The sequence below is a fragment of the Papio anubis genome, chromosome 9, assembly GCF_008728515.1.
Source record: "Papio anubis isolate 15944 chromosome 9, Panubis1.0, whole genome shotgun sequence".
Classification (NCBI taxonomy): Eukaryota; Metazoa; Chordata; class Mammalia; order Primates; family Cercopithecidae; genus Papio; species Papio anubis.
In genome coordinates, this window is record NC_044984.1 from 16,111,770 (window position 1) to 16,183,858 (window position 72,089).

The 72,089-nt window shown below is 36.1% G+C and overlaps 1 long non-coding RNA gene across 1 annotated transcript; it reads left to right on the forward strand.

Moving 5' to 3' along the window:
- Positions 1 to 16,254: 16,254 nt before the first annotated feature.
- On the forward strand, positions 16,255 to 29,782 carry LOC103875647. The gene is made up of 3 exons (XR_002515571.2): positions 16,255 to 17,477; positions 17,570 to 17,653; positions 24,665 to 29,782. It is a non-coding gene; the product is annotated as an uncharacterized LOC103875647 (long non-coding RNA).
- Positions 29,783 to 72,089: the final 42,307 nt, after the last annotated feature.

Consider the following 72,089-nt stretch of genomic DNA (forward strand, 5'->3'; position numbering starts at 1 on the left):
TAGAAATACCATTTGATCCAGCCGTCCCATTATTGGGTATATATCTAAAGGATTATAAATCATGTGGCTATAAAGACACATGCACATGTATGCTTATTGCAGCACTATTCACGGTAGCAAAGACTTGGAAGCAACCCAAATGTCCATCACTGATAGACTGGATTAAGAAAATGTGGCACATATACACCATGGAATACTATGCAGCCATAAAGAAGGATGAGTTCATGTCCTTTGTAGGGACATGGATGAAGCTAGAAACCATCATTCTGAGCAACCTATCACAAGGACAGAAAACCAAACACTGCATGTTTTCACTGATAGGTGAGAATTGAACAATGAGAACACTTGGACACACGGTAGGGAATATCATACACCAGGGCCTGTTATGGGTTGCGGGGAGGGAGGAGGGATAGCATTAGGAGATATACCTAATGTAAATTATGAGTTAACGGGTGCAACACACCAACATGGCACATGTACACATATGTAACAAACCTGCATGTTGTGCACATGTACCCTAGAACTTAAAGTATAATAAAATAAATGAATAAAAATTTAAAAATAAAATGAAAGTTAGCTGAGTTTGTGTAGAAGAAGCCAGTCTAAGTAGAATGGGTCTAGAGTCTTAACTTAACTTAAATATGTCAGGCATTTGACATTTAGGCCAGTGGTCTAATATGTGGAGCCTATTGTATAGTCAATTTATATTTACTCTAAGGTGACACTGGTATTCAAGGAAGCTGCACATGGAAGAGGAGGCATAAAAAGTTTGCATCATGATCAGGAGCGGGGTATCAATGTTTCTAACTGATTAGAATTCCAGCCAGAAATTTAATATATGTTCATTAGAAGTTTCTATTACAGGAGAGAATTTGTAAAGCTAGGGAACGCTCAAAGACATACCCCAATCCCAACCTCCACAAGGTGAGATTCAAAGCAGGTATTCCTATGGGAGAAATGAAACACTAAACAGTGATATGAAGCAAACACCCTCAATAGCAGCAGTCTATACAGAGAATACTGAGAGATAAAACTAGTCAGATTTTATTTTAATTTTTAATTAAATTTTTAATTTAATGATTGAACCCCTAAATTCCTTAAGAATTAGATGTGAGATGTGAGAGAAAGGAAAACTCAGGCATGATCCTTGAATCATGCTTTAGGTTGAGCCACTGGGAGGATAGAGATACCATCAAGTGAGCTGAAGAGACTTGGAGAACAGCTTTGGAAGGAAAATTAGAAGATCAGGAAGATCAGGACAACATAAGCAACATAATCAAACATACAAAGCCCATTTGGACATCCAATTTAAATTGTTTATCAGATATCCACATAGAGATCTCAAGTAGATAGTTGGATATATGAGTGTCACATTTTGGAGACAATTCTAGGCAGGAGTAGAAATATGAGCATAACCAGCAAATAGTTCACATTTAAGGTCAGGAGACTAACAAGACACAGCTAACAAACGATGGAGCTGGGATTAGGATTTCGTTAAGTCTAAGCAAAGGTGTGAAGGCAGAGTCTAGAGTGAGTGAATATGAAAAAGCAAGGCTAATATATAATGGTAAAGCCATTTAACCTTCTTGGCTGGAAGGCTAGTCAAGGAAGATTTATGTAGCTACAATTGTAATGAGAAGTTCATAGCCATTAGGAAAGTACAGTAATTTCTTACACGAAATTTCATTTTTACTAGATCAGGGAAATATTTGGAGTTAAGCATGAAGTGGGATCAGCTGAAAATAGTAGGTTAGAAAATAGTACTTCAGTGGACTCCAAGCACAAAGAGGGCCAGATGTGTAAGTATTAATACAAACCTAGTGACTATCAGAACTCTGGAGAACAATAGCATCAATGAGGAAACAGCTTAAGAAAAAGCTGTTATCATAATTTATTATTTTTAAATATATAGTAATCATACCTATTTTTATATACCTGTCATTGGGAGGGCTTTGAATATTTAATTATGTAATTTGTATTTCTGTAGTATTTTGCACAAAAGTGCTGTGTTGACTTGTGTATGTTATTATTTTTCAGTGTGAGCTTATAATCTCTGGAACTTCATTTCTGATAATTTTTTTTTTTTTTTTGAGATGGAGTCTCTCCTTGTCATGCCCAGACAGGAGTGCAATGGTGTGATCTCGGTTCACGGCAACTTCTGCCTCCCGGATTCAAGTGATTCGCCTGCCTCAGCCTCCCATGTAGCTGGGATTACAGGGGCACGCCACCATGCCCAGCTAGTTTTTTTGTATCTTTTAGTAAAGACAGGGTTTCACCATGTTGATCAGACTGGTCTCAAACTCCTGACCTTGTGATCCACCTGCCTCAGCCTCCCAAAGTGCTGGGATTACAGGTGTTAGCCACTGTGCCTGGTCATTTCTGCGAATTTTTGACATCTGAGTTAAAGTTAAGTTTTTCCCATGAAGATTTACATTTACTTCTTCTAGATCCTGGGAACACAACTGATCCTAAAATATGACCAATAAATATGAAGTTTAGGGGATTTTTGGAACCACAAATGAAAGTGTGAATTGGTGTTTTAATCTCCTGTGATTGTGTGTGGTAATACATTCTCAAGGGAGATTCTTCTTTTCCACCATCTAGCTCAAAATTCAGGACAAGAAAGGTTCTTTGTTTTACCCTTCTGTGGTGAAAAAATTTGCCCTTTAATTTTTCACTGTGCTGTTTGTAGCTCTAGTGTTCTAGGACTGTTCTGGTACTAAAGGAAGTCTTCACACTTTCCTTTGTAAGCTCCACATCACTGGATTTTGACCTTTGTCCTCAGGGCAAAATTGGATTTGGTACTGATTTATTTCTCTGAGTTCCTGTTTTCCATTCAACTTCGTTTTATTCTTATATTTTTACAAACTCAATAGTGCTTTTAAATATTATTTTGTTTAAAAAATGTATGCATTATGTGTAGCTGTATTATCAACGACTGTGGCTCAGAAGCCCTTAGACTTCATGTCAGGTCCTTTAATTGTTTTCTAAAGAATATATTGCTAGAGTTGTTCTTAAACAAAAGTAAGCTTTTACAGCACAGACTTCAAGCTAGAAATTCTGGCTTATGTAGTAGACACTAACTTAGTATCAGAGAATGTGAAATTGTTTGCTTCTGACTTATCTTTTATGTGCTGTGTTCAAAGTAACCACAGTCTTGTCTGCACTTCACTGTGTGTTGCAGTCTTGAAGTTAAGAGGACAGCACTCTATCACTCATCCACATCTGAGCAAAGTACTATGGTTTTAATAAGGGCAATTTCATCATTAAATATAAAATTGGCATGAAATGGCAGAGCAGTCTTTGTTAACTTGTTTCTGTGATCAAAACAGACATGCACTCCGGGACTGTCCATCTGGCACCTTCAGTGACAAATTAAAACTTGATTTTTAATTATCGCAATACTTACCATTAACAATTATTTTTATACAAAAAGTATGTAATTTTGTTTCAAGTTTAGAGTCTTCTTCCTCAACTTCTGAGTAAATGTTGTTCTATCACATTAATTTCTCATATATATGCATATGAAAAATTATATATATATATATATAGTGATTTGTGTGTCTTTTTACAGACTAGTATTTGTCTTAGACTGTTTGGACTGCCATGACAAAATACCATAGACTGGGTAGCTTATAAACAACAGTATTTTATTTCGCACAGTTCCCGGAGCATGGGAAGTGCAAGATCAAGGTGATGGCAGATTCAGTGTCCAATGAGGGCTCACTTTCTGCTTCATAGATGACACCTTCTCACTGTGTCCTTATACGGTGGAAGAAGGCAAGACAGCTCTCTGGGGCTGCTTTTATAAGGGCACTAATTTCATTCATGAGGGCTTCATCCTCATGACCTAATCACCTTCGAACTTGCCCCACTTAGTACCATTACATTGGTGATTAGATTCAACATATGAATTTGGGGAGACAAACATTCAGACAATATTAATATTTAAATGCCCCCAGACATTCAAAATTACCAAATGTTAGGGAAAAATAGGATCTTGTTTTATTCCAGGTTATTTCTGTCCTCCTAGATCATTAGAATGATTGCTAATAAAGCTGGTTGGTCAGTGTAGACAGCAATTACCCCATTTATTTCCTCCAAAGCTGATATAAATGGCCACTGAACCATACTATTTTTAGCATCTTATGCCTATGCTTATGTTTGCAGATAGAATTTCTCTTGCAGAAACCTGAATTATTCTTTTGGTTACAATTTCCTGTTTATAGATAATTTTTTTTTCTATGCTATGCTGATTATCAAAGTTTTATTTGTTTTCTTTTCTTTTTCTTTGCCATGGCTGCAGTCCAGCATGCCTGCATAGGCAATATTAAATATTGAACAATCATTTTAAAATATATAAATGGTAATATAATGTATTGACCAACGTCAAGCTAAGCCAAGAGCAATTTTTTCTTTGCAATGAGCTGAGGGATTTAACATTTGGATTATGATGAAGCCTTTGACTTGACTCTTCGGTCACAGAGCAAATTCATCTTCTATTTGAGGGCATTTAAACTGGAGTTCAACCTACTCTGTTGCTGGCAACACCAGGTGATAGATATAATATTTCTCATATATATTAATTGAGAAAAATGAGCTTTTTCTTTAACCATATGTTGACATCCAGTGAGTTAACAGCATTTAAACCTTGGAAAGTCAGAGAGTTAGTTTAGTTTTTGTGTGTGGACCTGAATAGAACCAGATATTTGGAATACTCGTTCATATGCACACTTTGTCTTGCCACTTCAATGCACATATTCAAGTTTTAAAAGGGAACTTTACTTTTTTTTTTATTTTTTATTTTTTTTTTGAGACGGAGTCTCGCTCTGTCGCCCAGGCTGGAGTGCAGTGGCCCGATCTCAGCTCACTGCAAGCTCCGCCTCCCGGGTTCACGCCATTCTCCTGTCTCAGCCTTCCAGCTGGGACTACAGGCGCCCGCCACCATGCCCGGGTAGTTTTTTGTATTTTTTAGTAGAGACGGGGTTTCACCGTGTTAGCCAGGATGGTCTCGATCTCCTGACCTCGTGATCCGCTGGAGTAGGCCTCCCAAAGTGCTGGGATTACAGGCGTGAGCCAGCGCGCCCGGCCCGGGAACTTTATTTTTTTAACCAGTCCAGCTCTTAGTTGATTGAGTTGGAGCAAAACCAAGCATGGACATGTCTAGTTTGAAGACTGGGTGATCCACAACCATTCAATGTGCGGAGGGTCTCAGATGTAGAAGAGTTCAAAAGTATTGTCCAGATAGAGAGAAAGGGTAACAAAATTTTCCATAACTTTGTTCTCCCCTCCTTAGTAACAGCCAGTTTTCTCAAACATGAAAATTGTTTCCAAGAAGCAACTTTATTGCTTTTCCTTACAATTAGGGAAAAGAAGGCAATGGTGTTCAAATGATGCCTGACAGCCTGGGTAACAAGCACCAACCATCTGTGCTATAGCAGCACTGTTTGTATTTTTTATGTTTACACATACAGCAAAGATAATTAAAAATAACTATAATTAAAAATGATTACAACAAATTACTTTTCCCTCAACGGTAATATGTGCCTGTAACTTATAAGTTACTTACTAAAGTAACCTTTATGGAGTCTAACAAGAAAACATTACAATTCCTGCCTTGTTTCGGAAAGTTTATAGATTTGGGGGAGGGGAGTTTTTTCTAACTATGAAATCATTTCGCTTTTTTGTACTTCACAAGCATTTGAAAGTATGGGAATTATCTCTGTATTAATAATATGGGTTTTCTTTTCTCAGAAGGAAAGATTAAATGTAATTTCTTTTTCCAAAAATAGTAAAATGACTGAGGGGTTAAAATTTTTTTTTTAAAAAAAGCTAACTTGGCTCCTTGAACAGGCTTTCATTAAAATAATTGAATTTGTTCATAATGTCATATGAACTATGGGCAGACGATTCATTTCGGAACAATAGTTTTCTCTATCCCGTCACGATCCTTGGAATCTTCAGATACCCTCAAAAACCTTCTCTATAGAAGATGCTGATTAGTAACAAGATCTGAATAGCTGGCTCCAGGCAAAGAGTAGAGAAGTTGACATGACCTTTGTGGAAGGGCTTGAGATTTAGTCAGAAGGTATAGTGTGGAGGTTCAGAGCATGGCCCTGGGAACGATTGTCTAGGTTCCAATTCTGTTCTGGTAACTTCAGGAAGGGGAACACTGAATGAAGCTGGGAGACAAATTGCATCTTCATAGAATGTTTAGGAACATTTTAAACTGGGTGTCTAATTAGGAAACTAAGGGGCATGGAGATCTTATAAATGAGGAGACTTAAACCTCTTCACATTTTAGAAAATATTATGCCTTGTGATGATTATCCTAGCTCAGGTCACCTCTCCTCATGTAGATCACCTCTGTTTCCTTGAGTATTTCTTGGGGTTTTTAGAGAGAATTTCTTGCATGCTCAGGTATAAGTCTTCTTTGCAGTGTTCACACTGTGGTGCCTGACAATGACCAGCGCATCTCTGCCAGGCCCTCAGGGAACTTTTTCTTTCTCTGCTGTTGTTCCACAGTTCCCACCAGGCACAATTTGCTATTGGAAACAGATCTGACCCTTCAGGGTACCCAAGTTGTGTTGCAGTTATGCCTGCACTCCAGCATAGTCAAATGACTCTTTGATTTGTTTGTTTTCCTTATAATTCTTTCTCTCCTAGAACCCAGGCGTGAATGTAGGAAGTGAGGACAGATACAGGTGATAGCAACTGTATTTTTCTCAGTATTCTGATTCTTTACAACTTTGTTACATGCTGTTCAAATTCATCAAGGCAGTTCCTTCTTCCCTAAGGATATATTCTCTTCTGAAAGACCTCCCTGCTCTTCAGCTTCCCTTGCAAATAGGCTTCTGTCAGACTACCCGACTGATGGACAATCTTGACCATGTGCCTGAACCCCAGTAGAAGTCATCCTTACTTGCTCTTTCAGAACTTCCTTATTCCTCATAAATCAGTTTCCTTTAGACTAGACACATAAGTCCATTCAAGGTGACCAAACATGCTACTTAAATATACTACCAGCTGAAAGAAATTTTAAAACATATTTAGGTTACTAATACTGTCTTTAAACTTCCTTGAATAATGTAAACTTGGCTATTTCATTAAAGGATTTCAGTTCAAGCAAAGTAAGGCAATCGATTATGTTCTTTCTTTCTTCTTTTTACCTTCTACTGAGCAGTTTTCTCCTTGTTTTCTTTCTAATTTCTACATTCACTTTTGCCCTCAAGCATGGCCATGTTAATGGAAAAATACATTAGGAAATTAATCCAGATGTTTTTCCTCAGAGTTATGTGAGTCGTAATAGCACTTGAAACTTCACTTCTAACAAATTTTAGTGCCTCATTAAAAAATTAAGATGTGCAAATAAGTTACATGTTATTGTAGTTTATTATAATGTATATCATTTTTATAAATTATAGGGTAAATGTATTTTCATCAGATGACTTTCATGTGTTAGTGCTGAACACCCTCCTAATTCACTTGGGTTTAATGTGAACCCTGATGCTTTTGCATGTGATGTCACTGGTGAAATAAGAGGAGGCAGGAAAGACAAAGGAAAATTGTGGATTAATATTTATTAGTGTGTGGTGCTATGCAGCTAACTAGTCAACAGTTTGAGCTCTTCTACTTTCTCCAACGGACTAAGTTGGGGAGGGGTGGTAGAAGGAGCCTGTTATGACCTGTTCAAAGGGTAGTAATTTTCATTGTAATGGGAAATATGTTGAAACAAAGACATGAACGACCACAGGCATATGGATAAATTATAGATGCTTATTTCGTTTTATGAGAAAATAAAAATGTTTTATTAAGAATGTAAACATATATGCTAATTTAACCACGTTAGTTAAGTGTTTATTAAAATGCTAACAGAGTCACGTGCTATATAATCATGTTTTGGTCAAGAGTTGGCCACACATATGGCTGTGGTTCTGTAAGATTATGGTATCATATTTTTATTCTACCTTTCTATGTCTAGATATGTAGATATACAAATAAATATCATTGTGTTATAATTGCCTACAGTATTCAATATAGTAACATGCTGTACACATTTGTAGCCTCGGAGCAATAAGCTTTACCACAAAGCCTAGGGATGTAGCAAGCTATAAAATCTAGGCGTGTGTAAGTGCACTCTAAGATGTTCACACAACAAAATTGCCTGATGACATATTTCTCAGAACATATCCTGTTGTTATGTGTGCTTATAATTCAGTAAGATCGAATGATGTATCTAGCTTCAACATATTAAATTATGTAGTCTTTACATTACTGGAGAGGGATTGTGAGGTTCAATGTATTATAGAATCAACAAGTAAACAAAATTAAATGAGCACCACTGTCATGTGTCATGGACACAAAAGCATACCAAATGTTTATCTAATGAAATTTCTATCCATAAAGTCTGAGGCAAACCCAGTTGAGGCTAAGTTGTAAAGCAAGAAGAGGTAAATTTTGCTGTGTTGTTTCTAAGGGTACTTCACTGAGGACAAATTTGAAAGATAATTGACAAATCGAGGCAGAAGAAAGTCAATATTAGTACCCAAAGAGCCAGAACCATGTGTTAGAGCCAAGAGGACTGTATTTTGATGCAGCGTTAGTTAAATGAACACAAAGGAGCAATCACTGAAGTGTGCGAAGTCATTAACAAGGGTGAGATACCTGAAACTCTTTCGTTGTTGCTGGTTTTTTACCTGAAGGTGCAGAAACTTGCTTCAGGGATCAACATAAGGTTGGAGAGCTCCAGAAGATTAGATACTATTCTCAGGATAAAATTGTTTGACAATACACTTTTAGTGAAGATCTATTCAACAGATTATTTATTAAGCACCACATATATATCAAGCACTATAGATGGCATTGGGGATACAGCAGTGAATAAGATATGGTCCTCGCTCACACATTAAAGTGAGAAATTGTAATGCACCTGTTAAGTGGAAGTTGGTAGACAGTACTGTGGGAACACAAAGAGTATAACCTCACTTGGTCTAGGATAGTCAGAAGAGATTTGCAGATGAATGATGCCGAGACAGAGCCCTTTTAATTGCATAAAAATTACTAGATAATGAGACAAGTTAGCCTATGTAGAGGCCCACAGCCTAGCATGCCTGGAAGATGAATCACAGGTGGCTGAGCAAGTGTGAAAAGACATAGATGCTAGGATCATGGGTCTCTTCTTCATCTATTGGAGTTGGAGGGGGTGGGATATTAAGTAATTCTGTTGAGTTCATAAGACACAGGAAGTTCCTTCTATTAGCTTCAATTATTTGCTCTGCTAAACTACACTGCACATAGTTCAGGCAGGTCTCTTTCAGGCCAGTAGACATTATGAACCCATGAACTTGTAGGAACTTTGTGAGTGTCCTGTCAGGGAGTTCATGTCTTGAGATTTACTCTTACAGGACTTAGCTACTTTTAGGTGAAAGTGCAAATTTTAATTTAGCAAAAAGTGTTACACATAATAACCAACTTACCCACATATATTTTAAAATTTTACTCCCAGAAAGTGATTGCAAATCTATGACTGATCATTATAACACGATGTTGACTCAGGACTGACAATAATAGAAAATCAAAAAACAAATAAAAAACCTGCCAATTTTTTTTCCTTGACCAGATTTCAGTGGAATGTGTTAACAAATCATGTTAAAAAACAATAATAAACAAAATTTCTGCTTAAAGTAATTTGGGTTTAGTGAGGAAAAATGACAATTTGGTAAAATGTGAAATCTAGATTAATGAATAAATTAAAAACTAAAGAATGTAAAGAATGACAGGGAGGGGAGTAAGATTTGAGATTGGAAGGAAGTAATCCAGCTGTTTTTTTTTATGTTTTAAAACATTTTTCTCTTATATTTCTTAGAAATTATAAAAATCTTTTTCACATAGAAAATCCATACATGTTAATGAAAGCAGTGAACGTTGTTTTTGTTTTAACAAGCCAATGTAGTAGTTGTAGGATTTGATGCCACCTTTCATGTGACTGGGGAAAATGAACTGTACAGAAAAACAGTAATTGTCTCTAAGTAGCGGAAACTGCAACTTAAAAGAGATGATAGGTTTTCTCAATTTATGTCCTGTGACAAGGGATCTTTGGAATAAAATGCATATCAGAATAAATATTAATATTTGTTTATCTTTCCAATTGTGGCTTTGCTTTCAAGAGCATTTTAATTAAACCTGGTAAAGAACTTACCACAATATTGATAAGAAGGGAAAGAAAGATTCCCCAATATCCAGGCCATAGGAATAAGTTCTCATTAAGTATCTATTCTTACGTGAAGCTTAAAGATACCTTTGCTCAGGAACCTTTTAAATTTCCTTTTGATAATTTATTTAAATATTTATTCTGGACACAGCAGATGAAGATGTAAGGAAAAGGGTGATAGAAGAAATTGGAATTTCAAAACTAGCAGATCGTGACACATATATGTGTATATATATACACACACACACACATATTCTTTCAAACACAGATTTAATTTTAGGTTTATTATAAATATGTCTATTTATAAAGTAATGAAACTGATTTTTTTAAACAAACTGTAGTAGAATTATAGAATTAGACAAAGCTATGCTTCAAAGTATTCCCCTGGGAATGCATGCATTTATTCTAAATATGCTGCAATTTTTCAAGCCACATTTATAATTCCTCTTTTGAGATTATTTTAACAGTTACTGTTTTACCAGCCACACACAAAAAAATTCATCTCTTTACGTTATAAGTAAATCGCACATTTTAGATATCAACTGCCATATTATCTAGTCTTATCACTCTGTCTTCCAGTCCAATACTGACTATGAAAGATGTCTCATTGTTACTAAGAAAAAAGTAAAAACACAGTCAAAAAACTAAAACTTATCCCCAGTGACGATATCCTTAACAAGTGAATAAATGCATGAAATATTAAGATAAAAAATATATATTTGCAATTCACAATATACTGGGGTATATACTGGGTAAGGCATTTTTATTCATTTACTTTATTTATTTGTTTACATATAGACTCTTGCTGTGTTCCCTAGGCTGGAATGCGTTGTCTATTACAAACACAATCATCCTGCACTCTCTCTGAAATTCTGGGCCTCAAGGGAATTTCTCATCTTGGCCTCCTGAGTAGCTGGGGCTACAGGTGTGCACCATTCTGACTGAGCTCGAAAGATCATTTTAACAATTTCAAACTCATCAGTCTCAGCATCAGAAGAGTAAGTCTGTATCCTCTAGGTTTAGCCATCTAAGATGGGACTAGATTCATTTACAAGAATAAGTGCTTCTATGCTTGCTCAACAAACATCACCTAGCTTTATAGGCACACTGTGTAAATAGGAAACAGTGCTGTACATATAAAAATGAGTATAATGAGCATGTCCTTTTACCAAAAGGAAGCAATTATACTCAGTAGTAAGTAATTATTTTAGTGAAAAGTACATTTGCTTTTCAATTTTATTCCATACTAGAGTTTGAGCTGAAAGAGACCTTGGAGACCAGTTAGTCCAACCTACTTATTATTTCATAGGAGAAGAAAATGTGGCACAGAGAAACTGGAAGCTAGGTGACTTATTTGAGGTTACATAGTTGGTTGTAAGTCTTGAGCTAGAATCAGTTACTTGACCATTGATATGAGATTCTTCCCATTACTTCCTAGTGTGTCCCTGGTAGGATTTATTTCATATGAAACTTACATAATCCAAGGCAATTTTTAAATGTTAAATTATAGAATATGCTAATGTGTCTTTTGTGGACTTTAAAAAGTAAAGCAGTGCTGTTAACTGTGTTTCACATGCCAAGAACACTATACTTTTTAAAAGTCACATGTGGGTGATTCAGAAATGTGGTTCGCTTAAGAAAAAGTCTAGTTTCTTTTTCGCCAGTAGAACTGTTTGTTTTATTATTTTACTCAGACTGATTTATGAAATCATACTGTTCATTTCCATTTTAATTTACTTTTTTTACCCTGACAATACCTAATGAGTGCTTTTGATGTATTGTTTCCTAGCCAATATTTTATTGTTTCTTTGAAGATTTCTACAAAATATTTCAGAAAATGTTTTTTCTTTTTTTGTTGTTTCTTTTTTTCTTTCTTTCTTTTTTTTTTTTTTAAGATGGTGTCTTGCTCTGTCGCCAGGCTGAAGTGCAATGGCACCATCTCAGCTCACTGCAACTCTCGTCTCCCGGGTTCAAGCAATTCTCCTGCCTCAGCCTCCTGAGTACCAGGGACAACAGACGCAGCAGCTCACGCCTGTAATTCCAGCACTTTGGGAAGCCAAGATGGGCCGATCACCTGAGGTCAGGAGTTCGAGACTAGCCTGGCCAGCATGGCGAAACCCCACCTCTACTAAAAATCGAAAAACTTTTTCCTTTGCATTTTCTAGTGTATCATCTTTTACAAAGATGTATTTCAACACTCAAAATCATGAGTAGTATCTTCGGCCATTCAGGTGGCTATAGTAAAATACTTTACATTGGGTAATTTAGAAACAGCATAACTTTATTTCTTGTAGTGCTGGAGGCTGGAAAGTCCAAGATCGAGGTGCCAGACAATTTGGTGTCTGGCGAGGCCTTGATCTCTGTTTCATAGAGGGCACCTCCGTGCTGGTTTCTCACACTGCAGGAGGGGCAAACGACCTCCTTCAGGCCTTTTTTGTGAGGGTGCCTATCCCATTCATGAACGATCTATCCACATGATTTAATCCTCTCCAAAAAGCCTCATCTCTTAATACTATCCTATTGGGGATTATGTTTTAACAAATGAATTTTGAGGGGAACAGACACATTCAGCCCACAGGAAGTAGGTACAAATTTTTAATATGATCTTTGTCCAAAACATGTTATCAGAAGACTTCCTTTTGGCAACATTAAATTTTTATTCTTTTTAATTTTAATTAGTTAATAGAGTCAGTGTGGTCCTTTTTTTCTTTCTTTTTCATCACAATCTTTTAATTTAAATTTCCAAAGCTCAAAGTCTTGCAAGGACATCATGGAAAAACTTTCCATGTTGGGTGTATCTTTCTATCAAACTGGCCTTGAGGTATGGTGAGGGGAAGATGAATGGGAACACAGAAAGTCTCTAATGAAGACAAAGCCACAGTCTTTAAAATATATATTCACACCCATGAAAGAAAGGCATAATTTGAAAATTATTTTTTATCCAGAAATAATAAAAAAACTTAGGACACTGTACTTTAATATTCTCAAAAATGATGCAAAAACACATGGTCTCTGCTAAGCCAGAATAGAGAATCATAAGTTTGAGATAAAGACAAGGCAGTTAACCCTGCACTGTACTAAAACGCATTACACTGAGCAGTAGTTAAATATAGGATGACCAACACAGGATCCAAATAAAATCTATGCTGAAGGCAGAAAGAATGTACTTGACCTTTCAGAAATGAATAAGAATCATCTGTAAGATGAAAGTGGTTGTGTAATTGTGTGAGGAGAGTGTTCTAGACAGAAAAAACAGCTTAGGCAAAGACATTTTTTAAAAAAGAGGGAGTAGCCTGTTCCAAAACTAAAAAGCTATTGTGCATAAGATGTAGAATTCTGGGAAGAGTGGCTGGACATCGGGAGAGAAGAGTAAACAGAACCAGTTCTTGAAGTGTCCAGGAAGCATTTTCAAAGTTTTTACTTCATTCTGAGGGCAACATGGAGCTGTTGAAGACATTTCTTCATCACGGGGTTGGCACAACAAGAGTTGTATATTAGAAAATCACTCTGGCTGCAATATGGAAAATAGACTGTGCCTGGAGGCATGGGATCAGCTAAGAGGCATTTGTTTTAATTTATAGAAGAGAGGATGGTGTTTTGGACAAGGTTAATGCTGATGGAATTGGAGTAAAGTGATTGGATTCAAGAGATATTAAAGAGATAAACTGAATAAAATTTGGTGATTAAATATGGGAGAGGAGGGAGAATAATCGATCAAGGGTAGCACCTAGGTTTTTAACTTAGATAACAGGATAAATGGCAGTGCCATTTACTGAAAGTGGAAATGTCAAAGGAAGCACAATCTTTTGGAAAACATAGTGACATTGGTCTTTTATATTGTATTTGAAGTAAAGATGCTTCTCGACTTATGATAGGGTTATGTCCTGATAAACCCATCGTAAATTGAAAATATTGTAAGTTGAAATGCATGTAATATACGTAAGCTACTGAATGTTACAGCTTAGTCTAAACTGCCTTAAGTGTTCTGAGAACCCACCTTAGCCTATAGTTGAGCAACATCTTTTGACAACAAAGTGCACTGTAGAGTCTCTGTTGTTTACCCTCATGATCATATGGCTGACTGGGAGCTGCTGTTCCCTACCTCTGCCTCGCCTCTCGAGAGAGTCATACTGCATAACACTAGCTTAGAAAAAAATAAAAATTTGTACTACAAGTTCTGAATGCACATCACTTTCTCACCATCATAAAGTTGAAAAACTGTAATTGGGACTATCATAAGTTGGGGACTGTCTGTATGTGCATGACAGGTATATGAATGATTGACAAGGGAAAATATCAAATAGCAGTTCCATATATGGATCTGAAGTTCAGAAGAAATATCTGGGAGAGATATATAGGTTCTTTAGTTTTAGTTTTTTCCTATTCAGCATTTATTTTAGAATCAAGGAGTACACGTGCAAGTTTGTTACAAAAGTATATTGCATGATGCTGAGGTTTGAGACATTATTCAACCCGTTACCCAGGTAGTGAACATAGTACCCAATAGGTAGTTTTTCAGTCCTTGCCCTTCTCTCTCTCTCTCCTCTCTGGTGGTTCCCATTCTCTTTTGTTCCCATCTTTATTTACATGTTTCCCCATTGTTTAGCTCCCATTTATAAGTGAGACTACGCATCATTTGTTTTTCTGTTTCTGCATTAGTTCACTTAGTATAATGGTCTCCAGCTGCATCCATGTTGCTGTGAAGGATATGATTTCATTCTTTTTTTATGGCTGTGTAGTATTCCATGGTGTATATGCATCACATTTTCTTTATTCACTCCACCACTGATGGATACGTGGGTTGATTCCATGTTTTTGCTATTGTGAATAGCACTGTGATGAACATATGGGTGCATGTGTCCCATTCTTTAGGTAGAATGATTCATTTTCCTTTTGGTATTTATCAAGTATCGGGATTGCTGCGTCAAATGGTAGCTCAACTCTTAGTTCTTTGAGAAATCTCCAAACTGCTCTCCACAGTGGCTGGATTAATTTGCATTCCCACCAACAGCGTACAAGTGTGTCCTTTTCTCTGTAGACTCACTAACCACTGTTGCTTTTTGACTTTTTAAAAACAGTAATTCTGACAGGTATGAGATGGTATCTCATTATGATTTTGATTTGCATTTCTCTGATGATTAGTAACGGTGAGCCTTTCTTCATATGTTTCTTGGCCACTTGTCTGTCTCTTTTGTGAATTGTCTGTTCTTGTCTTTATCCACTTTTTAATAGGGTGATTTATTTGCCACTTGTTGAATTGTTTAAGTTTCTTATAGTTAAATTTCTTGTAGTTAAGTTTCTTAAGATTAAGTTTCTTATAGATTCTGTGTCTTAATCCTTTGTTGAGTGTGTTGCTTGAAAATTTTTTCTCCCATTCTATAGGTTATCTGCTTACTCTCTTAATTAATTAGGTCACACTTAATCAATTTTTGTCTGTGTTGTCATTGCTTTTCAGGGCTTAGCCATAAATGCTTTACTAAGACCGATATCAAGAAGAGTATTTCTTAGTATTCCTTCAAGAATTTTCATAGTTTGAGGTCTTAAATTTATGTATGTAATCCATCTTGAGTTATCTTTTTTTTTTTCCTTTTTGAGACAGAGTCTCGCTTTGTCGCCCAGGCAGGAGTGCAGTGGTGCAATCTCGGTTCACTGCAAGCTCTGCCTCCCAGGTTCACGCCATTCTCCTGCCTCAGCCTCCCAAGTAGCTGGGACTACAGGTGCCTGCCACCACGCCCGGCTAATTTTTGTTTTTGTATTTTTAGTAGAGACGGGGTTTCACCATGTTAGCCAGGATGGTCTCGATCTCCCAACCTCGTGATCCACCTGCCTTGGCCTCCCAAAGTGCTGGGATTACAGGTGTGAGCCACCGTGCGCGGTCAAGTTAACTTTTTTATATGGCGATTGTTACGGGTCATTTCATTCTTCTACTTAAGGTGGTCAGTTATTCCAGCATCATTTATTATTGAATAGGGAATCTTTTCCTCATTGCTTATTTTGAAATATAGGTTTTGAAATTTTTGGGGGGTGCATACATATATTTTGTGATATGCATACAATGGAATATATTATTTGACCATAAAAAGGAATAAAGCATTCATATATGCAAAAATGTAGACAAACCTCCAAAATACTATGCTAAGTATTATGCTTGCAAAAGTAAAAGGAAAACAACTGTAGTGTTCCACAAGCCAAAGGAAGAGTGTTTTTCAAGAAGGGAAATGAATGAATACACTGTGTTCATTCCATATATATATACCATAATATGGAATATGTGATATGTACATGCCATACACATCAAACAGTTTCTCATATCCACCTCCTCCTTCAAGGCCCTATCAACCACCACTCTGCATTCTGTCTCTATGGACTTATCTATTCTAGATTTTTTTATATAAAAGGAATTATACAATATGTGACCTTTTGTGTCTAGCTTCTTTCACTTGGCATAATGTTTTAGAGGTTCACCCACATTGTAGCTTGTGTTCGTAATTATTCTTTATTATAGTGGATTATATATTATTATAGCGGATATTATAATGTTCCTTCATATGTACATACATACCATAAATGGAATATTATTCCATTGTATGTATGTATGTACATTATTCCATTGTATGTATGTATGTATGTACATACTAAGGAACATTATTCCACTATAATAATAAGTATGTGGTATATACATACAATGAAATATTATTCCACTATAATGAGGAATGATTACTAACACAAGCTACAATGTGGATGAACCTCTAAAACGTTAGCCAAGTGAAAGAAGCTAGACACAAAAGGCCACATATTGTATAATTCCTTTTATATAAAAAGTCTAGAAGAAATAAGTCCATAGAGACAAAATGCAGAGTGGTGGTTGACAGGGCCTTGGAGGAGGAGGTGGAAATGAGAAACTGTTTGATGTGTAATGGATTTTACTTTGGAGTGATGGAAATGTTTTGAAACTAGACATAGGTTGTTGTTGCACAGCACTGTAAGTGTACCAAGTGCCACTGAATTGTCCTTTTAAAATTCATTATGAATTTCATGTCAACAAATTATTTTTAAAATGAAGGGGTATAAATGACAAAAACGAAAGCCATTGTGAGATCAAGGAAGATATGGACTGAAAAGTTTCCATTTGCTTTAAACAGATCTGTTGGTGGTGTAGTAGGAAGAGGCCAGATTGCAGTGGGTTGAAGAATGAGTAGGCTGTTGAGAAGTGGAGATATTAAGCATTGAATCTGAAGAAATTTGGCTGTAAAGAGAAAGAAGAAAGGTAAATTTCTAGCTGAAGATTGATGTGCCATCCAGAATTTTTTTTATTGTTTTTAAGATGAGGTGACTCTACCATTTTTTAACTGTTCACAGGAGTTATGTGGTGGAAAGCGGCAGGCTGGAGTTATGCAGCTCACTTTCTAGCCAGAAGGAAGGATACTGAATGGAGGCACATTGGTAAGTTAGGTGATGGTAAGGTGTGAGGTTTCTCATCCACGTTCTTGTATTTTAAAAATAGGATATAATGGGAGAAGTTGTTTGCTAAAAATGAGGGAAGGGAGTCTAAGGTAGAGGATGCAAAGGGGCTGGAGAGAGTCTTTGTGCTCATTAGGAGTGAAAATTGACTTGAAAAACAGGGTACATTGAGCCCCTCAGGGACTGAAGATCAGAATTTATAGTGGCACTATGTATCTTCTGGATTGCAAGCTTTCTCCTGAAGCTCTCATCTTCTTGAATATAGGTGCATCAAATGTGGCTAATCCAACTGATCCTTTGTAAGGACTTCTCCTTTGTCTCCCATCTCAGTACTAACCAGGCCTGATCACGCTTAGCTTTCAAGGTCAGAGGAGATCAGGGACATTCAGAGTGGTGACATGGTTTGGCTTTGTGTCCCCACCCAAATCCCATTTCGAATTATAACACCCACATGTCAAGGGAGAGACCTAGTGAAAGGTGATTGGATCATGGGGGTGATTCCCCCATGCTGTTCTCATGATAGTGAGTGAGTTCTCATGAGATCTCATGGTTTTATAAGGGCCTTTTCCCTGTTTACTCCCTCTGTCTTTCCTTCTGCCTTGTGAAGAAGATGCCTGCTTCCCCTTCCATCGTGATGGTAAGTTTCCTGAGGCCTCCCCAGCCATGCGGAACTGTGAGTTAATTAAACCTCCTTTGTTTATAAATTACCTAGTTGCAGGTGGTATTCTTTAAAGCTAATACAGGTGGTATGGCCCTAGATAAATTCCACCTTAGCAAGGGACAGTAGACAATGTGAGTAGCTGGAGGAAACTCACCTATCCTTCTTCTTACACAATCTTTGCTTAACTTTTGATGATGCAGGATTGATCGGCAATTACAGGTTGTTTTTCAGTTTACACTTTTGTTTGCATTATCTCATTGATTGCCAATATCGCAAAATGGTTTTATTGTGAATATTTTCCTTTGATAGGTGAGGAAATACAGACTCAGAGGGGTTGAAACGTGTTAGAGTCTGCATAGGCTTTCTGACTCTGGGGATGTGTTTTGGAACACCTGCGTGAGACATTAAGAAGTATAATTGATTAAATGACTATATGTGGAACTTACCAGAATATAAGCTGGGGAGGCGAAAACAACTCCTCACCTCTGCAGAAGGCTGCATCTATTGCACACAAATAAGAAAATAGAGGTTTCCCTGAAATCACAAAAATAACAAGGTTAGATGCAATACATAAAATATATATTTTATTTTAAAAGAAATCAATCCTTGGTTCACAGCTCAAAATAGCTTTTTTTTTTTCCTGGTGCAGCAGAGGATGTTCTAGTATTATATCAAGCAACAGTTAGTGAGCAAAAGTAACTGAATGCAATATATTTACCGACAATAGTGCCTGAGCTTTGTAAGCCACAGTATTGATTTACTTCTTTCAAAACCAAAGTGACAGCAAAAGGGGGTGAAAAATCACATGATTCAGGGAAGATATCTGAGGATTTAAAAGTGGCAAACACAAATCCATTAGTTTTAAAATGGGTCAAGAGACAAACCAGAAAAACTGTAGACTAGCAAATCAGTGAATTCAACCTTTATTGTAGAGAAAATACAAGATATTGTGTGAGGGAGAATGTGGGAGGAAAGAAGTCAGGAAAGGGGTTGGAAAAATAACAGCTTTATGAATCTACACCCAAGTGAGTCTGTAGAGATTTTATTCTTACCTGCAGTAACAAATTATATTTTTTGTTGTTGTTTTATACTCTGCAGATATGTATAATTTATGTATCAGTTTTTTTAGAGTATTTATAAAACTGTTTCAATAATTTACTTATCATTGGCGATTCAAGTAAATAAAACAAGATCTTGGTTAGTCATCTCTTTGCTGGAGTAGCCCAGTGTGGCTCAGCTAATGCACCCACCTAAACGTAGAGGAGGTAAAGCTGTATTTGCCTTGTTCCTATTGTTTTCTGGAGTCTCTTCTCTCAGATTTGAATTAATGGGATGGTAAGCCCTAAGAAGCTGCAGCTTAGTATAGCTACCTTCAGAAAAGGTTGTGACAAACAATTCATAGCATGCTTGGCCAAGTTCCTATTCACTGCAACATTAGCGGGAGCGAGTACAGGATAGAAGGATTGATAGAATGGCCGAGCCAATCCTGTAGATGGAGGGATGACAGATTTATATTACATTCAGCCCAGTCTCCACTCAGGTGCTAAATGTAGGCTACCATGTTTATTGTTGCATTGCCATAGCAATGCCCCCTCTCCTAAATCATAAATGATCAAGAAAATCTTGCAAAAATGGTATACTTTTTGTATTAGAGTGGAGCAGAAATAGCTTTTTACTTTGTTTACCAAACTGCACCTCTTTATTTACAAAAATATACCCAAAATGCTATAGTTGGTGGAGTTCTATTCCATAATTTTTTCTCTTTGTCACATTCAAATGTTACTATGTCTTTTTTTTCTCATTGGTTCTTTGACAAAAAGTAATTAGAGTTTCATTACCTTACAGCCCTTAAACACAGTATTTTTCAAAGTGTGCCAAGACCGCCTGCTTGTTAAAATGCTCCTATGCTAGTTCCATCCTAGATTTTCTAAATCAGAAGGTCTAGAAATGTGGTACTGAAATCTGTATGCTTAACAAGATCCCTGGGTGACTTTTAAAAATGCTAAGAGTAATAGCCATAAAGAAAAGTGCATCTTTCAAAACTAGACAGTTTGCTGAATTTTCACATTCTAAATACACTCGTGTAACTAGCACCTTGAACAAGAAACAGAATATGACCAGCACCTCTTGAATAACTCTCTGTTACTGTCTCCACCAAGGATAGTTATGAGCCTGATTTCTAAGAGGATAGATAAGCTCCACTTGTTTTTGTAATTTATGTGAATTAAATAAAATAGAAGGCATTTGTGACTGGCTTGTTTTGCCTTTTTTGCTTCATGTTATGTTTCCCTGCAGTTGTTGACTTTTTTATTGTTGAATAGTATTATTTTGTGAATATACTATGAATTATGTATTCATTCAAGTGTTGATTGACAGTTGGCTAGTTTAAACTTTGGTGTTATTTTGAAGAGTGCCGTTATGAACTTCTAGCTCATGTCTTTTTGGAGTATACATGTTTGCATTTCTGTTGGGAATGTCAAGTCAAAACGTGCACCAGATAAAGTTGAGCAGGTAAGGATGACTTTATTTAAGGCTATTGCAATAGGATAGAGAGAGCAGAGCACAGTCTAAACTCAATTCCACTAAAACAATGTCTGGATAGGAGAATTATTAAGAGCAGGTATGGGAGAATTGTAGGTCGTGTGTGTTTGCCAACTGGCCATACCTAATTATCTATCTTTACCACAGGAGATAGCTGTGTAACTTGGAAGTAGGGACCCACTGATGTTAGGTTTCTACCCTCCAATAGACACTGGGAGATAGGTCTCCCAGTTGACTAAATGTGGATTACATTTCAAAGGGATGGCTTCCAGGTCTTGGAGAAAGACAGTCCTAGGTGTATAGAGGTTTTTTGTTTTGTTTTTTTTTTTTAATTTACATTTTAAAAATCCCCTACAAAATACTAATGAAAGAAATTTAAGAGGACCCAAACAAACGCTCATGGACTGGAAGAATCAATATTCTTAAAATGACCATACTTCCCCCCAAAATCTATAGATTCAATGCATTTCTTACCAAAATGCCAATGTCATTATTCTTAGAAATAGAAAAAGCAGTTCTAAAATTTGTATGGGAGCCAAAAAGAGCCTGCATACCCAAAGCAATCCCCAAAACAACAAAGCTGGTGGCATCACCCTACTTGACTTCAAAATATATTACTAGGCTATAATAACCAAAATAGCCTGGAATTGGCATAAAAAGAGACACATAGTCCACTGGAGCAGAGCAGATAATGCAGAAACAAATCTACATATTTATAGCCAATTAATGATTTTTTTTAGAAAGATACAAAGAATATACGTTGGGTAAAGGACATACTTCAATAAATGGTGCTGGGGAAACCGGATGTCCATATACAGAAGAATAAAACTGAACTCCTATGTCAAAGTATGTAAAAAATTCAACTTATGATGAATTAATGACTTAAACATAAGACCTGAAATTATAAAAATACTAGACAAAACCAGGAAAAATACTTAAGGACACTGGCCTATGCAAAAATGTTATGGCTAAGACCTCAAAAGCGCTGATAAAATGGAACTATATCAAATGAATAAGCTTCTGAACAGCAAAGGAAGCAATCAGTGAATATACAGTCTGTTGAATGGGAGAAAATATTTGCAAACTATTCGTCTGACAAAGGCAGAGAAAGAATTGATAATTACCAGTTTTCCAAAGTAAATGCTCTAAGGAAAGGGAGGTCAGCCCTCTAGAGTAAGGAAGAACTCTATCTAAACTTTAGTCAAACTGAGGGAAATATTAAGTTCACCTTGGTCAATTACATTCCTAAGCGTGGAATTGGTGGTTCCATATGCAAATCTTCAGCTTTAGCACTGTCTGACATATCATTTTCCAACAGTATAATAAAGTTCTTGTTGCTCCATATCTTTAACAAAACTTGGCATTTTGTTTTATTTTGACCATTCTGATACGTATAAGTGGCACAGTATTTCACTGTATTCACCACCTATTTCTATTTTACTGAGTGATTTTTAGCAGATATGGTCTTTGAATTTTGTCTAGCACTTTTCATCCTATCTGGAGACATTCTTATGAGTTTTTTCCTTAGATGTATTAATATAGTAAAATATTTTAATAAAATATCTAATATTCTACCATCCTAGCATTCTTCAATTGTTTATATTAAAAAATTTTTGTTTGCCTGTGCAATTCTATTTGATGATATTGTATGAGGATTATTCACCAATGTTCATTGGTGATATTATTCTGTAGACTTCTTTAGACTAAAAAAGTTCATTGGTGATATTGTTCTGTAGACTAAAAAAGTGCTATCTTTATCAGACTTAAAAATTGATGTTAAAAATTGTATAGCAATATGACATAATTGCATGCCATCCTTGAGGAGGAGCCAAATTAATCTTTGTATTGTTCCAATTTTACTATGTATACCCCTGAAGTGAACACATGTCCATTAAGTTTTAATTTCGGACAGTAAATTTTTATTATAGCTTTTCTCTTTTGTGATTCTTACCCTTCTCCTTTTCCTATTACTCCTCTTCCTCCTCTTATCCTGACTTTCTGTAGTTTCTTTCCTTTCTTTTGTATCTTCATCTCGTCAGTCTCTGTTTACCTCTGTATATGCTATGCCTTCAAAACGCTCTAGTTTATAGTGGTCATCTGATAAACATCAGATGGATGAAGAGCTGGATAAATAAATTTCTTCTATCATATTTAATGTATTGATTTTAGGGGGCTTATTTCTTTTGAGGTTTGTAATTTTTTCCTGTGAGCTTGGCAGAGGTCTGTGGAAGTTCAGTGCAAACCGCTATGGGAAAATGTGTGCTTCAATAGGGGATTTAGGATTTTCAATAATCCTCAAGTAGCATTAAGTTAATTTCCTAGAATGTGTCTCTACTATCATGTAGGCAATATATATTTAGACTCCATCCTCGATCATGCAATAGGCCTTGATATCCTATTTCTTATGATGGTCTTTCTTTTCTTTTTTCCTTGATATGTAGCCAGTTTTAAAAACACTTTTCCAGGTCAGTAGTTAACATTTTTTGTCTAAGTTGTTTTTTCTTTTTTTTTAAATAATGCCTAGGGCAACACTTCAAAGATCTCAGCCATACTCGGATGACTGTTTAAGCCTTCAACTTTTTAGAGATGAGAGGCCACATTTTCTTTCCATGTAATGGTGCTGGATTTTAACCCTCAAGGATTGTTGAAGCACTCATGAACCACAGTTGAATTACTTTGAGACTGGTTCATCTGGTTTTGAGTTTTCTATTTGTTACCAACACCTGAGGATCCCCTTTCTTTTTTCTTTATGCTTGACTGCATATTTAACAACTTTCTAAATTATACTTTTACAGTATTTGTCTATGTGATGAAACAGGGTATCTGTTTATCATCCTGGTCTTCAATATCACTGAAAATCAATTCCAGGTGAACATCATGTTCACTTAAAAGTGATAGAGAAATTTAATGGTCTAACAAAATCAATCGTATTTATAACAACAGGCGTTTCTTAATGTAGAGTATTTTTATCATATTGGTATCCTGTATCAATGGAGGAGATATAGAAAGAGAATACATAAATTATTAAAATGACCAAGATGTGGCCAAGAATATATGAGAAAATCCAATAAACAACATATTATCAGGTGCCAAAGGAAGCTAGAATTTCAGCAAGAGTAGTAAACAGAGTGAAATGCCACACAGTACTCAGGTTTTACAAGATCAGAAAATTGTGTATTTCATTTGAAATATTAAAATCATTGGCCACCGTTGACTTTACCAATAACAGGTTTGTTGTTTTTGTGGGAGGAAAGATCATACTAATTGGGGTTAGAAAGTAAAAGGGCAGTAAATGAGCAGAGGCAATGAGTAAGAATTACACTTTAGAAATACCTGGCCATTGAGGAAAGGAGAAAAATTGCAAGGTAGTTAGAATCAGTGATTGGAATGAGAAGAGATTTATTTATTTTTATTACAGGAGATACTAGTAATTCCATGAACAAAGAGGCAGTAGAAAGGGAATACTGTTTATTAAGGAGAGAGATGGCATCACTGATGAAGTGAGTTACCTAAGGAGGCAGCGGAGATTGGAAATAACCTTAAAGTTGTCCGAGAATTATCAAGCACGTGAAGGCCATGATTTCAGAGGTTACATAGCTATGGAAGAATTCATTATTTGCTTACCCCAAAGACATTCTCCCTCTACTTACTTAATATGTAAACCTTGAATTAATTAGAATGGCAATATGCCCCACTCCAGAGGGTCAGCCTAGTCATTGTTGATTTAAGTTAGCTACAGGAATATCTATTTTTCAGGATACTTACTTTCCTAAGGTTTTTTTTTTTTGTAGTTTTCATCAAGAAAGCAGAAACTTACGTCTTCTAAGGAGCTTTTGTGTATGCTTTTGCTTGGCTGCTAAAAATAAATAACTAAAAGACCCATGATGAATCCGTGGGGCAAGATTAAAAAGACTGAAAATCAACAAAAACAGACAGAATTGGGAGATCAATGAGCTCAGGATCTGAGGTAATTTTTTGTAAACTCCTGCACCACATCTAAAGGCTCTGTTCATTGTTTTTAGCCAAAAGTTATCTATAACCAAAGATAACTGATTCAAGTCATACAAAACTTTTTCTCAATATTTGCTTGCTATTTTGCACAGTATTACCCAGTTGATTTGAAAGTGTAGCATATGGTACATAGCATTTCTATTTTAATATATCATAGAACTTTGAACTTTAAAAAAATGTGTGTCTCAAAACACCCCGGGTTTCACCATTTTATATGATTTCGGTCATGCAAGAAAAGTATAGTAAAATTAGTAATTAGTAACTCCCATCTAGGAAAGGTGTAGTAATTGTTTAGCTTCTCATTACTTAGCTTCTCATTACTTACATTGCTGAGATTAACTAAATATGTTCAATAAATCAATTGAATATAACCCATTTAGTTCATTTTATGAGACATGCTCTAAAATGCTTTACCTAATTCCTCAAGATGAATTGATTCCTCCTGCTTAAACAACTTTCGTTAGATGTTATTTTCACCCATTTCATGAAAACTCTTTTTTTCTTACACAGTTGTTAGCTATCCATGTAAATATCTTTGCTATCAGAATGTGTTATGAAACTTACTGAACCCAGTAAGTTCCAGTCAATTGGATTGAAACAGGAGTAATGTACACAACTTCCAGGTCATATCACCAAGTAGGACATTTCATGCTCTCCACTACTTCTCATTTTCCTCTCTTACAGGCTGGAATAAGGATGGGATGCTGGTGAGTTAGCTTTGACAATGCAGAATAGAAAAACACTCTAACGGATCTGGATGCTGGATGAACTCACTGGAGCATTACTGCCTATTTTCCCTGTTTCTTCTCACCTATCTCTTCCAATGCTAAGCCATATGTATGCAAGCCTCTTCTAAACTCAGCTTTCATTGGCTGAAAGATGACAAAGGGAGGATGTAGAGCAATGTTGAAAAGCTGCGTATTTTCTCCAGCAAAACTACATTAACCTGGAAGTGACTAGGTTATATTGAATCTACAATGGTGGTGTTATTCATCCACTTCGTATCAGAAGTTGAGGTCCCTGATGAAATTATAGTCAGTACAAAAATGTAGTTAGATGGACAAGTTCTAGTATTTGATAGTTCAATAGGAAAATTATAGCTAACAACAATTTCTGTTTATTTCAAAATAGCTAGAAGAGAAGAATTATAATGTTCCCAACAATAAAAAAGACAAATATTTGAGGTTATGAATATCCCAATTACTCGGATTTGATCATTACACAATGTATACATGTATCAAAGTATTACATATGCCCCCACAAGATGTGTACAACTATTATATGACAATGAAAAATTTTAAAAATAAAGTTAGTATGGTGGGAAAGATTTTCTGAATATCTGATGTGATTGTAGGCTCTAAATCATATTAATATAAAATGGGTAATTTATTGAATTCAAAGACTACTGTTCTAGCAATGTTTTGTTTGGTTTTGAGACAGGGTCTTGCTCTGTTGCCCAGGCTGGAGTGCAGTTTGGTGCAATTGTAGCTCACTTTAGTCTCAAAGTCCTGGGTTCAAGTGATCTTCCTGCCGCAGCCTTCTGAGAAGGTGCACACCGCACCTGGCTGGTGCTGTGTTTCAAACATGGGTATAGAAGGCAGGGAGGCAAGACCTCTGCTCCAAAGGGAATGCTAGTAAGAGAGAAAATAAAGTGCAAATGGGTAATTGATATTCATTATGGAAAATATTCATGATACAAATATAAATTCTTATTATGGTTTAGGAGTTTTAGAAGGTTTCGGAGGCACACACAGGGAAAAATCAATTAAATGCGGAAGAATTACACATGTCTTTTGAATCTAATTACTTCAAGTACTTGCAACAATATTGCCATTAGTTGGGAAAATGATGTTGAAATCCTAGGTGCCATCCTTTTATTAGTGATGTTCAATGGAAGAAAGTTCAGAGACCCTCCACTTTTGGAGGCCAACTTGGAGCTACCTGGAAGAAATAATTTCTATTGTGACTTCTAGATTAACATGTAGTTAATTGTGTTATGTTTGTTAGTAGCAAATAATTATGGTTTAATAAAACACATAAGTAGCATGGCAAATATAAATTTCCTTAGAAATGAGACTAAACACATTTCTGTAAACAAGCTGCTTTAATCCTGTATTTGAAATCTAGCGGCAGCTGTGTTAAAATGGAGGCTCCTTTGAACGATGATCTTGACAGAGACCAGATTCTGGAATGTTAAAACATAGCATAGCAAAAAAAAAAAAAAAAAAAAAAAAAAAAAAAATTATCCTCTGCCTATCTGTGCCTGGAACTCTGATTGAGATTTTTGAGATTTTCCTGGGCACATTAGAGGATACACTGCTTCAATGTCACATGCCAAATTTAAACCAATAACAGCCATTCAAACATTACAGTCTCTTAGCTATTGTGTAATGTTTATGAAGAATCTAGAGGTGATTATACCCACTTAATTTTTCCCCTGTTTATCTTAAATAGGAGATAGATGAAGGAGGAAAGGGAATCTGAATGTTGCATAAATGTAACGATAAGGGAAATAACATGCACAGATTGTGACAATCCACTTGGAAAAAAATCCAAACTAATTTTGTTCTATTTCTTCTAAGCCATCTGAGAGCCTTTCTACATTTACCCATACAGACTAAATTACACTGTGATTGAGTTTATGGAAAGATAGCAGCACATATGTAGATGAAAGCACAGACAGATATTTATGAAAAACTGGGTTTCTGTAAAAAAAAAAAAAAAAAAAGGGAAAGTTGGTAGTTATTTTAGGTATATTAGTTAATGTTTAAAAATGGAAACTTTAGAGAATATGCCACTTATTCAAACATGCCACTTTTCCTCAAAAAGAGAGAAACAAGTTTGCCATTATAGGCCGTTGTTAAATGTTGGCTTTGGCTGGTACAGCCTTTTGTCTTCCCAGCTGTATGAATCACCTCTACAATATGTCCCTTTTGTTTGCATACTGGGATTCAGTGCCTGTCTGGGGGTGGGGGAAATGTGTGGAGAAAAACCTGTTACTTTGTTACCCTAGGACCAGATTGTTTCAAGTCTGTGTGTGCATATTTTATTTCAGAGTCTTTCCTTAAATCTTGGCTTTCTTTCTTTCTTTCTTGCATATTTCTGCCCATCCTAAAAGAATAAACCTAGTTTTGAACCAAAAATAAGTCGCATGATATTAATAAATCAAAATTGGTAAACCCCTTCTGTTTACTCTTAAAATTGTCAGTGAAAAATAGAAAATATACTGGCGTTTTACGTTCCACTTGCAAGCATATCTAATCCTCTCTTTATAAAATGCACTTCCATTTGTTAGTATGCAATTATATGTCTCCATTTTTATGGGCATGCAATCTGTGTCTATATTTACATATAGACAGTTTATGTTAATTACAATTTGTACATGTATGGTATATATACATTCACTAAGATGAATGTGTTCTAGGCATTTCGGTGAGCATTATTTTTGTTAAATTCTTTTGGGGTTGGCACCGACATCACTACTTCAGATATAGAAACTGAAACTTGGAGAAGTTAAAGGGAATTTATCCTTGCAGATAGCTATGTAACATTACTGTTCATCTGCATAAAAACAACCTGGTACATAGGGAGAGGCCAGACTGGGCTCTGGTGGGAAGTGGAGCCTTATTTGAATCAAGGACGATATGAGTCAAAATCATGATCTTTAGATTAAACCAAGATGCCAACACATTTTATGTCTGAAATGTTCTTTTTTTTTGCTCACCCAAAATAGAAAAGAAATGCTTTGAAACATTATTTTATAGGAGTAGGTCTGTCTCATAATAGAAATTATATTTCATTAACTTTTGGGTTTTTTTGTTTTGCCAGTTAGGAATCAAGCTTTTTACCCATTTAGATGTTAGTCTACCCGTGACATATTTTTGTTGCAAATGTTGTAATTTAAAAACTCATATGTGTTCACTATAGAAAATCTGCAAAATATCTAAATGTACAAATAGCCCTGACATTAATATATAACCACTGTGAAATTCTTGCCTTATGTACTTGCAATATTTTTGCCATGTATGTGTGTCTGTATGTATGCACACTTTTTTCTTTTAAAAATTATGCTCAGGAATAGAAACAATTTGGTTATTAACATGTGAACTTTTAAAATATTATTATTGTAAAGTAGGTTTTCTTCACAGCATAGTACTGCATCGTAGGATTAGACCTCATTTTTTTCTAGCCAACTCTTTATATTGTGAAACTATATGTTAAGTTCAATTTTTCCATTTTATGAATTTTTCTCTGGATATTTTGCATTCTTTCGAACACAGTAATGTTTGCAAGTGCCTGTTTGCATACTTTCAAAAGTGTTGGATGTTAATAATTTTAAAGAGTTCGCAAATTAGATAAGCAAATTATAACATTTTAGTTTTAACTCGTATTTCATTACCAGTATAAATAATTTTTCATTTGTTTCTTTTCATCTCTTGGTGGATAGAGTCACCTACTTTCATTCACTTGGTTATGTTCATTCATTCTTTTGAAGTATGCAGACTTAGGGTTTATTTGCAGACCAGGTTCTGTGCAGTGGGGAACATACTTTGTCCTAGCCCACACAAATCTTAAAGCCTCACAAGTTTGATAAACAATGAACATAAACATAAATGGATTCTTTTAACTGCAAATTTTTTTGAAGTACTCTTGAAGAAGTGGACAGGGTGCTGCGATGGAAAAGAAAGGCATACTTCTTAGAACAATGTCATTTCTATTTGAATGGATAAAATATGTGCGTGCACAAAATTTAATATATGAAAGCAAATTTACCCTGTTTATTTAACTCTGTGAAAGTAACTCTCCCAACTGTTTTTCAAATCTTACTTTCGAAGGCAATCAATATTTAATTATTTTCTCTATATCTTTATCGAGATAACTATGTGTGTCTGCGTGTTTCTGTGTGTGTACGCATGATTTTGTTTTGTTTTGTTTTGTTTTGAGACGGAGTCTCGCTCTGTCCCCCAGGCTGGAGCGCAGTGGCGCAATCTTGGCTCACTGCAAGCTCCGCCTCCGGGGTTCACGTCATTCTCCTGCCTCAGCCTCCTGAGTAGCTGGGACTACAGGCGCCCGCCACCACGCCCGGTTAATGTTTTGTCCTTTTTTTTTTTCTTTTTCTTGTTTTTTTTCAGTAGAGACGGGGTTTCACCGTGTTAGCCAGGAGGGTCTCGATCTCCTGATCTCGTGATCCGCCCGCCTCGGCCTCCCGAAGTGCTGGGATTACAGGCGTGAGCCACCGTCCGGCCTGTATGATTTTTTAAAATGTGAAAATACTCACTCAGCATTCCTGATCATTTTTACTTGGAAACTATTCTCATCAGTATTTATAGGGCTGCCTCATTCTTTTTAATGGGTACATATATTCTATATATTTTTTACTATATGGATAAAACTTAATTTAGATAATACCCAATTAAAAATATTTCCTTTTATTTGACAAATGGGTTTGAATTTTGTAGTCGTATCTTAAGTTATATTCTCTGTTATTTTTCTTTTTTGTTACATTGTATTTCCTTTATTTTATTTTGTTTCTGTGATAATTTATGCAGCATATATTGTTTCAGAAAATACACATATACATATAGCTGATTTTATATGCTTAATGTTCTATTTTTAAAATAGTATCTTACTAGTAAAGAGTAATGAAGTTAATATATTTTTACATAATTTCTTTTACAACTCAATTTTTATGATCACAAGTTTAAGTGTTTACATTTATATAACGGAATACATTTACACTCCTATTATTTTGTTATTCCTATATGTGATTAATTTTGATTTTAACTATAGGATAAATTTCTTCTCAATTATTGTTTATCATATAATTTCTTTATAGTCAACTCTTTCTTACCACATAATTTTTCTCAGGGTTTTAGTCTTTATTTTTAATTTATTTTCAAATTGACAAGTAAAAATTGTATATATTTATAATATAAAACATAATGTTTTGATATATGTATACATTATGGAATGGCTAAATAGAGCTATTTAACATATGCATTACTTCCCAAACATATTCATATGTGTGTATGGTGAGAAAACTTAAAATCTACTGTCCTAGCAATTTTCAAGTATACAATATATTAGCTGTAGGCACCATGTTGTACAATAGATTTCTTGAACTTATTTCTCCTAATTCAAATTTTGTGTTCTCTAACATCTGATCATCTGACCTCACCCCAAGACTCTGGTAATCACCATTTTATTCTCTGTTTCCATGAGTTGCACTTTTTAAGATTCCATATATAAGAGAGATCATGTGGTACAGTCATGCATTGCTTAACGAAGGGCATATGTTCTGAGAAATGTGTTGTTAGGATATTTCATCATTGTGCAAACACTATGGAGTGTACTTCCACAAGCTTAAATTGTATAGCCTACTGCAGAGTAAGCTATATGCTATAGCCTATTGTTCTTAGGCTACAAGTCTGTACACATGTTACTCCACTGAATACTGTAGGCAACCCTAACACAATGGTGAGTTTTCATGTATCTAAACAGATCTACACATAACAAAGCTACAGTAAAAATAATGTATTATAATCTTATGGGACCACCATGGTATATTTGGTTGTTATTGACTGAAACACCATTAGGTGGTGCATAACTCTACTTGTCTTTCTGTGTCTAGCTTACTCATTTCACTTAACATGATGTCCTCCAGGTTTATCTATGTTGTCACAAATGACAGCATTCCCTTCTTTATTTTTCTCTTACACTAAACAGTGTTCTATTGTATATATATGCCACATTTTCTTCCAAATTTGGGAAGTTTTCTGCTATTATTTATTTAAAGAAACTTTCTGCCCTTTGTCTTTCTCTTCTCTTACCTGAACTATCATTTGAATATTTATGCTTTTGGTGCGGTCTCATTAATCCCATCACTTTTCGTCATTCATTTTCATTTTCTTCTTTTTTATCTTCCACTAACTGTATAGTTTTAAATGACCTTTTACTCCACAGATTCTTCTGCTTGATTAATTTTGCTTTTTATATTTTCTATTTGATTTTGTATTTTATGTATTATATTTTGAGCTCTAGAATTTCTTTTTTTTTTACTGTTTTCCAAATTTCATTGAAAATTCTTTCCATATTTGCTTGAAGGAGACTGAGCTTCCTTGAAAGCATTACTTCAAATTCCTTGTCAGGCAATTTGTTTATGTCAACTGCTTTGACATTAGCTACTTGGAAATTATTATGTTTTAGTAGTGTCTTTTTATTTTTATTTTTTTGAGACAGGCTTTTGCTCTGTTGCCCAGGTTGGAGTGCAGTGAAATGATCGTGGCTCACTGCAGCCTTTACCTTGTGGGCCCAAGCTATCCTCCCACCTCAGCCTCCCAAGTAGCTGGGACCACAGGCACTTGCTACCATACCTGGCTAGTTTTAAATTTTTTTGTAGAGACAGTGTCTCCCTATTTTATCCAGGCTATGTTTACTCATTTTTCATGTTTCGTATTGCCTTATGTTGATGCCTGTGCATTTGATGGAGGAGTCTTCTCCTCTAGGCTTTACAAGCTAGTTTTGCTGTAGAAATATGTTTTCCTGCAGGAAAATAGGAGAGCCCTTGCTCTGTGGTATGCAGCAGTTCCGGACCAGGGATGGTGCAGCTGTATAGTCTCTGTGCAGCTCTGTCAGATGAGGTCAGTGTAGCTGAGAGTTGCAGGTATCCTCAGAAGACAATACTGTGGATGTCTGCAATGGTGAGGAGGGTTGTTAGGATCTTTGGTAACTGTGACTGCTGAGGTCCTCCCAACTGTGTTTCTCCCATCAAGAAAGTTATAGCCCCGGCGATCTCTCTTGGCATTGGATTTGACCTGTCTACCTGTTCACAGTGGCAGTAGCTTGAGTGTCTGATCAGTGACACTGTGACTACCCAACAGGTTTACCTTACCCACTGCCTAGACAGAGCCGATTTATCAGGACAGGGGAATTGCAATAGAGAAAGAGTAATTCATGCAGAGCCGACTGTGTGGCTGACAGGAGTTTTATTATTACTAATATCAGTCTTCCCAAAGCTTGCAGATCTGGGGTTTTTCCAAGGCAGTTTTGCGGAAGGGTGATGGCGGTCAGGTAACAGGTGCTTGCTGCTGATTGGTTGGGGCAGAGATGAAATCATAGGGGGTCAAAGTTGTCCTCCTTTGGGCTGAATCACTTCTGGCTGGGGCCACAGGAACAGAGTTGGCAGGTCCAGGTGGAGTCATCAGGCCCAGGTGGGGCCATGGGTGTCAAATATGGAAAAAAAAAGAAAGAAAAAAGAAAAGAAAAAAGAAAAAGAAAATACATCTGAAAAGGCCAATCTTAGGTTCTATAATAGTGATGTTATTTGCAGGAGCAATTAGGGAAGTTGCCTATGGCTGACAATGGTTTATGTCTGCACCTTAACAGGGTTAGGGCTCCTCTGCTTGTTCTAGCCCAGAAACCACTCATTAGCTCTACAAAGGCGGTTGAGTTTTGGGGAAAGGCTATTATCATTGAAACTATAAACTAAATGTCTACCAAAGCTAGCCCATTAAAAAACAAAAAAAAACTAAAGCCTTGAGGGCAGCTGGGCTACATGAGATCTTCCCCATTGTCATTACCTTCTTGCTGATTATAATTTTGCAAAGGCTGTTTCAGCACCTATGTAGCAGCAACTAATGGCATGGTACTGGTGGCACAGGCATCCCCACTATTGCATTTGTCACAGTATGTGAAGTGTGGATGCTTGTGAAGCAGCCAGGAACTGAGAGTAGGAGAACAGATATGCGCAGAGACACAATGACTCGGGTTTGGGCGAAACAACTCTATACGGTGGCTGAGCTGGTTCAGAGAGTCTAGGAACATGGAGGGAGAGTTTGGCTATGAGGCTTCGAGTGCAAAGGAACTTGCTATGCTGATGGCTCTGGTATTTGAGATGTGAGTATGCCCAGTGCAGTCGCGGATCCGGCATCTTTTCTGAAGTAGTTCAGCAAGGGCTGCTGCTTGTAGCTGAGATGTGCAGTCCCATATTTCTGTCTGGAGTTTCCCAGTGGGCATGGATGTGGATTACCTAAGTGGCAAAATACGCCAGCGTTTTCTGTGGAGCAAGACACTGGGGACCACTGTGGTTCCTGCCTTGTGGCCAATAACTAGGGGCCTCTGTTTTTCTTCTTTGTTCTTAATCATCTCCTGGCATCTCAGGCATGCTGATTTCACCAGTGACCCTTTTCATTGTGGATATTTAGTTTGTTTGTTTGTTTTTACTTTTCTGTATTGCTGTAGCTTCTTAAATGGGCCTGGTGGAAACAAATTGTCAGTGCAGCAAAGAAAAATCAGCACTCCGGCAAAAGGCTTTCTCAGTAACGCAAATTTACTTTTTTTTTTTTTTGAGATGGAGTTTCACTCTTGTCTCCCAAGCTGGAGTGCAATGGCGCGATCTCAGCTCACCACAACCTCCGCCTCCCGGGTTCAAGTGATTCTCCCGCCCCAGCCTCTCGAGTAGCTGGGATTACAGGAATACACCACCACCCCAGGCTATTTTTGTATTTTTAGTAGAGACGGGGTTTCTCCATGTTAGTCAGTCTGGTCTCAACTCCTTACCTCATGTGATCCGCCCGCCTCGGCCCCGCAAAGTGCTGGGATTACAGGCGTCAGCCACCGTGCCCGGCGGCAAATTTACTTCTATAGAGGGGTGCGTCTCGCAGAGCACACTGGACGAGGGAGAGGAAGGGGTTCTTATCCCTAATGCAGCTAATCCCTCCTGCTGTGCCTTTCCCCTATTTGCTAGGGTTGGACTGCACAGTCTAAACTAATTCAGATCGACTATTTCAAAGAGGGCAGGGGTACGAGCCAGAGTGATGGGATGAGTCATTTCAGCGGGAAGGATACAGAGGATACGGTTACAGAGCAGGTGACTAAGGATGACCAAGGACAGAGCAGGTGATAGAGGCTGGCAGGGTGTTGTTTACTGAAACTAGGGACAAGGAGGCGTAAAGAACGAGGAAGTGAAACTTTAAAATGGAGAGCAAAGAACAGGGAAGCTAAACATACTGACACATTGGTTCTTTGAAGAGGAATTCAGAACTCATTGTACTGAACGATTTTCTCCCTCTTGAGTGTTAGCGGAAGTTAACAGGCTCAAACCTTTGAAGAGGAATTTACTGTATCTTACAGGCCCTTGAGCTTTCTTGAGGATATTTTGGTTTTTGAACAGCTGTCTCTCTTTTTCTGTGGTGAAGACAAAGCCTGGTATCACCTACTCTGCTATCTTGATGATGCCGCCATTTAATCTTTTCTTATGCAAATTTAACCACAGGTTTAAATATAATCAATAACTTCGGCCAAGCTTTTATTTATCTTTTCACATTTTCCGCAACAAGAACTGTAACAAGACAAGAACAACAAAAGTTTTCTTGAGATTTTAATTAAGCTTACCTTGAATCTGCAGATTGAGAATGAACAACTTAATGATATTGTGTCTTTCAATCTGTAAACACCATAAATCTCTGCATTTATTTATATCACCCTTACTTTCTTTCAGTATTATTTCATCATTTTTAGTGTGTTAGTCTTACACATATATTTTTAAATTTATCCGTAAGCACTTTGTGCTTTTTAATTCAAATTTAGTTATATATACAATTTTGGATTTCAATTTCTATTTGTTTTTTGCTACAATGTGGAAATGTAATGTATTTATTTATTTATTTATTTATTTATTTATTTGAGACAAGGTCTCACTCTGTTACCAGGGGAGAGCTCAGTGGCACAATAACGGCTCACTGCACTCTCGACGTCCTGGACTCATTGATTCTCCCACCTCAGCCTCTCAAGTAGATGGGCCTACAGGCATATGCCACCACACTCAGCTAATTTTTTGTATTTTTTGTAGAGATGAGGTTTTGCCGTGTTGCCCAGGCTAGTCTTGAACTCCTGGAATCAAGCAATCTGCCTGCCTTGGCCTCCCAAAGTGCTAGGATTACAGGCATGAGCCACCATGCCTGGCTTGATTTTAAAATTGACTTATTTCTTGTGATCTTGCTAAACACAGTTATTTGTACTCATATATTTCTTTTAATCTTTTGTAACTGCCTATTTAGATAATTGTGGCATGTGCAAATATAGACAGTCGTATTTATTTTACTTTAATCTGTATGCTTTTAGCTTTTTTTTTCTTGCCTTATTTGGTAATTGGATATGATAGAAAAATTCCTTGAAAAACACACCCTATTAAACTCACTCAGAAAGAACTGGAAAACCTAAATAGTTTCATATCTATTTCAAAAATAAACATATAGTTAAATATTTTGGCTAGGACCTCCAGTACAATGTTGACTAGAAGAAGTGAGAGCCAACATCTTACCTTTCTTTCTGATATTCAGAATAATGCATTCAGTCTTTCACTATTAAATATATTAGTGGTAGGTTTATTCCTGATGTCTTTTATCAGAATAAGGGAGTTTCCTCTTTTTCTTGTGCACTGAGAGATTTTCTTATCATGAACAAATATTGAATTTTTTCAAATATTATTTCTGCATCTACCAAGGTAAATTTAAAAAATATGTTCATATGGTGAATCGTATTGATGTATGTTTTAGTTAGTATTCTCCAGAGTAACAGAACTGATAGAAGGTGTACTTAGAGAGACACATGAGAATGGATTTATTAGGGGAAATGTCTCACTCAATTATGAAGTCTGAGTAGTCCCATGATAGCCCATCTGCAAGGTGGAGGATCAGGGAACATACTAGCTTGGCTCAGTCCAAGTCTAATGCCTTAGAACCAAAGAAGCTGTTGGTGCAACTCACAGGCTGAGGTTGAAGGCCTGAGAGTCCAGGGGGCCACTGGTGCAAGTCCTAGAGTTCACAGTTCAGAGAAGCTAGAATTCTTTCATACAAGGACAAAACAAGGAGGGTATCGTGGTTCCAGAAAAAAGAAAAAGAACAAGAATTCACCTTTCTCTTTTTCCTCCATTCAGGCTCCCAACTGGGCATCTTATACTCGGTCTACTGACTCACGTTCATCTTCTCCAAGAACACCCTCACAGACACACCTGGAGAAGCTCAATCATTCTAATCAAAATGAAAACCACCTGGAATTCCCTTTCAGCAGAAGAGGAATGGGTTCAGTTCCTACTGAAGCACTGAGAATAAATAACCCTTTACCAGCTACCTGAGTATTCCTTAATTTAGTCAAGTTTCATCCAAAATCAACCATCACAACTTATTTTCAAATGTTGAGCTAGCTTTACATTCTTTAGATTAGGTCCTGCTTGTTCATGATATATTGTACTTTTGTATCAAGCTACATTTTATTTAAAATACTGTGAAAGTTGTTTGAGCCCGTGTTCATTAGGGATATAGTTCTAATTTTCCATTCAATATCTTTGTTTGGTTATGGTACCAAGTTAACATTGACCTCGTAAAATGAGTTGAGGAGCGTTTTCTTCTCTATATTTTGGAAAAGTTTTTGAAGGATTTATACTATTTCTTTCTTACAGATTTGTTTGAGCTTCCCAGTTAAGCCATCTAGTTTAGAGTTTTGTGTGTGTGTGTTTGTTTAACACATTTTGACTATTAATTAAATGTTTTAAATACAGAACTATTTGGGTGATCGAGTTATTTTTAAGTTAATTTGGCAGATTGTGTCTCCAAGATTTTGTCTATTTTATTTAACATAAAACTTATTGGCATAAAATCTTCCATAATTTGTTGTTTTTATGTGTTAATGTAATAAATCTGTTGTGATGTTCCATCTTTAATTATTGACATTGGTAGTTTGTGTCTTTTCTCTTCTTCCTGACTATTCTGAAGAGAGATTTATCAACTTTATGATCTTTTCATAAAGCTAATATTTGTTTTATTAATTTTTCTCCATTAGTTTTTTGAGTTTTTCACTAATGTCTGCCCTTTTTTGTTCTTTCCTTTTGCTCATTTAAAATTTAGCTTATTCTTTTTCTAACTTTTTTAAGTTAGAAGCTTTATTGCTTTGAGACCATGCTTATTTTATTTTACTGATATAAATTCTTTTCTAAATGTTAGTTTTACTGCATATTACTTTAAATTATTAAATTTCTTTAAACATTAGTTTCACTGCATATTACAGCTTTGAATTTTAATTTCACTAATGTTATCTAATTTATTTATTATATTTTCCTTGATCCATGGGTTATTTAGAAGAGTATAGTTTAATTTACACATTGGGACTTCACAGTAAAATTAAAAAAAAAAAATTTCAAATTTCGTTTGTTTAGGTTCAGGTAATAAAATTGTTATTTAATTCTTTTAAATTCTGTGTGATTTGCTTCTCATCACAGAAAGAGTCTATCCTGCTGAATTTTCATGAGCACTTGGGAAGAATGTATATTCGTCTATTGTTGGTAGAATGTAAATGTCAACTACAAGTGGATTAAAAATACCAAATTTGTTATGCAATTTCTGATTTTATTTCTATTTTTATATGAACGATTGAGAGAACAGTGTTGAAATCTAACTTTCTTCAGTTCAAATAGTTTTGCCATTTTGTATTTCGCAGCTATGATTAGATTCATACATTCATACGTTTCTGTTGTTTTGATGAAATAGCTCTTTTATCATTATGTTATGTCTTCTTTTATCTCTGTGAATATGCCTCATCTACTTTGCCTTATAAGAATATAACCACTAGCATTTTCATAATATAACTAATTTCATTCTTTTCTTTTATTCCTATGTATGTATTTCCACAAAAGTATTTTTTTGTAGGTTTTTGGTTTTTTTTTTGTAAGCAGCAAATAGTTTGATACTGCTTTTATATTCAATCTGATTATCTCTATTGTATAATTTATATGTTTCATTCATTTGCATTTAATGTAGTTGTTAATATGTTGAAATATCTTGCTTTTGTTATATATTTCTCTCATCTTTCCTTCATTGACTTTCATTTTTTTCTATTCTTCTTCCTATGTTTTGGAAAAATATTTTTTATGATTCTATTGCATCTCCACTATTGGTTCATTTGTCATACCTCATTTATATTTTTATGTGGTTGCTTTAGGATTTACAGTACACATCTTTAAATTATTATAGTCTTTTTAAATATTATTATGCCACTTCCCATATAGTATAAGAACCTTACAACCATTTTATTTAATATTTACCATATTCACTGTTTTTGTTGTTATATATTCTACTGCTTGCTATATTTGTTATAAAACCAATAATCATTGTTAGAATTTTTGCTCTGTACAATTGTCTTTTAAACAGGGAAGAAAGACTTAAATGTGTACTTTATTCATATACCTAGATTTTTAATAGTTCTGATATTCTTCACTTTGTGTAACCATTTGTTATTATATGCTTTCTTTCTGAAAATCTTTACTGTTTCTTGTGGTGTAGATGTTCTGGTAATTAATTCTTTGAGGTCTCGCTCTTGTCTTAGAACAAATTTTTTTTGGAAGGTATCTTTGCTGGATACAGAATTGTAGGTTGATAGTTTTTTTTTTTTTTGCCAATATTTCAAAGATTTTACTGTTGTCTTCTGGGCTACATAGTTTCTGATGAGAAGTTTACTGTAATTCTTATATTTTCCTTTCTGTGTGTACTATTATTTTTTAATTTGGACATCTTCAATGTTTTTCCTTGCCTGTAGTTTCTATCAGTTTGACCAAAATGTCCCTTGATGTGTTTTTATATATATATATATATTTATAGATATGTGTATATATATTTATATATGTGTGTGTACATATATTTAGATATGTGTGTATATATATTTATATGTGTATATATATTTATGTATGTGTATATATATTTATATATATTTAAGAAGCTCAGAGAAAATTACATAAATTTAAGAAGCTCAGAGAAAATTAATTTTCTCTGAGCTTCTTAAATTTACGGTTTGCTGTATTTCAGTAATTATGGAAAATTCTCAACTAATGTATCTTTACCTTTATTTTTGCTTGTTCTTTCTCTGCTGCTAAGCCTCCAGTTATATGAATGTTAGACCATTTGATATTTCTATAGCTTTTGAATTTTCTTAATTTTGTTTCTTGCTATTATCTTGTATCTTTAAATTTTGGTTTGTGTAGTTTTAGTGGGTCTTCAAGTTCACCATTACTTTCTTACTGGGTTCATTCTGATGATTAGTCTAAATAAGACATTTGCATCTCTGGTATTCTGTTTTTATATTTAAAATTTTTAGTATTTTCATTTTATACTGTATTATAGTTTTCATATTTTCTGCTGAAATTCTTTATATGTTTGCATGTTGTCCACTTATTCCATTAGATAGTTTCAGTTATTTAAATTAAGTTTCTATGTGGTAGTCTCAGCTTCTGAGCCTTCTCTGAGTTTAATTCCATTGACTGCTTTATCTCTTCACAACAGATTTGGTTTCTTTCACCTGACTTTTTGTGGTAACTTTTTACTAATGCTAAATGTTGCATTAAAAGAGGAAGTAAATATAATTTATACCCAAATAATTTCATAATTTACAACCCAAATTTTTGTCAGCTTGTTATTATGGGGAGTTGAGTCAATGCAGCCATTAGCTAAATTAGATTTTTGTGTTTTTTAACTTTTAGTGCACTAGAGACAAAAAACTGCTCATATGGTGGGCTAATGTTATCTTCTGTACAGTATGAGACCTGACTGAAATACCTACATTTTTTCTTAGGGTTCCTCTTCCACCATCAAATTTTACCAGGTGATTCAAATGTATACCCTAGAATAGAACATTCTTCAACCTTACCTCCTCCCTCACAGAGAGCCTGTTCTTGCCTGCTATTTGGTTTGAGATTTATCATTGAGAAAGCTGAAGGAATTTTCTTGATTTTTGCTTCATCCTCTTAGGCAGACCTTGTTTATCTGTTTTGTGGGTGCAGCCTTTTCAGTTTTTCTGCCCCGTCTCCATAAAAACCTGATTTTTAAAAATCATACTCTTAGGGTAAAGATCTTTTAAAATAGTAAATCTCTTGTCTGACCCCCCAAATGGAAGTCATCTACAATGTATCAGTGCAGGATCCTTGGCTTGAGTGGTTTTCTGTCTTTCCTCTAATGTCAAATGGATTTTGGTTTTATCCTTCCCTAGTGCAGTAGATTTTTGCCTACTACCAGGACTGGCATGATTTTCTGCTTCTCTTCTAGTTGCTTAAGCCTTTTTTTTTTTTTCTTTTTCTTGAGGGTGATCTGGGAAGTTAATAGGGTCTTATTCTTTTGTGAGCCAAAAAGCGGCTCTCTCAGGCCTTCTGCTCTGCCTACATTCTCTCTTGTGACTACCAGTGGAGGCTCCAAAGAGCTGGTAAGCACATTCAGAATTTTCTTGTGATGGAGACTCCCAGAGATTCACAATTGCCACTTTAGCATCCATTAGGATTTTTAAAACTTTTTACTATTTTGCAGTTCTTAAACTTGTTTTATGACAATATCTCTTCCTCCTGAGCTCTGAAAAATGTGAAACTTTTCATTCTGAGGTTCTGCCTCTTCTTAGATGAACATGTTACTCTAAGTCAGTTTAGCTGTATTCATCTCTTGCCTCAACTCTAATGGAATCAAGAAAAATTATAACTTTGCCGATTATCTGGATTTTTATTATTATTAGGCCAGAATCAATGTTATTTTAGCTTTCTATATCTTTAAAAAAAGAAGAAACTATAATTTACTTAATATTTATTTTCCAAATTTTTTCCTGAGCACTGCTAATTAAGGTTTTATCTCTTAATGCTGTTTTATTACTAGTGTCTCTGAAATATACCATGTATTCTTGTTATATACAAACATTTGAATACTTTAGGGATTTGCATAGCCTTCATGATAAATAGTAGATAAAGTCTTCCCTACTGACACATTTGTTTTCTTTCATGTCCAATTTTTTGCTTTTTAAATTGCATTTTTGTATAAAGACTATGTTAGTTCCTTTTTAGTAAGTATTTCTCTTATAAGGTGAAATGTTCCTTGGTCATTCATGTTCATGGCAAGAATTAGGGCCAATTAGGGCCAATCTAGGTAGAACTCTGTCCATTCCTAACAAAGTTTCTCATGATGGAAGATCGTACTTATGTGAGTTACTTTATCCTTTATTTCATCTGAATCCAGCAGAGATCAGGAACTGCTAGGCTGTTCATGACTTTCAAATTGTTTCCTTCATCTGTAATACCAAATTTAAGAAGTCAATGTGATGTATTACTTAAACCTGCTTTTCCTAATTCTCCATGGAGAAAAAAACAGGTACAGTGGAATTTTAAACATCAGCCTGTGCAGCCAGTTCTTACTGTTCAAAACATGGGTTGCTGATTTTTTTCCCCTCTAAGTGTGTATCATGTAATTCTGAGAAGAATGACTGCAAGCCTTCTCTCCTAGCCTATCCCTACACTTTTTATTTCACTTCCATTGAATTTGAAAGTTCTTTATAATGTGTGTTATATACAGAATATATTAGTTTTCTATTACTGTGTAACAAGGTACCACGATCTCAGCAACTTAAAAAAAAAACAAACATAAATTTATTATCTTACAGTTCTGTAGGTCAGAATCCTAGGCACACCTACAGTGAGCTCTTAGCTCAGGCCGTCATCAGGATGAAATCAAGGTACTAGCAGAGACTGTTATCTTGTCTAAGATTCAGGGTCCTCCCGAGCTTACTGGTTATTGGCAGAATTGAGTTCCCTGCAGTTGTAAGACAGGTCCTCCTTTTGTAGGATCTATATATTATCCCTGCCATGTTTTCTTTTCCAAAACATGGTAGTTTTTTTTCCATTTGGGATTCTAGCAGAAGAATGTCTCTGATGTTTTACCTTTTTATAAAAGCTCATCAAGTTGGGTCAAGCCCATTCGGGAAAATTTCCCTTTGGTTAAAGTCAACTGATTAGTAACCTAATCATGGATGTGATGGTCTATCATATTCTCATAAGAGAATTAAACAGGGTATATATACCAGGAGGCAAGAATTTTGGTGAATGTCACAAAAGTCGGCCCGAACCATAGATATTCCCATCTACTATAGAAGATAAAACTTAAGTTTTATTTTCTCATTGATGAATTTATTTGGTATAATTTCTGAGTAAAGAAGAAGATAGCCTTTATTTTAAAACCAGAAATAAGAATTACCTTTCAAACATGAAGTATATGAAGAATGTTTCCATAAAGTTTACATATAATTGGAGAAAGAATAATAAACAGCCAGAGTTTTGAAAAGAAATAGGTAGAAAATTTAAGGAAGATTTAGAAGAATATGCTAAAAGCCTCAGATGTGAAAGAACTTGGCATTTTTAAGCAGGGTCCAGAATTAAATTAGGGAATGAGTCACTTGCCTTTATTAGGGGAGAGTTCTCCAAAGACACTAAGTAAGTCTATGATAGGAATAAGCTTGGAATGTTCAATGAATGCACATAAGACTGATATTATTGGATCAGAGCTCGCTAGGGAAAAGGGGAGTGATAGGGCAAAAAATTACAGTGGACTATACAGAAATAACCTCTGTATTACGGTTTTCTAGGGAACAGAACCAGTAGAAGATTAGATAGATGACAGGACATTTATTAAGGGAATTGGTTCATATGATTATGGAGGCTGAGAAGTCCAATGCTATGCCATCTGCAAGCTGAAAAGTGAGAGAATCTGGTGGCATGGCTCAGTCCAAGTCTGAAGGCTTGAGAAACAGGGCAGCCAGTGGTGTAGCTCTCAGTCTGAGGCCAAAGGCTTGAGAACCTGGGCTGCTGGTGCAAGTCCTAAAGTCCAAAGGCAGGAAAACCTGGAATTCTGGTGTCCAAGGGCAGGAGAAGATGGATGTCCAAGTTCCAGAAGAGATAGACAAAGAAAGCAAGTCAGGAAGAAAGAATTTGCCTCCTCTGTTTTTTCGTTTTATATGTGCCCTCAGCTAATTGGATGGAGCCCATCCATACTGATGGAGGCAGATATTTCTTACTCATTCTATTAAGTGAAATACCAATCTCTTTCATAAACAACCTCATAGACAATTCCAGAAATAATGCTTTACAAGCTATCTAGGTATCTCTTAATCCAGTCAAGTTGACATGTAAAATTAACCATCACAACCTCATGAAGGATAATGTAACTATCGATTGGAATTTTGAATTTGATCTAAAGGTAATGGTACACAATACAAAAATTTAAACTGGTAAAAAGAGCATGATCAAATTAATGTGTTAAGATTATTTGGCTGATCCATGGATAACGGATCGATTAGAAAAAAGGCAAAGGTGAAGACTATTAGAAGATGACTACAGGAGGCTATTTTACAGTCTGAGAGAGAGAAAAATTATGATAATTAGAACTACGGTAGAAATTGAGTGATGTAGATAAATTTGATGTATGATTAAACTCTTCAGTTTTCTCTATTTTAAAATTGAGTATTTATTTTTTAATTCTTATGATTTGTTGATCAGCTGCTTTTGTATATTTATATATAATGTTATTGTTGTTATTTTGTCTGTTTGCTATTTGGCTTCATATTTTGTTCATGGTATTTTTTAATAATGTCAAATCAATGCTTCTTTTATTGGTGTTAATTTTTTATTGTTTAGAAACTGTACCACCACTTGTGCAATCTGTGATATAAATTACGATATGTCAGAGTACTTAAAGATACTATGACTATATATGACATAATTTACTGTGTATCTAAGTGAAATATAAACAAATAAAAATTATGCTATAGTATTCTGCTCTCATGTGGGTATTTCAGTATTAAAAAAAAAAGAAACTTTTGTTTTTCATCCTGGGCTTTTGACTAATACAAAATCTCACTTGATTGTTTTGGGTTTTCTTTCCTTTCCTTTTGTTCATAAGACTAAAAGTTAAAATAGGGAGGATTAATTTTACTGAATTATGTACAACATACACACATAGTCTCTTTGATTTTAAAATACGCGTGTTTGAAAACGTGAACTTTATTGATTAACACTAGATAACAAAATAAAGAAAAATCTCAGTTTATATTACATGGGTGTTTCTGGTACCTTGGGACTCACAAATTAAAGGTTACTATGATCTTCAGCATGGTGACCTTTAGAAAGAACTGAAAAGACTCATCTTTTCATTTAGGGCTTCACTTTGCAAATCCGTAAAGAATGTCCTAAGGTCAGGCTGAGAATCCTCAGCCCAGGAAGGAGGCAAATATATTTCCAATATTAACTGCAGCATTCTTTAAAAATGACAAAATAAGTCTAGGTATTATGAAAGTGACAAATGTGCCTGGATATTTTTCTCTTTTGAAAATTATTAACTTCAGATACTAACATCTGTGGCCAGTGATAACTAAAAAGATGCTCCTGTCTTCGAGTTCTTTCTTTGAGTTCATTGATAAGAAGACCTCAGTTCTCCTTTAATTGGAGATTATTGAAAGTCACATTTCCAATATCTCTTTCCCACCTCCACTTTACTCTTCTTCCCAAGGAAATAGCAACTAATCTACTGATAGAAAGTTTTCCATCCTTCAGAACATTGCATGTACTAGGCATAGTTATGAGCCTGTCTCTCTCATAGTATCTGTATCAATAACAGGATAAAAGGAATCGTTATCTCTCACATTTATGGAGATGCTGCTTGTTGAAGTGACCTCAGGAAAGATTCTGCTGTAGAGTAGAGAGAAAAGTGCTCAATAGTTTTTATTTGTCCCTCCAGGTTAATTTCTGTCCCTTCCCTGTCCTGCTCACTGTCCTAGATCCCATCATGATTCTCATATTCTCTAATTATCTCACTTGGGTTTGGTGATAGGATATTAAAAGAGTGAGGAGAATGAAGTCAGTAATTTATTGTGCTAGTCCCTTCTCTACTTGTTTGTATCCCTATCCTCACACTGAAGTGTACTGTTTCTCTCAAAGTTGCTTAACTTCTGTGACTCTGTTCCTCTGGGTTTTAACAAGTTTCCCTCCTTTTGTCCCTTTGGACATGGGCTGGTAACAGAAGATGCTACTGAGCCTAGGGATACTCTCTTCCTTTATATAATACCCTTAAACCTACATCTTACACACCTCGGCTAATAAGTAGTCTTTAAAAAATAAAACCTCCTTTAGTTATGTTTTAAGAATGCCACCTCACACAGGATGGCTGTTATTCCATACAGCTTCCTAGAAGGAAAAATAGGTGTTTGAATCTACTCTCTGTCAGCATTGAGATTCTCTTTAGCTTACCAACATGGGGAGTTTGGATTGTGTTTGATGACAAGAGTGAGCCCATTGCTATGTTTCATTTAAGAACAATATTTGCAATGAGGCCTCACCCTCCGGAGGCTGTGATTAAGTTGTAAGAAAGAGGGAAATGCCTTAAAACTTGAGGTTCTATTTCCCAACTTTCTCCTCTGCTAACAAGTTCTGTTTATTAAAGCAGGACCAAATAGATAATCTAGGACTAAAAGCCAGAAATGTAAGATTGGATACAAGGCTACACATGGTAAGAAAACTACTACCTCCTTAATAAAATACAATTCAGATCCTCTCTTTTGGTAAACTAAGAAAACTCTCCACATTAATGAGAAAGCCTGGACCTCAATCTCCTAACTCTGTTTCCCTAATGACTGGTTTCACCTTCTCACTGCCCTGGGCTTGGGGCAAAGGATGGCTCTTCTGCTTAGATCCAAGTTCATACTCTTTTTCCATATTGCTAATGTGCATCTGAGACTAGGCTAGTCTAATTAAGTTCTAGATAGTTTACATTTCTAGGAATACAAAAAATAGCATGTAACTATGTAAATATGACACAAAACATTTATTTCATCTTTAGTTTGGGGTAACTTACAGGCATATTTCTTGACTAATTATGAATATGTCTACACTTAGAAGAGACTTTATTTTAGGATGACTCTCAAGGTTATCTAGAAATTTTAAAATTGATACACTGGAAATTTACTCTAGGACATATTAAGGCATTTCTTATCCCTAGTTTAAGGTCTGTCTTTTGTCCAGATTTAGAATCTCACAAACAGAAACCTCTTTCCAGCTTAATTCTGAGGCCATTCCATTCTGAAACACACCAAGCATTCTATCCCCATGAGAGCTTTATCCTCACTGCTTCCTCAGCCCAGACTTTTTTGTTAGAAAAGTTGTCTTTGTGACTAACTCCACTTCAAAATATCATTGATCAACTTTTGAATCATCTAATCAAGAAAACCTCCCCTGAGAAAACCTCTCCTTCTATAGATGAACATTCCCTTCTAGTTGTTCTTGCATCCCTTCCTCTGCTATTCTTTTCTTCATATCACTTTCTCTATATTGCTGATTGATTGATTAATTGGTTATTTGTTTTCTCCACTAAAATGTATTTCTTCACAAGACAGAGACTCATTTGTATTCTAAAACTAGAGTCTGGTACACAATATATCTTTAATACATACTTGTAGAAGGTAGGGGTAATCCAAAGTTGAGAAACAGGCTGTCATTAGAAAAATGGTAATTTTATAATGGTATCAAAGACTGAGAAGTAGCAGGGTAGGTGTATTAATCAGAATTCTCCAGAGAAACAGAATCAATGTTATGCATGTGTGTGTGGATGTGGATGTGTATTGGCTCGCATGATTGCAGAGGCTTGCAAAGTCTAAAATCTCATGGCGTTGGGTGGCAGACTGAAGATTCAGGAAACAATTGCAGTTCCAGTTCAAAGGCAGTCTGCTGGAAGAATTCCTTCTTACTTGGGGAAGGTCAGTCTTTCTTCTATTAAGGGCTTCAGGTGACCGGATAGGGCCTCCCCCAGCATCATGGAGGGTAATCTGTTTTACTCAAAGTCCACTGAATGAAATGTTAATCTAAGCTAAAACACACTTTAACAGGAACATTCAGAATAATGTTTGACCAATTATCTGCGCATGGTGGCCCAGACAAGTTGTCATGTAAGATTTACCACCACAGTAGGCTTAGGGCAATAGCCATGATTATAGCTGAGGTAGATCTAAGAATATGAAATCAAATTAGCTTTTAACACAGTCTTGGCAAAGCAAAAGTGGTAGGCAAATGTAGTCTTCATAAGCTAAGCTGTAATAACAAACATGCTCTTAAAATATAGTAACTGAAATAAAACGAGAGTGTGTCACTCTTTCCCACAACATTTCAGAAAGGTTAAGCAGATTCTGCTCTAAAAGTTCATTCAGGAACCTAAGCTGGCAGGTTGAGGTTGGCACTACTCAAGCTCTGTTGTCGACATGCAGTTTCTATTTCTGTACTTAAGGTTGCTTATCTGATTCTACTCATCACAATGGGATACAGTTTGGCTCTTGTCCCCACCTAAATCTCATCGTGAATTATAATCCTCACGGAGGGAGGTGATTGGATCATGGGGGCAGTTTTCCTCGTGCTGTTCTCATGATGTGGGTGAGTTCTCATGAGATCTGATGGCTTTATAACTGTTTGACAGTTCCTCCTTCACATATTCTCTCTCCTGCCACCTTGGGATAAAGGTACTTGCCTCTCCTTCACCTTCTGCCATGACTATAAGTTTCCTGAGACCTCCCCAGCCATGAGGAACTGTGAGTTAATTAAACCTCTTTTGTTTTTAAATTACCCAGTCTCACGTGGTATCTTTATAGCAGTGTCAAAGCAGATTAATACACAATAATAAAAGGAAGTTCACCAATGCCATGTTAATTTTTCTAGCCCATGGGAAGGTAGTAGAAGAAAATCTAGGACAGTAAGCTTCATCTTTAAAATAAATGGCCTGGAAATTGAACACATCACTTCCATTCATATCCTTTTTTCCTGAACTTAGTCACTTGACACCTAGCTTGATGGGAGGCTGGGAAACATAGTCTCTAGCTGAGTAGATACGTGCTTAGCTAACACTAAGTGGGGACAAATAATTACTAAGAGGATGAGTGGGAGGAAAATGCATCCTGAAGGATGGTTGGCACTTCCTGCTTTCTGTTCCTTTTGGCCATAAAGGTGCCTATGCTCACTCTTTTCCCATGAAATCACACTCACCAAGGGAGAGTAGTACACGATCAATGCAAGAACAAGTTTCCATTTGAGAAAGGGAAAAATGGAAGACATGACAGTTACAAAGTATTATCAATGATGAAATCCTGCTGAACAAAAATTATCCACTTTTACAATGAAATAAATTTCTTTATCAGACACTAGTTTTGGTTTTTGGAAAGAGATAATTTTGACCATTGCTTTCTGTGACTTCTGATTCAGTCCTTTAGGAAGTTCTTCCTTTTTCTGTGGCCAAACTGGGCATTACAGAACTCTCCAGCTTTTGCAGCCCACTTCTTGCTGGTACAGGCCTAAAAGCTCAAGAATAATTTTAAAGCTCAATCACACGGTTTGGAAATATTAAATGGATGTTTTCATGCCTTACCTTTCGGCGGCGGCGGCGGCAAGCACGCCCGCCCGCTGGCGCGGCGGGCGGCGTAGCGGCGGTGGCGGCGGCGCCGAAACGCCCTGCCCGCCCGCCCGCCGACGACGATCCGGTTCTCGATCTGATCTGATGTTCGACTTATCCGTAGTTGGACTACAGGTGCGCTCTCTCACCACCAGTTAATTTGTGTATTTTGGCCTCAGAGACGGGTTGCACCATGTTTTCCAGGCTGGTCCCAAACTCCTGACCTGAAGTGATCCTCCCACCTCGGCCTCCCAAAGTGCTGGAATTACAAATGTGAGCCACCATGCCCAATTGACAGTAAATTTTTTTAAAAAACATACTTGCTTTCATATCAATTTAGTTCCAATAATTTTCATGTGCTGCTAACTTTACTGCAGTTATTATTTGGACAGAATTATTTAAGCCTGTATTAAAGACTGAATTCTGTTCTAGCATCCTTGTCTTTCTTCCTTGCTTTAATGGTTACTGTATGAAAAGACAGTAATGGTTACTATCTTTTCATACAGTAACCATTAACCTGATCTTTACCAGTAGGCTAGTTCCCATTTCTCTGCTTGAGAAGTCATCAAGAGAAATGTTAACAAATGTCTGGAGCATTATTTTCTACTGTGTAAGTTATGTAAGCAGATGACTTTCCTAAACCTGCCTACTATTACTGGACAATCCAATTGAGGCTAAAGACAGATAAAAATCTTCCTTATAGAATTCTAATCTGTTCAATTTCTGGTATGCAAATTTGTCAGTTTTTGGCTGGGCCGTTTCTTATAACACCTTGCCAAATGCATTAAGGAAAAGTCAAAACACTGCAACTTTCTGTTTTTATCTTTAAGCCCAAAAGTTACATGTGATCTACTTTCTTAGTTATTGCAGGTGACAGTTTAAAATATTCGGACATGACATCACAAGGCTCATAGCTTTCAAGTCTGCAATATCTGTTTTCTTACTGTCCCCTGAGCCAATGCTTTATATTTTAGGTTGTTTATAACGGAAGTGTATTTTCATTTCCTATTTTGGTATTAGTTATTGGGTAGTCTTACTATTGTAGCAACATGACTCCAAAATACTACGCTTAAATAAATCAGATATTTTCTCTCTCTAAAAATAGTCTACAATAGGTGGATGGGATCTGGTTTAGAAGGTCATCTAGGAACCTGGTTTTTCAGGGTGACTATCCTTAATATTTGATTTTCATCTCTCATTTTAAGCTCTAGTGTTTCTTGTTTGCTTGGATGAGGTAATTCCCTAGAAGCTCTTCTGAATTCAACCATCCTTTAATCATTCAACAGTCCTTTAATATGCGCTGAGACTGCACAAATTGATCAGAGCATAAAAAGCACCCTCTTTCAAGAGCTGACATTTCACTGAAGAAACACATCAGATTAAAACCTCACATCTTGAAACCTTAAAAACAATTTTTTCCCAAAAATAATATTTTTCTTTCCCTTCAACATGACCAGGCACCTATTTCCTTTTCTTTGTGCAATTGCCTCTTTATGTATCCTACAACTTACAAAAAATTTTCAAGTGAGTTAATGTGAACCTGTAAGTTATACTTCTTTCTTTACTTTCACTTACTAATTTCCTTGTTTCATATGAGCTATTCTGATGCCCTTCTCCAAAGAAAATGCTCCAAGTTGTTGTGGGATTCAGTGTGAAGACAGGAGCTCTGTCAGTGATGACACATGACAAAGGAAGCAAGCAATTTCTACTGAAAACCAAACCATGATTGAGTTTGTTTTCTGTGGCTCCTCTCGCCCCATGGGACCAACATATCACTCAGAAAATAGTGTCAAAATTACATTCAAATTACTTTAGAGCCACAAACACATCAGAGCAGCATTTATCCTATCACATAGACTATTTTCTGTTCCTTCTAATTTTCCATTGACCAGAATTTTCATTCTCCATGACATCGCTTCCTGTTACACATTGTATGGAATCTGTGATTACTGTTTATTACATGTTCTCTATAATGTGAAAACAGAAGACACATGTGTGTGTGTGTGTGTGTGTGTGCCTGAGAAGGTTCACAAATGCACAGAAAGTTTGTGACACAGGTAAAGCAGTGTTTAGAGGGAAATTTATAGCACTAAATGCCCACTGGAGAAAGTGGGAAACATCTAAAATTGACACCCTAACATCACAATTAAAACAAATGGAGAAGCAAGAGCAAACAAATTCAAAAGATAGCCGAAGACAAGAAATAACTAAGATCAGAGCAGAACTGAAGGAGATAGAGACACAAAAACACCTTAAAAAAATCAATGAATCCAGGAACTGGTTTTTTGAAAAGATCAACAAAATAGACCACTAGCCAGACTAATAAACAGGAAAAGAGAGAAGAATCAAATAGACACAATAAAAAATAATAAAGAGGATATCACCACTGATCCCACAGAAATGCAAACTTCCATCAGAGAATACTATAAACACCTCTATGCAAATAAACTAGAAAATCTAGAAGAAATGAATAAATTCCTGGACACATACACCCTCCCAAGACTAAATCAGGAAGAAGTTGAATCCTTGAATGGACCAACAACAAGTTCTGAAATTAAGGAAGTAATTAATAGTTTACCAACCAAAAAATAGCTTACCAATCCCTGAAAATGGCTATACTGCTCAAAGTAATTTATAGATTCAATGCTATCCCTATCAAGCTACCATTGACTTTCTTCACAGAATTAGAAAAATACTTCTTTAAATTTCATATGGAGCCAAAAAGAGCCTGTATAGCCAAGACAATCTTAAACAAAAAGAACAAAGCTGGAGGCATCACACTATCTGACCTCAAACTCTACTACAAGTCTACAGTAACCAAAACAGCATGGTACTGGTACCGAAACAGATATATAGAGCAATGGAACAGAAAAGAGATCTCAGAAATAATGCCACACATCTATAATCATCTGATCTTTGACAAACTTTACAGAAACAAGCAATGGAGAAAGAAGTCCCTATCTAATAAATGCTGTCCCTATTTAATAAATGCCCAGGACCAGATGGATTCACAGCCGAATTCTACCAGAGGTACTAAGACGAACTGGTACCATTCCTTCTGAAACTATTCCCATCAATAGAAAAAGACAGAATCCTCCCTAACTCATTTTATGAGGTCAGCATCATCCTGAAACCAAAACCTGGCAGAGGCACAACAAAAAAAGAACATTTCAGGCCAGTATCCCTGATGAACATTGATGTGAAAATCCTCAATAAAATACTGGCAACCCAAATCCAGCAGCACTGCCACAATCAAGTCAGCTTCATCCCTGGGATGCAAGGCTGGTTCAATGTACAAAAATCAATAAATATAATCCATCACATAAACGGAAACAATGACAAAAACCACATGATTATCTCAATAGATGCAGAAAAGGCTTTGATAAAATTCGACACCCCTTCATGCTAAAAACTCTCAATAAACAAGGTGTTGATGGAACGTATCTCAAAAGAATAAGAGCTGTTTATGACAAACCCACAGCCAATATCATACTGAATGAACAAAAGTGAAAGCATTCCCTTTGAAAACTGGGACAAGACAAGGATAACCTCTCTCACTCCTCTTATTCAACATAGTATTGGAATTTCTGGTCAGGGCAATCAGGCAAGAGAAAGAAATAATGGGTAGTCAAATTGTTCCTGTTTGCAGATTACATGATTTTGTATTTAGAAAACCACATCATCTCAGCCCAAAATCTCCTCAAGCTGATAAGCAAGTTCAGTGAAGTCTCAGGATACAAAAATCAATGTGCAAGAATCACAAGCATTTATATAAACCAATAATAGAGAGCCAAATCATGAGTGAACTCCCATTCACAATTGCCACAGAGAATAAAATACCTAGGAATACGACTTACAAGGGATATGAAGGACCTCTTCAAGGAGAAATACAAACCACTGGTGAAGGAAATAAGAGAGGACACGAACAAAAGGAAAACTATTCCTTTTGTTGGAATATTTGGATAGGGAGAATCAATATTGTGAAAATGGCTATACTGCTCAAAGTAATTTATAGATTCAATGCTATCCCCATCAAGCTACCATTGACTTTCTTCACAGAATTAGAAAAATACTACTTTAAATTTCATGTGGAACCAAAAAGAGCCCGTGTAGCCAAGACAATCTTAAACGAAAAGAACAAAGCTGGAAGCATCACACTACCTGACGTCAAACTCTACTACAAGTCTACAGTAACCAAAACAGTATGGTACTGGTACCAAAACAGATATATAGAGCAATTGAACAGAAAAGAGACCTCAGAAATAATGCCACACATCTACAATCATCTGATCTTTGACAAACCTTACAAAAACAAGCAATGGAGAAAGAAGTTTCTATTTAATAAATGGTGTTAGGAAAACTAGCTAGCCATATGCAGAAAACTGAAACTGGACCCCTTCCTTTACACCTTATACAAAAATTAATTCAAGATGGAATAAAGACATAAATGTAAGACCTAAAACCATATAAGCCCTAGAAGAAAACATAGGTGATGCCATTCAGGGCGTTGGCATGGGCAAAACTTCATGACTAAAACATCAAAAGCAATGGTTTAAAAAAAAAAAAAAAGCCAAAATAGACAAATTAGGATCTAATTTAACTAAATAGCTTCTGCACTCCAAAAGAAACTATCATCAGAATGAACAGGCAACCAACAGAATGGGAGAAAATGTCTGCGATCTACCCATCTGACAAAGGGCTAATATCCAGAATCTACAAATAACTTAAACAAATTTACAAGTAAAAAAACCAGACAATCTGATCAAAAAGTGAGCAAAGGATATGAGCAGACACATCTCAAAAGAAGACATTTATGCATCCAAGAAACATATGAAAAAAACTCATCATCACTGGTCATTAGAGAAATGCAAATCAAAACCACAATGAGATACTATCTCATGCTACTTACAATGGCCATCAGTAAAAAGTCACAGAACAACAGATGCTGGAGAGGATGTGGAGAAATAGGAACACTTTTACACTGTTGGTGGCGGTGTAAATTAGTTCAACCATTGTGACAGATAGTGTGGTGATTCCTCAAGGATCTAGAATTAAAAATATCATTTGACCCTGCAACCCCATTACTGGGTATATACCCAACGGATTATAAATAATTCTACTATGAGGACACAGGCACACGTAAGTTTATTGCAGCACTGTTCACAATAGCAAAGACTTGGAACCAACCCAAATCAATGATAGACTAAATAGAGAAAATGTAGCACATATACACCATGGAATACTATGCAGCCCTGAAAAAGAATGAGTTCACGTCCTTTGTAGGGTCATGGATAAAGCTGGAAACCATCATTCTCAGCAAACTAACACAGGAACAGAAAACCAAACACCTTGTGTTCTCACAATGAGAACACATGGGCACAGAGAGGGGAAATCTCTGTGTGGGGGCTTGTCAGGGGGTTGGGGGTTTAGGGGAGGGATAGCATTAGGAGAAATACCTAATGTAGATGACAGGTTGATGAGTGCAGCAAACGACCATGGCACATGTATACCTATGTAACAAACCTGCACATTCTGCATATGTATCCTAGAACTTAAAGTATAATTTTAAAAAAGAAAAGAAAAACACTATAAATATTAGCATTTGAATACCCTTTTGTTCTACTTAAAATTTTAATTAGGTACCTGCATTATAATTGTCTAAAATAAATTTAAAAATAAATAAAATAAAAATAAGGTTACAATAAAATTTGTAAACAAAACTATGTGTATTTTGTTTAACAAATGAGTCTCTGGATATAAATTTAGAATAAGTAAACAACTACAATATGGTAAACTACTTTAGTTCACACTATAGCATCAGATTTCCATGTTGATGCTACAACACAGCAATTTACATGACTTACAAATTTTGATAAAATAGAGCTCTTCCATGTTATTTTCATGGGAAATAGCAAATAACTAGATATTTGGCTTATCTATTTGTCATTGTATAGAAAATAAATAGTACAGAGTTTCAAGATTTGAGAAGTCTGTCAGCTTTTATGCAGTAATTGTAAGTCCATAAATTGATGTGGAATAACGAATATGTTCTAAGCATGGTAGTAGCTGCAGGGTATATACAAATAAGTTGGCATTGGAAAAAGGGAAGCATATTTGAAGAGGAAGACATTTAGGTTTGTGTTCCTAATGGACCTCCTTTGGGGAAATGTTCAGCAGACAGTTAGGAATTTAGCATATGGACCTCTGGAGACTGGAGTTATGCATGTATGTAGAGGAAATAAAGTCATGGAATTAGGTGAGTTCTCCCATGGCTAGAATGTAGAGATGCAATTATTCAACACGTTTTTAACACTCTATTATGTGACAGCAAGTGCAGTAAGTGGTAAGGATACGGAGGTAACCAAAGCAGATATATGCTTGCCCAGGGGGAATTTATACTAGGCTAACAGCAGTAGTCAAAGAATTATACCAATATTTAGATATATCAACTGTGATAAGTTTCATCTAATACATTTGGAGGCTGTGCAGTAGTGTTAAACATAGTTGGAGGTTGATGGGAAGTTAAAGGGGACTTCCTTAAGGAAACAGCCTTTGCACAAAGACGTGTAGGATGGGAAAGATTAACTAAGCAAAGTGTAGTTCCTCATTAAACATATGAAAATACGAAGTTTTTTCTGTATTTATACATTTGTTAAATGTTTATTTACTTAGTTTTTTTAAATTTTATTTTTATCAGATTTATACAGTAGAAAAAGTAAAATAGCACTGAAAGACATGCATTGATTCAATTTGTAACATTGTGGGTGCTTGAGTAAAAGTTTGGGCAACCAAGAGGCAAATCAAAAAGCTTAACAGGAAAATCCAGGGAAATAAGATGTCTATAGGGACTTTGAAAACCTCAAACATGTTCCTAGGATTCTAGAGGGTGATACACATGTGAACAGTTTTGTGCATGCCGAGAGTTATGTGTATGGTCAGCAAAGAACTGGGACCCTGTGATTTAACTTCTGGGGAATCTTGCAGTTGCACCTTAAGAAGGAAATGAAGGCTAAGGCAGAGTTATAAATCAATGGGCTTGAGAGTCAAAAATGTGCCTCAAAATGCACACAGATTACTTTGGCAAGGACTGGGAGACTTACTGTTTCCAGGCATTTAAGGAAAACTCTGACCAATTATTATCTGACCACTAAGCTATATAAGCAGAGACTTCAGTAACTGCATATGACAAAGGATACAAACTTACAAGAAATCACTAAACCAAGAAAGAAGTTTTTTTGTTGTTGGTTTGCTTTTTTTCCTATGTAGTGCATTTTGTCAAATTTATCTAATTTCCTCTATGTTTTCTGCGCTATTTCACATTGAAGGCTTTCTTCAAATGTCTTAGGACCTTAGCTAGGCATTCATATTTAAGATGAAGACACTGAAAAGCTGATTGTAAGTTGTGTGTGTGTGTGAGGAAGGCTTGCTGACTGGTTGGAAGGAGAATGCCCAACATTCAGAGAGGATAGAAAACTAGAGTTGCGAGACTTTTGCTGAGATCACGAGAGAAGGGATCCTGGGAGAAAATGGTACGGAATGGAAAATGTCGCAGAGGGTAAAATGAGAGAATCGAGAAAAGGTCATTGGATTTGACAAAGAATAGCCTATAGATGGCCATTAAGAAAGAAATTTCAATAGAATGATAGGGGTGTGAACAGAATGCCAGAGAATCAGTGAGGGAAATTGTGGGTAAAGGCAGTTTTTCAGCAGATCTGATTTTGAAAGGAGAGAATGGGGATGGATCTTAGTTTGAAGGAGAGCCAGTTTTGGTGTGTTTGTTTTAGGCTGTCTCTGTTAAAATTAAGCAAACAAACCCAAATGAAATGAGGCAGTAGTCATTTTTAATTTTTCACTAACCAAAGCTCCTGCCCAGAGATATGCACAAAATGAATTTAAAGATTTTAATTTCATCTCTAACATTTTTTTCTAGTTTTTTGATTGATGTACTGATCTGTGAAGTTATCCAGAGACAGACGGCAGGAAAAAAAGAGGAACATCCAAAGGCCTAAGTAATTCAGTTTGGAACATTAGTCCCTGAAAAATGGTATCCATGGTTTAAGAACTTTAAAAAGGAACATGGCTGTCTTTTCTTAGGAATGAAATTACCTAAAATAAAGTTATACAATGTTGGGTCTACACATTTGAACGTGGTAAAGATATCTTTACTCTCTCCCTCCCTCCTCTCTTCTTTCTTCCTTTTCTTTTTTTCTGTTCTTCCTTTCTTATTCTCTCCCTTTTTATATCTATCTATCTAAATATGCACCTAAATGGTGTGCGTCAGTAAATAAATGCATATATACATACATCTATATACCTATACTTATTTTATATATATACACACATATATGTGTATGTGTGTGCATGTATCTATATATGCCCATACACACACACACACACATATATATACACACACACACAGATATGTGAGAGGAGGGGACAGACTTTTGTTGCAATCATATTTTTAAATTTGTATCCAACTGAAGACTGACAGAATAATAGTAGACAAGTAAAAGAAGACATACAGAAAAGTATTTTACTGAATATGTCTGCTGAAGATACCATAAAAGTGTCAATCATCCTAATGTTGCAGTTTTGCTTTTTTTGTCATTACTTTAGATTGGAATGCCTATTTGAAATCTAGGATCAGAGCAAAAATGGCAAATCATGAACATTTATCTGAGAGAATGCAAACTTGGTGTCACCCCTTTTTGGTGAATAGGGAAATGATTAGGCTATTTCAGGTTAATTTGTGGTTTCGTAAGAGCACTTAGGACAGTGTGGAACACAATAAATTTGACATTTATTTTACTCTCTCTAGATGGCATTTCTAGATTTATATTAAGCTATAGTAGTGACCTAGTATAATACCTCAGCAATAATTTATTTGCTGTCAAATCAACATCTTTGTGGAATGTTTTATTATTTATTTTGTCAAAGAAGACCTGAAAGTTGTAAACTCTTAGAGAGTAGGTCTTTTAAGGTCTTTTGTCTTATATGTCTTTGTTTTCTCCTAAATTATCTAGTACAGGGCAAACTGTTTTGCCCATAAATTTGGATAACAGAAGCCTTTTTAGTGGTGGATGAATGAATCAATGAATCAGTGAGTAAATGGAAACATTTTATGATCAAGTCCCCATTATAATATATACAATACACTTTAAAATCTTAAAAAATAAAATTAATAATCAAACTTTCAGAACTTCTTACACCGACATTATTTTTGTCTCTTTAATTCACTGATTGATAGAAAATGTTATAAATTTACTAAAAATTATTGTACTGAGAGGCTAACTCATGAAACAAGTTAGAAAAACCTGCAATAGGTTTGGTTTCTGTATTCTAAAGGTTCTTATTCCATTCAATTTTTTGAAATAGTTACTAGTTTCTCCTCAATTTACTACAAAACTACACAAGAACAAGAAAACACCTGGTTAATTGACATTCTTACAGCACTTTGCATTGTTCAAAATATTTACCCACTCATCTAGTCCATTCATTTGATCGTGCAAAGCTATAGATGATTTGCAATATCCTCCCTTTTTTTTTTTTTGAGACGGAGTCTTGCTCTGTCACCCAGGCTGAAGTGCAGTGGCGCGATCTCCGTTCACTGCAAGCTCTGCCTCCCGGGTTCACGCTATTCTCCTGCCTCAGCCTCCCAAGTAGCTGGGAGTACTGGTGCCCACCACCACGCCCGGCTAATTTTTTGTGTGTGTTTTTAGTAGAGATGGGGTTTCATCTGACCCCGTGATTCGCCCGCCTCAGCCTCCCAAAGTGCTGGGATTACAGGTGTGAGCCAGGGCGCCTGCCCCTACAATAGCCTACTTTTTGCAGGAAGCTGTAAAGTAATAAGCTCCCTAACACAGGCTCTTGAACTAGAAGTTTTGGTACCTTACCTAGCTTGATCTCAAGACCTTCTCACCATAAAATGCAGCACAGAATTTTCATTTTAAATAGGTCCTAAACCTTCACTTTGAGGAGTTTTTGCAAAATGTCATTAATCCATTTGAGATAACTGGGGATACCCTGGGGTGCCCACAAAACTAGGGTTGACATTTGCTCATGTAGGACATTTCTTTTCTAGGTTTTAGGGTTATTTTATTGTATTTTTATGGAGAAAGAGCTGGATTTGGGCAGTTATTTTCCGTAGGGGATGCCACTGGAAATTTTGTTGGAACAATCCATCATTTTGCTAGACAGCTTAAAATGCCCCCACTCACTTTCAGATGCTCCTAACGGATTGAATTTCTTGAGGCTGGAAACTACTTAGCTAGTTTGTCTGATTATAGGGTAATTTTGACAATGAAACCGGGATTGATGGTTTGGATATGTTTGACTGAACTACATTTTAAACAGTTGGTGAGGATTCTGGTGTTGCTTCAAATTCTCTGTTCAACTTTTGTGGTTTAAAAACGCCTTAAGGGTAAAGAACTGTAAAAGTCATAACAAAATTTTAACATATTAAAGTTATTGCTATTACAACTTTATTTCTTTCTCACAATATTAGTGTACAGTAGGGGGTTGCAAACCTGAGTCTAGGTACTGGTTTCATAGGAGATATAGTCATTTAATTGATAGAAATAAATACTTTAATAATATTCAAATCCAGAGAGTATGTCAGGAGAAATTCACATAATAGTTTAGAGTACTTGAATGATTCTTAGAAAATGTTGAGGAACACTAGAGGTGGCCCCTAGATGTCTGATATTAAATAAAATAGATACACATTTTAAAAATTATGATATTTTTCTTTATAAGCCTATTTTGGCTTACAATTTTTTTTTTTTATTATTAATTCAATGTACCTGTTTGAGTACTTGCATATTATGGGCTTTCGTTTCATCTGAAGTTTTCCATTTTATTTTTCCCTCAGTGAAAATGAGTCACTCACTGTGTTTTCCTTGTCTTCTACCTCCTTCATCTGTGCCTGTAGACTGTGAGAGCCTGAGTTGACTTTTCTTTCTCTCCAATGAGGACATCACAGTCAATAAATTTAATGTGAACATTTGATGCATTAATAATTCAAATATGGAATCTAAGGAATGAGATGGTGGAAAGAGAAATAACTAGTGTAACTGAAGCATATGGGATGTTAATGGAGCTGCAGGAGCTACTGTCTAGTTAAGGAAGACAGCAGCCCATGCTGAAAGTTTTGTTTTCCTAATCAGAATGGAAGCTCTGCAAGGACAGAGACTATGTCCCGTAGAATATAAAAAGAGGAAAGTGAAGCTACGGTTTTATAAATACTCTTTTATTATTATTATTATTATTATTATTATTATTATTTTTGAGACTGAATCTTGCTCTGTCGCCCAGGTTGGAGTGCAGTGGGGCGATCTCGGCTCACTGCAACCTCCGCCTGCTGGGTTCAAGCAATTCTCCTGCCTCAGCCTCCTGAGTAGCTGGGACTACAGGCGTGTGCCACCATGCCCAACTAATTTTTTTGTATTTTTAGTAGTGACGGGATTTCACCACATAGGCCAGGCTGGTCGCAAACTCCTGACCTCATGATTCTTCTGCTTTGGCCTCCCAAAGTGCTGGGATTACACGTGTGAGCCACTGCACCTGGCCGATAAATACTCTTTGATTTGATAATTAGTATATTTGCTACGAAGATAAAAGTAGCTTAAAAAGTAATTAAAAAGTAAAGAACCATCAAAAAAAAATAAAAAAAATTATAAAATAGAAACTAGTATAAGTGTTTTACATTTATCTTGACTGGCTTTTTAAAGAATATATAGACCAAAAAAGAAAGTAGAGCTTCCAACTGTGTTGGAACAAATTTGATTTACATTTCTCCTTTAGCAAAGTACAAAATATCTAAACTAATACGGGTAGGTTTTCTTGGATGTAAGCCCTCTTTTACTACATTATGTGTAATGTTTTTGCACCTGTTTTTAACTGCAATTTTAGCAACAAGGGGTCTAAGGAAGCACTGTTTCATACTTGGCTTACAGCCAAACCAATAAACAAAAATGTCATTAATCACTGTCACTTGTCAATTCTCCGTTTAAGAAATTGTCTTTTTTTTTTTTTTTTCATTGTTGCTACTGAAAACACAAAGGAGATTGACAAATTTTGTTCTGGAGAACTGAAGCTAAGTTTTCAAAAGAAAAAAAATTTTTTGGAGGAAAAATGTGATATTTAGAGGTAGATTACAGCTGCAACTGATAGTATATCTATGAGTGTAAAACCACGCAGTAATGCATGGCCAGTCATCCAAGTGATTGTGCTAAATGGAATTCACATTTAAACACAGTGTTATTCTGCAGGTCATTTTTTCTGGATGGTGGTTGAAAGGTCAGATGTGGTGTAGGACAGCCCTGTGTGTGTCCTCCCTGCCCGTTCCACATACATACTCAATGCAAATGGAACACAGGCCAAGAGCAGAATGTTCATAAGATCTTCACAGTCCCTACCACAGAGGTTACAGCAACAGGCCCTGCTTTTCCCTAAACAGACTAGACAAATTAGCATATGCAAATCTCTTAATTTTATCTAGAAAACAAAGCACAGATCAAGCAAGGAACATTTTCTCCACATTGTCATCTTGTTAATCTGACAGAAGCTGGGTGACTTTAGAAGATAATTAAAAATATTTGTCTATCCCACATATCCTTGTGTAGGATTCAAAAAACCTCAAAATTGTTCTGAGCTGTGGTCCAGTAGTGATGAAAGTTAATGAAAATTGGAATGGAAATAAGCATACTGTGTGCAGGCAGTATAATGAAGTGGCTGAGACCGTGGACTCTAAAATCAAACCTGTTTGAGTTTGAATCTTGCTCTACCATATAAGAGCTCTGTCACCTTGGACAAGTTGTTAAATCTCTGTGTCTTTTTTTTTTTATTTTTTATTTTTATTTTTTTTTATTTTTATTATTTTTTTTTTTATTTTTTTTGAGATGGAGTCTTGCTCTGTCGCCCAGGCTGGAGTGCTATGGCCGGATCTCAGCTCACTGTAAGCTCCGCCTCCTGGGTTCCCGCCATTCTCCTGCCTCAGCCTCCCGAGTAGCTGGGACTACAGGCGCCCGCCACCTCACCCGGCTAGTTTTTTGTATTTTTTAGTAGAGACGGGGTTTCACCGTGTTAGCCAGGATGGTCTCGATCTCCTGACCTCGTGATCCGCCCGTCTCGGCCTCCCAAAGTGCTGGGATTACAGGCTTGAGCCACCGCGCCTGGCCAATCTCTGTGTCTTATCTATTACATAATCTCTACCTTGCAACACACACACACACACACACACACACACACACACACACACACATCTCATATAGTACAATGTCTGGTCAATAGCTAATATTCTAATAATAGTACATACATAAATACTATACATACACATACACACACACAAACACATACACACACAGCATCTCTTTAAGTATAGGGACCAGAAGATTGGGGTTCAAAATTTTATTCTTCCGTTTCTTAGCCTCTAGTCATATCAGTTTTTGCAACTGTAAAATGATGATGCTGACCCAACACAATTTAGGAATTTTTGTAATAATTAAGTTAAATAATTTATGTGACAGAACTCAGCGTAGTATCTGGCACACAGATTTTGCTTGGTCAGTGTTGGTTGAATTTGAATTTGACTGAGAACATAAAAGCATCTTTACCACACGCACAGAAAGCTACTGAGCACGGTGGGGTACAAAGCTAATATGTTGAAAATAGCTTGACCAGGGATAACTTTGTCCCAGTAATTCCTAATAGAATTTCAGTGGTTGAATACTGTCAAACACTCAGTTCATCATACTTGACATTCTTACTTATCAGTTTGGAATCTGAAAATACTGGTGAGGGCATGACAATGTAGGAGCCAAAGGCTGAAAAGTCTCTAAAAGATCAAGTTCAACTATTTCATTTAGTCTGAGCAAAATACAGTCTTAACATAACTTTTCCAGGATGATACAGTTTTTGTACTTCCCAGGGTACTGGGAACCACACTCATCATGGATCTGGAACCTTTTTTATGGCAATGAGTGACAGTCATGTAGACAGCATTTTGATAGCCAGATGAGCTAATTAAGCACAGATGGAAGAGAAGACCCATGAGGCTTTGGCAGGGATTGGTTCACTGAAACTAGATTTTTTATTTTTTAGTAACTACTGATTAACGGAACTATAAAATTCTGTATTTTAAACTGAGATCACAGTATAAATCCATAGAAAGAGAAGACAATTGTACAAAATGCAATTGTAACATTCAAAAGTATTTTGAAAATACAGTTTTACAAACTAAATTTTGTATTTTACACCCATGCTTCCTAAGACAATGCTATGTGTTCATAGTCCTCTGTAAAGCACCTTTATAAAATGAGGTATTTGGAATCTAGTTCATTTATCTTTCAAGACAAGAAGGTAGAATTGCTAGTGGGATTTGGATTTGGATTTCTTTCTAGGAAAATTATGTACTTTAATTGTGATCATTAAGCCACCCCTAATAGCTCTTGGCTCTACCATTGCAGAATCTTTTTTTCTTCTATTTTAGCATTTAACTTATCAGCTAAGCTGTGCTGCTACTAGAGGTGGGGAGAATGAACACATTACTGGAGTAACAAGAATAGTTTCTTTAAATATTAAACTCCTTTTTAATGAGGTGTGTACACATGACAATTTATGCCCAAGAAACTACAATCTACTATATTTTTATAGTATTTATCTTAGAGTGAGATGTTTTGTTTGAGCTCATTTTAATCTCTTTCCAGTATTTCTATTTTGGTGTCAGGATATTGATGTCCATTAACTAGTGAGGTGCATCAGCCATATAAATATGATAGAGACATTCCCAAAGGCAGAACCCTGATTTTTTTTTCAGATGTAAAGATGACAATCAGTTCTTGGGAATAACCAGCTATTAACTACCTGCTGAGTTTATTTTCACATGTCCTTCTCTGTTATATTCAGGCAACTAAAAATTAATTTGTTGCTAGATTACTTTTGTACATATGATTATATTGAATAATGTGAAATTTTGACAAAAAAGAGGGCTCTTCTAAAGCATTATTTTAGATCACTCAGTCTCTAATCTTTTCTAGGGTTCTTTTGCATGTAAAGTGTCTTTTTATTAAGTTATGGAAATTGGAACCCATCTCTCGGTTTCCAAAAACAATTATTATTTTTGTCTGTGTACCAGAGGTGTTTATGCTTTCTCCTTTTTCTATTATAATGCCTTTTCTTATTACATTATTGAATGTTCTGCTCTATGCCTGAAAATATCTGTTTTTCAGATCTTGCTTTTATTTTTGTATTCTTTCATTTTCTCAAGTGCTTATGCTTTAATGAGGTTCCTCTTATTTGTGCTGCCTCAGTTAAAAGACTTTTGCTGCTTACCTCTTTGAGAATGACTCCTTTACTAAAGGTAATATATGGTACATTAACATATGTATTTTGACATCATCATGAATATCTTTATCTTTCAACTTTTCAAACATATACATCATTTACAATTTCATATTATAAAACATCTTTTAGAAGTGCTAAATGTTGGCAAATGCATTGAATGGCAATTGAGAATTTTTTTCCATCTGCCCAATCTTGTATTTGGCTAGACTAAGAGGCAAGATCTTTTGTGTTTGACATTTCAGACTATGAAAGCCATTTTTTCTTTTCTTTTTGGTGTGATAATAATAGTGCCTTTGGTAGAATTAAAGGATGAATATGACTGAAATATCTGCCCTTTGATTTTATTTCTTGCCATTACCTTTAAATAGGCACTCACCCCTTCACTACTTAACTATTGAAACAAATTTCTCAATAATTATTCTGCTTTTTGTCTATTTCAAACTCAGATCATTCCATATACTGCTATTACGTTAATTATTTTAAAACACTCTTTTGTACAAGCTATTCTTCTGGTCGAGTTTTCATTGACTCCATATTGCTTGGGGGAAAAATATTCAAAATACTTAGCTTGGCATTCAGAAGCCAGCAAAATTAAGCTTTAACTTACTTTTCCAACATTACTCTTTTCCCCTCCCCAAATGATATATGTGTCCACCTTCTGGATTTAGCATTGTGAAAAGCACTGGATCTAGAGAATATCTTGCTTCAAAACCTGCATTAGCTTGGGCAAGTTATTGCTCTTTCTCTGTCTTAGTCTCCTGAGAGTGAAACTGGAGATAAGAAGAGTATCTATTTCATAGGATTGTTGAGTATTAAATGTATTAATGTATGCAAAGTTTCTAGAACAGAAAAGGCACAAGATAGATGGTCAATATAAGTTAGCTTAACAAAAATTTTACTATTTCATCTTCCCTGAATTATATGCCTCTCATATCCAATTATTATATTTCTACCCACATCTACCCACATCCTACCCAAATGAAAACAATGCAGTTGCATAAGATAGTAATGTTTCTCTCCTATAACTTACAGCAGTTATATATTTGTGTTAGTGTTTTGATTTTTAATACCATACTCTCTTTAAGTTCTAGTGCAATATTCAGATATGTATGTTTTGTTTCTGCAATCCTCCCTTATTATTCCAGCATCTACTGGTGTGTTTGAACAAAATAGATGCTCAACAAATGCCTGCTTTGGATGATAACCATTACAAAACTAGCCAAGAGCACCTATAGTAGAGTTATTATGTAACAAAATGTAATTTGGTCCTATTACTTTCATTATTTCCACTATCTTTCTTTATGGAGTTAAGTATCTTCAGGTTACAGAACAATTGGTAAAACATGATTCTACCTTTGTTTTAAAAGTATATGTATGCATCTGTATACTTTTAGGTAAAGTCAGGAAAGATATATAATAATAATCAGAAAATAATAATTAGCCCTGAGTGGAGTGAAGTGGAAAAGCCAAGGAGTTCAATAGGTAAAAATGTTCGCTTGTTATTTTGTAAAATTTGGGTAAAAGAGAGGTAGAATTATGTTTTAATTAAACTTTAATATTCTATATATTTTTAAAAGAAGTAAAAAAGCATGTTTATAAATGTATATTTAGGTGTTTATAAAAATAATAGCTCTATTATAAACCCACAGTATTAAAAGCAACACTTAGGAATTCTTCTTTCAGTTCCAAAATCTAAAGAGCATGAAGCTTGGAAGCCATCATTCTTACATTCACAATAAAAAAAAAAAGAGGTTGAATAAGCTGATAACCGTTGCGGGAAGTCAGGGAACCCAAACGGAGGGACTGGCTGAAGCCGTGGCAGAAGAACATAAATTGTGAAGATTTCATGGACATTTGTTAGTTCCCCAAATTAATACTTTTACAATTTCTTACACCTGTCTACTTTTGCAATTTCTTACACCTGTCTTTACTGTAATCTCTGAACAAAAATTGTGAAGACTTCATGGACCCTTATCACTTCCCCTATCAATACTCTTATAATTTCGTATGCCTGTCTTTAATCTCTTAATCCCATCATCTTGGTAGGCTGAGGATATATGTCACCTCAGGACACTGTGATGATTGCGTTAATTGTACAAATTGTTTGTAAAGCATGTGTGTTTGAGCAATATGAAATCTGGGCACCTTGAAAAGAACAGGTTAACAGCGATTTTCAGGGAACAAGGGAGATAACCATAAAGTCTGACTGCCTGTTGGACTGGGCAGAACAGAGTCATATTTCTCTTCTTTCAGAAAGTAAATAGCAGAAATATCACTGAATTATTTTCTCAGCTAGGAATAACCCTGGGAAATGAATGCATGGCGGGGGAGTCTCTAAAATGGTCACTCTGGGAGTGAATGTCTTATACAGTTGTAGATAAGGGATGAAATACACCCTGGTCTCCTGCAGTGCCCCCAGACTTGCTGGGATTAGGAAATTCCAGCCTGGCGAATTCTAGTCAGACTGGTTGTCTGCTCTCAAACCCTGTTTCCTGTTAAGATGTTTATAAACAACAATGTGTGCCCAGCAGGACATGGTACCTCATTAGTAATTCTAATTTCACTCTGGGCTTGTGATCTTGCTCTGCCCCCATTTGCCTTGTGATATTTTATTGCCTTTGAAGCATGTGATCTCTGTGACCCACACCCTATTCGTACACTCCCTCCCCTTTGAAAATCGCTAATCAAAACTTGCTGGTTTTGTGTCTTGGGGGCATCACGGAACCTGCCAATGTGTGATGTCACCCCTGCAGACCCAGCTGTAAAATTTATTTATTTTATACTCTTTCTCTTTATTTCTCAGACTGGCTGACAATTAGGGAAAATAGAAAAGAACCTACATTGAAATATTGGGGGCTGGCTCCCCCGTTAGATAACCATTGACTTTTCTTAGATCCTTCAGAGAACTGAGGTCACAGGAGAAGTCACCATCCTAAAAACTAGAGAGATAGACAAATGTTTAGAATCACAGCCAAAGTTAGCTTACTAGGAGCAGAAGTCATTGGATTCAGTAACTGGTGAGAAAATACCTAAATGTCCCTATTACTAGATGCATCAGTCATCAACAGCTTTCAATAAAAAGTTATAAGACACACTATGAGTCCAAAAAGACAAAGCAGATTCGTATATGATACTGGTTTTGGAATCATTCAATAGAAAATTTAAAATAACTATGATGAATATGTTTAAGCTCTAATGTAAAAAGTAGATAGCATGTAAGAATAACTGATAATGCATGCAGAAAGATAAAATATCTAAAAACAAATCAAAAGTAAATGCTGGAAAAAAATGTAAGAGAATGGAGAGTGTCTTCAATGGGCTCTTTAGTAGACTGAACATGGCCAAGGAAAGAATCACTGAACTTAAAGATATGTCAACAGAAACTTTCTAAATTGAATGCAAAGAGAAAAAATAATGAATAAAATGGAATAAAATATTCAAGAATGGTGACACAATTATAAAAGATGTAACATACATGTAGTGGGAATACTAGAAAGGAAAAAACATAAAGGAGTAGAAGAAATATTTAAAGTCATAATTGGTGAGAATTTTCTAAAATTAATGAGAGACATCAAACCATAGATCCCAGAAGCAAACGTTAAACAGGATACACACCAAAAATATCTGTACCTAGGGATATTGTGTTTAAACTGCAGAAAACCAAAGAAAACAAATAACTTGAATAAAAAGCAACCAGAAACAAAAACTTACCAATAGAGGAACAAGAATAAGACTGTCATGAATCTTCTCTTCAGGAACCATATAGGAAAAAAGACAATGCATTAAATATTTCAGTATTGAAAGAAAAAAAAATGCCAAGCTAGAATTTTGTACACAGTGAAATGATCTTTCACAAGTAAAGACATACCTATTAGGATAGCTGCTATCAAAAACAAAACAAGCAAAAACCACAAGATAACAAGTGTTGGTAAAAATATGGAGAAAATAAAACCCTTGAACACTGTTTGTGGAGTTGTAAAGTTATACAACTCGTATAGAAAACAGTATTGAGCTTCCTCAAAAAATAGAAAATAGAACTACTATACAATCTAGTAATCTCAATTCTAGGTATATATCCAAAAGAATTAAAAGAAGGAGCTTGGAGAGATATTTGCACATCCATGTTTATAAAAGCATTATTCACAATAAAGATGGAAGCAACTTCAATGTCCATCAAGGAGTAAATGAATAAAAAATGTTTACATTGATTTTGTGTCTAGAAACTTTACTGAAGTTGTTTATCAGTACTGGGAGCTTCTGGGTAGACTATGGGGTTTTCGAGGTATAGAATCATGTCGTCTGTAAAGAGAGACAGTTTGACTTCCTCTTTTCCTGTTTGGATGCTTGTTACTTCCTTCTCTTGCCTGATTGATCACACTAGGACTTCCAGTACTATGTTGAATAGGAGTAGTGAGAGTGGACATACTTGTCTTGGTCCGGTTCTGAGGGTGAATGATTCTAGTTTTTGCCCATTCAGTATGATGTTGGCTGTGGGTTTGTTATAAATGGCTCTTATTATTTTGAGGTATGTTCCTTCAATGCTTAGTTTGTCGAGGGTTTTTAATATGAAGAATGTTGGATTTTATTGAAGGCTTTTTCTGAATTCATTGAGATGATCATGTGGTTTTTGTCTTTAGTTCTGTTAATGAGATGAATCATATTTATTGACATGCATATCTTAAGCAAATCTTGCATCCCAAGGGTAAAGTCTACTTGTTTATGGTGTATTAGCTCTTTGATGTGCTTTTGAGTTTGGCTTGCTAGTATTTTGTTGAGTATTTTTGCATCTAGGTTCATCAGGGATATGAAATTTTCTTTTTTGGTATTGTCTTTGCTAGATTTTGGTATCAGAAAGATACTGACCTCATAAAATTAATTAGAGAGGAATCCTTCCTCCTTGATGTTTTGGAAAAATTTCAATAGGATTGTTACTAGCTCTTCTTTTTGTATGAAATTACATCCTTTGCAGCAACATGGAAGCAGCTGGAGGCCATTTTCCTGAGTGAATTAAAGCAGGATCAGAGAACCAAACACTGAATGTTCTGACTTACAAGTGAGAGCTAGACATTGAGTACACATGGGCACAAACATAGGAGCAATAGACACTGGGGCCTACTTGAGGCAAGAATTTAGGAGGAGGGTAAAGCATTGAAAAACCGTCTATCAGATATTATGCTTACTACCTTGTTGATGAAATCATTTGTACACCAAACACCAAAAACACACAACTTACCATATAACGAACCTGCACACATACTCCCATGAACCTAAAAGTTGAGATTAGAAAAATAAAGTATGTGTACCAACTTTATTTTTTAAATTCCATATATAACACAGACACACACAATGGAATATTATTCAGCCTTAAAAGTAAAGGCGGAGGTTCCAAGATGGCCAAATAGGAACAGCTCCGGTCTACAGCTACTAGTGTGAGCGACGCAGAAGATGGGTGATTTCTGCATTTCCAACTGAGGTACTAGGTTCATCTCACTGGGGCTTGTCAGACAGTGGGTGCAGCCCACGGAGCCTGAGTCAAAGCAGGGAGGGGCATCGCCTCACCTGGGAAATGCAAAGGGTCAGGGAATTCCCTTTCCTAGCCAAGGGAAGCCATGACAGATGGTACCTGGAAAATTGGGACACTCTCACCCTAATACTGCACTTTTCCAATGGTCTTAGCAAATGGCACACCAGGAGATTATATACCATACCTGGCTTGGAGGGTCCCATGCCCACAGAGCCTCGCTCACTGCTAGCACAGCAGTCTGAGATCGAACTGCAAGGTGGCAGCGAGGCTGTGGGAGGGGTGTCTGCAGTTGCTGAAGCTTGAGTAGGTAAACAAAGCAGCCAGGAAGCTCGAATTAGGTGGACCCCACTGCAGCTCAAGGAGGCCTGCCTGCCTCTGTAGACTCCACCTCTGGGGCAGGGCATAACTGGACAAAAGGCAGCAGAAACTTCTGCAGACTTAAACGTCCGTTTCTGACAGCTTTGAAGAGAGTAGTGGTGCTCCCAGCATGGAGTTTGAGATCTGAGAACGGACAGACTGCCTCCTCAAGTGGGTCCCTGACCCCAAAGTAGCCTAACTGGGAGACACCTCCCACTAGGGGCCGACTGACACTTCATATGGCTGTGTGCCCCTCTGAGACGAAGCTTCCAGAGGAAGGATCAGGCAGCAACATTTTCCGTTCTGCAATATTTGCTGTCCTGCAGCCTCCACTGGTGATACCCAGGTAAATAGGGTCTGGAGTGGACCTCTAGCAAACTCCAACAGACTTGCAGCTGAGGGTCCTGACTGTTAGAAGGAAAACAAACAAACAGAAAGAACATTCACACCAAAATCCCATCTGTACGTCACCATCATCAAAGACCAAAGGTAAATAAAACCACAAAGATGGGGAGAAACCAGAGCAGAAAGGCTGAAAATTCTAAAAATCAAAGCACCTCTTCTTCTCCAAAGGAACACAGCTCCTCACCAGCAACAGAACAAAGCTGGATGGAGAATGACTTTGATGAGTTGAGAGAAGAAGGCTTCAGATGATCAGTAATAACAAACTTCTCCAAACTAAAGGAGGATTTTTGAGCCATCACGAAGAAGCTAAAAATCTTGAAAAAAGATTAGACGAATGGCTAACTAGAATAAACAGCACAGAGAAGACCTTAAATGACCCAATGGAGTGGAAAACCATGGCACAAGAACTGTGTAACACATACACAAGCTTCAGTAGCCGATTTGACAAATGGAAGAAAGGGTATCAGTGATTGAAGATCAAATTAATGAAATGAAGTGAGAAGAGAAGTTTAGAGACAAAAGAATAAACAGAAATGAACAAAGCCTCCAAGAAATATGGGACTATGTGAAAAGACCAAATCTACATGTGATTGGTGTACCTGAAAGTGATGGGGAGAATGGAACCAAGTTGGAAAACACTCTGCAGGATATTATCCAGGGGAACTTCCCCAACCTAGCAAGACAGGCCAACATTCAAATTCGGGAAATACAGAGAACACCACAAAGATACTCCTGGAGGAGAGCAACTCCAAGACACATAATTGTCAGATTCACCAAAGTAGAAATGAAGAAAAAATGTTAAGGGTAGCCAGAGAGAAAGGTCAGGTTACCCACAAAGGGAAGCCCATCAGACTAACAGCAGATCTCTCTGCAGAAACTCTACAAGCCAGAAGAGAATATTGAACATTCTTAAAGAAAAGAATTTTCACCCAGAATTTCATATCCAGCCAAACTAAGCTTCATAAGTGAAGGAAAAATAAAATTCTTTACAGACAAGCAAATTCTGAGAGATTTTGTCACCACCAAGCCTCCCTTACGAGAGCTCCTGAAGGAAGCACCAAACATGGAAAGGAACAACTGGTACCAGTCACTGCAAAAACATGTCAAATTGTAAGGACCATCAATGGTAGCAAGAAACTGCATAAACTAACGAACAAAATAACCAGCTAACATCATAATGACACGATCAAATTCACACGTAACAATATTAACCTTAAATGCAAATGGGCTAAATGCTCCAATTAAAAGACACACACTGGAAAATTGGATAAAGAGTGAAGACCCATCAGTGTGCTCTATTCAGGAGACCCA